The 72,089-nt window shown below is 43.1% G+C and overlaps 1 protein-coding gene across 1 annotated transcript; it reads right to left on the reverse strand.

The window, feature by feature from the left end:
- Positions 1–16,139: 16,139 nt before the first annotated feature.
- On the reverse strand, positions 16,140–50,109 carry LOC126203545 (uncharacterized). Its single transcript, XM_049937868.1, has 5 exons — positions 50,002–50,109; positions 41,997–42,215; positions 33,346–33,378; positions 28,028–28,261; positions 16,140–16,333 (listed from the first exon to the last, which is right to left on the reverse strand). Exons 1-5 carry the CDS (start codon positions 50,047–50,049, stop codon positions 16,235–16,237), a joined length of 633 nt encoding a protein of 210 aa, XP_049793825.1. The 5' UTR covers positions 50,050–50,109; the 3' UTR covers positions 16,140–16,234.
- Between the last annotated feature and the right edge of the window lie 21,980 nt (positions 50,110–72,089).

Raw genomic sequence — 72,089 nt, forward strand, 5'->3', positions numbered from 1 at the left:
TTCAGTACAGCAAAATTTATAAATCATTGTAAACCAAAAATTAGTTAACAGAAGCTACTTAATTACACTACCCGATCAAAAGTTTCCGGACAACCATATTTAATGCGGAGTTGATCACCAGATATCAAAGAGGTAGACTTGCCAGTATAAAGCGAGGTGGGGATCACTGTTTTTTCAGCAGAGAAGCGGTCAGTTGGGAGATCTCAGTGCCTTGAGACGTGGACTAGTCATAGGATGTCATCTGAGCAGCATATCCATCAGTGAAATTTAGATCCCAGTAGAGCTGCCCGCATCGACTGTTGGTGATGTAACGTTGAAGTGGAAACGAGAAGGAACGAAAACAGCTAACCCATACCAGGCATATCTCATGAACTGTTGGGCAGCGATCGTCGAGCTTTGCGGAGGCCGGTTCGCTAAAATCGCATAGAATCAGCGGAATAAAACCCTCGAGATTTCCATAGTGCAACCAGCACTTCATCTGGCACAATGATTGTGCATAGGGAGTTGAAAAGAGTGACTTCAACGATCGAACAGCTCCTCAAAAGCACACGTTTCTGTAGTCAGTACTACGTGACGTATAATGTGGAGTAAACAGCGATGCCACTGGACAGTCGATAACTGGACATGAGTGATTTGGAATGGCTAATCATGCTACAACTTGTGTCAATCAGATGGAAAGGGATGGGTACGCCGATTCCCTGGAGAACGACACCTACCATCATGTCCAGTACCCACAGTGAAATATGGAGGAGGTGGTGTTCCGGTTTGGGGATGTCTGCCATGGTTAGATATGCTCCAGCCAACGGCCTTGCCGCTGTGATCACACCGGTTCTCAGATCACCGAAGTTAAGCGCTGTCGGGCTCGGCTAGCACTTGGACGGGCGACCATTCGGTCTGCCGAGCGCTGTTGGCAAAGAGGGGTGCACTCAGCCCTTGTAATTGTTTGAGAAATAGCGGCTCCGATCTCGTAAACTGACATACAGCCGGGAGAGCGGTGTGCAGACCACACGCCCCTCCATATTCGCATCCAGTGACGCCTGTGAGCTGAGGCTGACACGGCGGCCGGTCGGTACCGTTGGGTCTTCGTTGCCTGTTCGGGCGGAGCAGATACGCTCACCTTATTGCACTTGCGAAAACTCTAATTGCAGAACAATATGAACAAGTTTTAAAGCATTTCTTATTGCGTGTAGTAGAGGAACTGTTCGTAGGCGACGACTGTATCAGCATGACCATACACCCTGTCATAGGGCAACATCTGTGCGACAACGGTTTGTCGACAATAAAATTCCTAACATGAACTGGCCTTCTCAGAGTCTCGATCGGAACACCTCTGGAATAAGTTAGGACGTCTCCTTCGCCCAGACCGCAGCGTCCGTCATGACTAGCTTGTTTGGTTTCGGCTCTTGAGTGAGCATAGGCTGCTATTCCCCCACAGACAATCAGACACCTCATGGAAAGTGTCCCCAACATTCAAACAGTAATAAAGGCAGAGGGTGTCCGGATACTTTTGATAGTACCCTGTAATTATACAGATGCATGTTTGCTAAGGTTCAGTGTTTTGTTGTTGTTAAAATATTTTGATAAAATAATTTATTTTAAGATCGCTGAAACTACCATACTTTATTTGATGACTAGTTTCAGCTCACTGACGAGCCGTCTTCAGATCAATAAAAAATTTGAGTGTTATTTGGTTCCATGTATAACAGCCCCCATGCATTACACATGGGTTTGCTCAATCTCTATTACTCTCGTGTACAGACTAAAGTAGGTCGTCATGGTTACATACAGTGCTCTGACACTCGTCACGCAGCTACTTCCTTGTTCCTGTAGACGACAAGAATTGCGATTTAGCTGAACAGATTATGACGATTGTAATGTATGGCGATTGCTACACACCGAATCAAATAATAAAGAAAATGTTTATTGACATGAAGATGGCTCGTCGATGAGCTTAAACTATTACCAAATAAAGGAGCTTTAGTGATCCTGACCTAGGATTTTTTATCTACACATTTTAACGTAACGGAACGCATGTCTCATCTTACGGTTGTGAGTATTGGAGAGTTCAGTGCAGCTATAGCCTATGTCAAATCTCTGTCAGTCCACGAGGCCACCCTGAATAGTTCATATAGCGAAAGCATTATCCACGAAATACAAGGGACCTGGTTATTGCCTTCCACCGTCACATAGATGCAATCTGTCAGATCGAATACACCTATGCTTTTATACATACCCTCCTCGTAACTTAATTCATTTATGGTAATAAGGATGTTTCTTTCAGCAATTAAATATCTAAGAGATCTTTCAATTTCGAAGAAAAATGTAGAAAATTTTGGGAGTAATAGTTAAGATACCATCTCATCTGTTCGTTTCAAGTTGATTGGTAAAATGACAGAAAACTTGAAACTGGTTGACTGATGGGAATTTGCAAGTCCTCCATATCAATTTCAGTCCAGGAACTTAACCACTGCGCCGTCTCATTCGTTCGATGATTTAAAGTGCTTTTTCAGAAACTGATTGTCAGAGAATCTCTACGCATCATAATTGTATTGTATATCATAGTCTAACACATTGGTTCACAAACTTTCTGAAATCATTACCTCTAAACAACATCATATAGAAACCAACACACCTCAGAGAGTTTAGACTGCAAAAAAATTGTTTGAACATTCCTGTTTTTAATATTACAATTAAATGCAAAATTTTCACAAGTTCCTGTAGTTGTTATGTTAAAACAAAAAATAACGAAAGTCATTGACATTGTCGGTTGCAACAATCTTTTTTATATTGGTTTCGACAACGCACATCGCAAATCATGTTTCAAGTTCAATCGCTTCCTTGCGTTCGTTTTCATTGTCACCTTAGGTGCAAATCCACATCACACCTATAAGTTGTGGCCACTACCATCAGTATTCTGAAGATCTTTCCTGAAAATAATGGATACTCTAAGCCAATCTTTCTTCCAGTTACTGCTAGTTTCGAGAAATCTGTTTCAGTCTGCTGTCCTCATGTAGTCCAAGAAATACTGCACCGACTTGAACTTCACTATCCTAAAATATTTCTTCATTCACTGAAAACGGTCTTAAAGCCCAGCCATGTACTTGTCGAGTCTCCAGTTCATTAAAACAGTTACTGATAGAATTTACTCCTTCTGATAAGAGCTGAATCATTTCATGTACAAATGTGCATTTTTCGCTGATGCTGTCGTGCACCTGTGAAACTTGGAAATGTCTTGAATTTCAGTCCTGTGATGGTAAATCTCTAATCCACGAAGAAAACTATCTATTTTGTCTTCTGCGGCCGAAATATTCACAATATTTCCTTGCAAGACGAGGTTAAGCCCATTTTAGATAGAAATTCGCAAGCTACATCACTTTGTAAATAAATATATTATCTGTTGTTTGGCATGTAAGTCTTCATTCTTCTCTATCCTCGCCCTTTCCAGTGACAAAGCAATTTGCTGTCGAATATCGACCATTCTATGTTGCCACGTGGTAGCCATCGTACTTCTGTCTGGAATAATAGCACAAAAAATTTGGTTCCAACCTCTTTGTACAACTCTTTGAGAAGTGTTTGTTGCACTACCTGGTATGCGGTTTACATTCTTCACTACCTGCGTGAGAAAATGCCAAAGCATAATGGTGCATAGTGCATTGGCTAGATGCTACATCTAGAGCAACTTCTGTCACTATTGTGAGAGATTCAGAGCGAACGCCCATCGTGGTAGGTGCTCCCTCTGTGCAGACATAACCAGCTTCGAGCAAGACATCTCTTGTTTTTTCAACAAAATTCTTCACCGACTCAAAAATATCTTCACTGCGTGTTGTAGTGTCTAGTACTTTTAGAACAGAGACTGTCATCTTTTATGTATCGAATGTAGTCAAGCAATTGGGAACAAGATGTAACATATGTCTACTCAGCTAATTGCAGTGCAAAGAAATGATATCATCTTGTTACGTTGGGGTACAGTGTCCAAATATCCAAACTCATTCTCTCGAAATGATTTCTGGTGGAGTTGCTAGGAAGAGATATTTTGTTTATCTTTTCCACATGTTGCTCTCCGTGAACTAACTTCACCACATCTAGTAAGCCAAACTCGATGGGCTCCTCCCCTATTTACGCGAAGTTTCTTGGTCTCAGCGATTCGGAGAGTGATTCGGTATGAACCTTCTAAATCAGTTTCTGTTGACTAGAGAAAGTAGCATGTTGTATCCTTACGTGGACTTCTCAGAGCAGCTTCTTTACGTTTGAAGAATTCAATGTCTGCCGGTCGTTGTGGCTGAGCGGTTCTAGGCGCTTCAGTCCGGAACCGCGCGACCGCTACGGTCGCAGGTTCGAATCCTGCATCGGGCATGGATGTGTGTGATGTTCTTAGGTTAGTTAGGTTTCAGTAGGCTAAGTCTAGGGGACTGGTGACCTCAGATGTTAAGTCTCATAGTGGTTAGAGCCATTTGAACCATTTGAATTCAATGTCTCTTCCACCGAACTCTGCATGACTTCTTTCAAAAGTAGTCTTTTAATTTGCTGGGTTTTGTACTCTTTGCTGTTAGCATGTTCTGCGCAGAACACACTGCGGTTTAATTTCATCAGCTATCATGGTCGTCAACAATGTACTACCTGGCAAAGGAAAGAGAACACCTGGCTAGGGTAGAGGGACCTTGTTTACGTACGAGAAAGAAAGAGATAGATACAGTAAAACCATAGACTTCGGCCTAGTACACACTGGGACGCATAGCTGCAACTCTTTGTCGCAGAGCTGCGTCTGAACTGCAACTCAGTCGAGTGTCTCAGTACGTTGATATTATACCCTGGTGGCGGTGAACACATTCCTTGAGGGTGTTGTATTTTTTTCGGGAGTGTATATACTCGATCAGGGTTTCAGTAAAGGGGGTTGCAGTGACAGCATTTATGCAGGAAATACGTGTAAAGGCTTTCATTTCGATTGTTTGTATATGATGTTAGTACTAATTATATGTGTAAGAACGAGTAGGGATCGTGATGAGATACTGTTGTAGGAAATGGATTTCGGACGGGAAGGTTTAAGAAGTCTTGATCCAAGAAAGCGATGCACAGAGGCGGCTCGCACCTCACCGTTCGTTCATCTACTCTTTTTTTTACTTATCCTTGACTCGCGCCTACAAAAGAGAGAGCGACCCTTGTAGAAAATTCTTTTGAGAATACTTTTTGTTGCTACTCTTGTAAAATAAAAGGAATATTTGTGAAACAACTGATGTAACTAATTTTAACGGTGTGCAATCTAGGAATGCGGGTACGCCTTGATGCAAAAGACTTTTATTTACATTCTTGCTCAAGCTCTGCGACAATATCACCATCATCAGTAGTTTTTTTTTCTTTGTTCTAAATCATATACAGTTAGTACCGTTACAAAACTTTAAAAAATGTTATTACATGTGTATTGTTTGCTTCCAGATACTGTTTTGTGAATAGTTTTTGTAATACCACCTTTTTACTCTCGAGTCACTATATGTTTTCTATGTTTGTTGCGTTTTTTAGCCATACACCATGTAGACTGTAACTGAGTGTGTGTGATATTTGTGGGTTGGTGGTTTTTATGTGTTAAGAGTTATGAGAAAGCGAAATATGTGCTGTTACACTTCGGAGCTTGCATGTGCTCTATGTGCCTTGTTTCGAAGTTTCTTCTAGTTTGTCCTACGTACTGGTATTGACCAACGATGCCTGGGAATTGGCATATTCCCGCTTTGCTGAATTTGTCTCAAGGTTTCCTTTCTGATCTTATCCTTCGTAGTGCTGTTTGTTCTGAATGTTATTCAGAACCCTTGCATTTCCAATTTTATACGCTATTTTATTATTTGTTTCTTTTTTCTGGTATGTTCTGAGTATTCTGCTTCTGTGTTTTCAGATCCTTTGGTTGTGCACTTGAGTGAGTGGCCACGATCATTATATTTTATTTTTACATTTAACTTGTAGATTTTTTATGGTGTCTGATTTGTACGCATTTTCAACAACTTCTCTGGTTATCTTCATCTCATTTGTGTAGTTTTCAGGTTTAAAATCGGTTCTATTTATCCTGTGGAGCATGCGTGTGAAACTAGTATACTTACAAGCGCTGGGTGGTTGTAGGTGCTATGAATAGCACTGCTTGTGGCTGTAGGTTTTCTGTAGGTGGAAAATTCTTGTTGATTGATGTTTCTTGCAATTGTAAGGTTTAGGAAATGTAGTTTCTTATTTTCTTCAATTACCATTGTGAAGTGTATTTTTAGATGTACTATGTTGATGTTAATGTGTAGCTCTTCTCTCCTACTTTGTGTTTCATCTATGAGACAGATTGCCATCCGTATATCAGTACCAATGTATCACTTTGCACCCTACTGTTTCACATTGTTGTTAAACATTGTGTTCTCCATATGATCCAAGAAAATATTGCCTGAAGTGACAGTGTGTTCTGTGATTAACCTTCAGCTGGGTGAGATTCCATTTACTTGTATGTCTAGAAATAAGTTGTGAAAGTTGTTCTATAACGCTTATAGTTTCACCCTTGGGTATATGTGAGTACATGGATGTAATAACAAAAAATAACAGTGTTGCTTTTCACAGGATGTTGATATTCTTTATTTTCCCAATTATTTCTCCTGTATTTTTGAGACTTCTGTTGTTTGTTATTTGTACTTATTCTATAGGAATGTGTGCATGTGTGTCCTTAGTAAATAAGACAGGGCTTTTCTGAAATCAGCCACTGGTCTGACTGGAGTATCAGCTTTGTGGCTCTTTAGGAGGCTTGTAGAGAGTGGAGCTTTAGGATTCCTTTCAGTCATTCTTTTTCTCTCGTGTGAGAGTGTGTATGATGCTTTCAAAGACCCTTCAGGTTGGTTTGGTACCTTAGTGTTGGTTATTTCATTTTCTTTGAAGAATTTTTCTGTTTTCTCAATGTGTTCTTTTTCTGTTATTAAAACCAAAAGTTCCCTTTGTCTGGCTTGGTGACGAGCACATTACGTTGGTTTTTGCGTGTACTGTTAATGGTTTTCTTGTCATACGTTTTTTATTTGTTTTTATGGATTGTTTGTTCTGATTATTTGTTTCATTTCTTCCATCACTAGTCCTTTTGCCAGACCTGGGTTGAAGTCTGTTAACTTTTTGATGTTGTCCTATGGTGCTTTCAGTAGTAAGATTTTGTATGGTCCTATGTGCTGTGTGGATGGTCAACTTGTATTTGGGGCCTTTCTCAAGTTTATGCTGTACTTGTTTTGTGAATGTTATCTGTTATCTCAGTAAAGTTAATCACGCGTTTTGTGTGTGTGTGTGTGTGTGTGTGTGTGTGTGTGTGTGTGTGTGTGTGTCTTAGTTTCAGATGTATTTTTGTTCATTAGTTTATTTAGTTACTCCTGTTTCTTCCATTTTTTCTCATTGTCGATTCTGTGTGGCGATTTATTTTTCCTATTACGTCATTCAGTATTGAGGAGAAAGTAATTTCGTTGACTAGTCCTAAGTGCAATATGTATAATTTGACATTCAGTTCTTGCTTTTTTTTTAACTCCGGGAAAAAATTTCATTTTTCAGTAGAGATCTATCAGCTGTGAGTTTGGCATGCTGTGCTGAAAATGATATGTTTTTTTACATCAATTTTAATATAATTAGGAATGATTTTGTTGAAGTTGATGGTCATTTTTGTTTTATGTAGTTTCACCTGTGAAGTTTATTGAACAGCTTTGCAGGGAATTGGTGTCAGAGCACAGATCAACGGAAGAGTTTCCCAAATACATTGGTTATAATGTGTTAGGTACATGATTTTTTTTGTGCTTGCGGCCCTCATGTAGTCACAGTGAGAGGTTTAAGCCCTACGGTCTAGGACAAGAGTTCTTGATGAATAGAGGCAGCATAATGCGTTATCCAGAGTTGTATATTAGCCTGACACTCTTCCCATTGCATGTTAATGACACGAACTCAATTCTGCCCCACTGCCCCACTGCTGATGATCTTCATACATACTGAGTTACTGATAAATCCTTGTCGGGTTTGAGAAGAGGGCTATACAAAAATTACAAGACAGATGGAGAAATGGCACATTTCAATGGATGATGCACCTCTCCAGGCACCGCTGACCTCAGCAGTTTGGTCCCATAAGACTTTACCACAAATTTCCAAATTTCCAAATGAACCTCACCAAGTTTCTGTTCATAATACACGTCATGCTATAGCTGTAGACCACACCACTAGTGGGGCACGCATCTTAGAACATTGGGTATAATGGATCAATGCATACGTTTTATGATATTTAATTCACGAACTGTTCGTCAATCATGACAGTTCAAAGAACGATTTAGTCCAAAATACCAGGTAAATTCTCCAACATACAGGGGAAACCGACGGTAGGTGTGAGCAGAGAACTGCAGATAACGCATTCAGTTGCCTGGTGCATTCTACGCAAAAGTATGGATGGTAAAACCATACCGGCTGCACTTTTACATGTGCTGCCTCTAAGGACTAAGAACTTCGTTCTGACTTTTGCAATGACTTACAGTCTCTACTGGAGGAATACGGTTTTTCACAGAAGTTGGTTTTTATTTGTGTCTAGAAAGATGACAATTACAGCAATACAGTGGAGACTTCGTTTTCCTACAGAATAATGCTTCACCAGATTTTCTTTCACATGTTCGTGTTTACCTCAATGCAGAGCTGCCCCAGCGTTGCACTGTAACTGCTCTCTCTCATGAATCTCCTCTTCTCCAGTGGTCCCCCATGGTCACTTTGACATCATTCGGTTCCTTCTTAGGGGATTATGTCAATGATCGTGTGTTTCTTCCTCCACTCCCGTTTAATTTGGAAGAGTCGCAAAGAAGGATATTAATTCAGTTGCATATATCGGCCACGTGTTGGGACGTGTATGGCAAGAGTCTGACTATCGTATTGATATTTCCCTTACTGAGCACCTGCCACGTGAGTTAAAAACTTTGAAAGATGCTCTGTCCATTGGTATGTTTCTGTTTTATGTGCGACGTGCAGTTTACACGCATTTGTTCTCTGAAACCCCGGAGCTGCTTACGAATAGCCCTACAGTTAAATAAAAAAGTTAGCTGGAATACTGCTCTCGAGAATGTCAATACTGACGTTTTGTATTATCACAGAATACAGAGTTAAAACTCAGAAGCCATCCAGAAGCTAAGCAGTCCACGTTACTCATTCTAGGACTATTAAAGTGGAATTATCATAATACATTCCATCTTTAGTCATAAACGGGGCTTTACCTGAGAAAGCTAGTTGTACAAAACGCTTGTAATTTCTATTGTCAATTACGGCGATTATATCCTGCAAGTTCTATCTCAGGAAAGTTTACCACGATGAACCCGTACATATGATACATACCTATGACATTCGTCAATTTGAATATACTTTACACAATATCAAGAGCTTTATCGTATCTCTAACATTAAAACAAAATTAATGACCTGCCTCTTAAGCAACGACACTACCTGCTCATTTGTTTCTATACATTCTTTCTCCCATTACAACTGATTAACCTCCTTTCCCAGAAAATCTCTCCCATATTAAAAAGTTCTCATCTCAAACACTTAAACAGAATTTCTCTCGGTTAAAACTCACTCATCATGAGTTAATGTATCACTTTTCTACCCGCACACACTTCCTAATAATCATTGTTATTATTATTATTATTATTATTAGTAATACTGCTACTACTAGTAGTACTGCTACTATTACTAGTAGTGCTGGCGTTGAATATATACATCTATGGTTTAATGTTATCCTTTCACTTCTGCTACCATCTTTATTATTATTATTTATAATACATTGCGTTATTTAACTGAAGTGTGATGAAAACGTTTTGTATACATAAAATCGTGTTTCGATGTAATATACGATGTACTAAAGAGTACCTGTTTTCTTGTTGTGAAGAAGATTTTTCGATAATGTGCCATTTTTTTAAAAAATGTTTCCTTGACTTCAGAACATTTCTGATTACACGTTTTTGTTACGTTTGTATGAAACATGTGTTGTGATACCTTTTGAGTTCCTGTCCAGGTAATATGCCCTCATTTCATGAGTATTGTTAAGTTTTCGACACTGATGTAGCTACATTTTTCATGTATCAAATGCCGTACGGACATTGAAGAAGTCAATTTACAGCTGATTAAAAAATTAGTTTCATGATGATACATACTTCACGTTTTGAGACTACATTACGTGGCAAAAGAAATGAAGCTTCTCTATCTTTGCATCCTTCCTTTCTGACAAGAAAATCTTATACGGAATTGAGCAGCACTCACATTGCGCGCGTCCAAAAACGTGTTAACTCGAAAATTCACGACGAAAACACAGGGCGGTTTCATCACACAGAAGCGTAAAGCACGTAAGTTTTCGCCACATTTCACGTTTTAATAACTTTTAAAACTTTTTCATAAATGTTTTGGTAAAGGTCATAAGAGATAAATCTATCGAAAACTGTACCACATTTGTGAACAAAAACCTTTCTGTCTGTCCAGTGCAGCAAACCAGTAACCGTTACAAAACGAGGCACCAGCAAGAAAACAAAAAAGAAAAGTATAACAACTATCTGAAGACGGATTTGTAAAAAATCAGAAACAGGTCAAGGTATGATCCAAGTAAACCATGTTGAACCGTACTTGTGCCTAGTTGCCGTTTCAGCTATAAACCTCATCAATAATGTCAACCTCCATCGCCAGGCTGAGCTACAATAACTTTTTTAATAAACATTTCTCCCGCTTTCTGAATTGCACTCCAGAAAACATGGTTGGCAGCATTGAAAATCCTTCCCTACGCTATCAGGGCTATTTTAAGAATCGAGCTGACTATGACTGAGCGTTGGTCAGAGTTTGCACGTACCTTCTCGACTCTGTCTACAGTAAACACATGCCACTTTAGAGGTTGTGAGTGTTTGTGTGAGGTCCTGGATTTTACCGCCTCCCTCCCGATGTGAAGTGTCTCAGAACATGTTGTCTGCATCTACCCCCCCCCTTGCCCCCCCCCCCCACCGTCGGTACACCCACATCGCGCCAACCTTCCTTATTTTGGGTGACAACTGTGGAGAACTACGACCACGGGCCGCTATCAAAACTTTGCTCTCAGAGCTCGATCTTTGTCTCTTCAATAATGGTGCCCCCCCCCCCCCACATTTCAGAGTGGCATATGGATAACAGTTGCCGTTAATCTTTCCATTTTCAGACGTCTTCTTCTCCCCTTCATCCGTGACAGTGATCATTTTCCCATCGTCCTCTCCCTTCCCCAGCATCATTCGCCTGGGCCCTCAACAATGCTGATTGGGATAGCTTTGTCTCTACTGTCGCCGTAAGCACCCAACCATGTGGATGTATCGATGCGGCTGTCCAAAACAGAACTGCGTCCATTGTATTACCAGCAGACTTCCGAAATCGCCATGGCCACTAGAAATTTCAGACAGGCTCTCCGACGCCATAAGCAACATCCAACGATGGTGCGCCTCATGACCTTTAAAATACTTCACCCCCAGGTCCAATACCCAATAAAAGGACAGAAACAAGAATACTGTGAACAGTCTGTTACTACCATTGAACCAAATATTCCTCTTTCGCATTAGGTAGAACGAATTCACATGCCTTTCACCACACATCACAAGGAGGTATATAATGCTCTGTTCAGTGAGTGGAAATTCCCCAGTAATCTAACTCTTTGCCCTAACACGGCTCTCCTGGGACAGAACAAACCCACAAGAAAATGCTCAAACAGGTTTTGGTAGATTTCCAACATCACATTCCCATCTCAGTGATGAAAGAACCTGTAAACCCTCCCTTGAGATGAACAGCTATCATCAAGTTAGTCTCATTAATGTTCTCTGTAAGTTAGTCGAACATGTGGAGAAGCAACGGCTGTGCTAGTACCTTGATTCTTGGGGCATTTTGGCTCTCTCCAAGGCTGTTCACCTGCCTGACAATTTTGTCTACCTGAAGTCTGCTACTCAGTCAGCTTTTGCCCATTATCGCTGTCTTCTTTGACATGCAAAAGACTTGTGACACCACAAGCCATGATCATATCCTCGTTACCCTACATGAGAGGGATCTCTGGGATCTGCTCCCAATTTTTATCTGGAACTTCTCCAGTTTCAAGTTGGCCCTTGCCACAGTACTCACATGCACAAGATGATGGGGTCTGACAGGGCTCTGTATTGAGTGTGCCTATATTCCTAGTGGCTATCAATGGTCTAGCTGCGGCTGTGGGGTCTACAGTGTCGATCCCCCTGTATCCTGATGATGTGGGCATTTAATATTGGCTCTCTTACAGTGGGTGTTGCTGAACGCCAACTGCAGATTGCCATTCAAGAGGTGCCATCGTGAGTTCTCCCATGGCTACTGGTTTTCAGACAATGAGACTTGCATCATGCTCTTCTATCGCCATCATACTTTCATTCTCAACTAGAACTCTATCTCGACGATCAACTACTCAGTGTGGTGGAGACTTATCACTTTCTTGATATGATCTCAATGTCCAATTGGCGTGGCTTCTCCATCTTCGCTATCTTAAGTGAATGTGCCTCAGTAACATCAGCTGGTGTGCACGCCTCTCTACATTTTTGCTACTCTACGATGTTCTGAACCTGTCCCATCTTGATTATCGGAGTCTGACATATGACTAAGCATCACCTTCCGTATTGCGAATGTTGGACCAATAACAGCGCTGCTGGTCTTACTTGTGACAGATACTTTTCAGATGAGCACCAACAGCTGCTGCTCAGCTGTGCAATAAACATGTGCTGCTCCCCTGAACATCCATACTACTGTGTCCTTTCTCCTATCAGGGAGAGCCATCTCCCACAACAGCAGCCTAGGATTGGAGTCACGATTGCAGCTCGCAGTCTCTGCTCTGAACTCCAACTTTCCCCAGTGTTGCCTCTTGTCAGGCACCAATCGTGTATGCCTTCTTGGTATGTAGTCCATTATCAGGCCTGTCTCGACCTATCCTTTGGGCCGAAATCCTCCATTGATGCCATGGTTTTTCGACGACTGATCATAGCTGTCGTTGATGCATTTCTGAGTTGGATGTTCACTGCAGCTCCAAGGTCAATGGACGAACCAGTTTTGTCTGCTCATATGCAAGGTGCACAGAACTATGTTCCCTGCAAATGGATGCAGTGCATTCACTACTGGTTTGGTAGTTGTGACTCAAGCTCCAAGTCATGTTCGTCCTTGCACCAGAAAATGTCCGTAATCGGCAGTGCTCGATACCCATCGGTTACAGCTACCCAGTTGGCTACCAGGATACCGACTTTGGAGATAGGAATGCTGGAGCCAGACCTTCAGTAAATTCTATGCCATCAGTTGTTTGAGGCTTGGGAGATGGGTTGGTGTGACTTGGTTGCTCTGAACAAGCTGCGAGCAATAAAGTGGTCCATGACCATGTGGCAGTCTTTCCTTCATATTTCTCACAAGGAATCTACCATTCTCTCTTGGCTTTTCAATGACTGTGCTTGTCTAATCAATGGCAACATCCTACAACATGAGGATCTTATCCATTGTTTCTGGATCATGGGATCCTGGGTTTGATTCCTAGCTGTGTTGGAGGTTTTCTCTGCCTGCGGACTGGGTGTTTGTGTTGTCCTCAGCATTCCATCATCATCATCATCATCATCACTCATGACAAGTGGTTAGATTGGACTGTAAAAAAACTGGACTGTTTAAAAATTAGGACTTTGTGTGGGCGATGATGACTGCGCAGTTGAGCGCCCCACAAACCAAACATCATCATCATTATCCACTGTCAGTGTGGTGACCATCTCGCAGTGGTCCACTTTTTATTGGACTACCCCAATTTGGACACTTTGTGGCGAATCCTTAAACTGGTTAAAATGCTACCTGTAGTGCTATCAGATGACGCCTAACTGGCTGATCACCAAAGTGGCTGATCTAATTTTACGTTTTACGTTTTACCTTTCTGTGTGGTACGACCCATTGGCGTCGTCGGCAGCTTGAAGGACTGCAGGGGTGCCCCGTCGCCTGTTCCATGCCAGGTGATGCATAGCTGCTGTTGCTCGGGGGTCCAGCCTGGATCGTGCCCGTCCCACCTCTTTACTTCTTCTTATTCTTTTACATCTGCTGTTCGTTTGCTGTCTCGTCGTCATCTCTTTCCTGACATTTTATCAACTCGTCTGAGCTGTTAGCTTTCTTGTGGTAATGGAAGGTGAGAAAACACTTGTCAGATGCTGAGAGTATGTCTCTTGTCACATATCATGTACCAGGGGCCTCCAGCTTCTTTCTGAGCGGAACAACTCACCCACCTCCACCCTCTTACCACTCATTCACTTCTACTTGCTTGTGTCTCTTGGTTTTATTGATTCTCGCTTACAATAGCGTTTGTCAGGACTTGTCTTTTGCTCCCTTCCCTCGAAGGAGTCTTCCTAGCTTGGCAGATATAGAATGGGGGGACTGATTACCTCGTTTTCTTGTCTCTTTAACCCCATCAATCTAATCCAATTTTTCACATCTGCGCATCATCCCAGAACAGGTGATGGACTCCCTGCTACCTTCTGTGTCATCAAAAAAATTGCTCTGAGAACTATGGGACTTAACGTCTGAGGTCATCAGTCCCCTAGAACTTAGAACTACTTAAACCTAACTAACCTAAGGACATCACACACATCCATGCCCGAGGCTGGATTCGAACCTGCGACCGTAGCGGTCGCGCGGTTCCAGACTGTAGCACCCAGAACCGCTCGGCCACTCCGGCCGGCTTCCGTGTCATCCACCACCATTGTATAGATGCTAGCACCAGTTGGACTAGAGAATTACAGTCCCACGTGTAGGCTGCCGTTAACACCGCAACACAAGCGGCTGCATATGAAGCGGTTATGTGACCAGGAAGCATAGACTGTTCGTGAATAGTATTGTGTTCAGCGATGAATCATAGTCGGCGACTGTGGGGCGACATGGAGAGGTCTCATTTTTCCAATGTTTTTGAATGGCACAGTAGTGATGCTCTTTGTGTCGTCATGTGGGGAGTCATCAGATGCTGAAACACCCTGTAGATAGGCAGACTGCACATAGTTCACTGCCGTTTGGAAAAAATTGTACCCCTTTTAAGAATCAGCGTCATGTGCTTAGAATGGAAATGTCACAGTGAAACTTCCAGTTTTAAAAAACTCATTGCTATACATTTTCCTGTGCAGAAGTGACTTCTCGACGGTCAAAGTGTTTTTCTTTTTTTAAAAAAAAAAAGTCTGCTCTCTGTGGGAGATTTTGTTTTAAAGCCGAAGTCATTCGAATAGTTCTATTATTTCGTTCAAGCGTTACATCTCGCCCTAAACTTGTCATAACTACTTAACTACTACATGGAGCATCCTCGTCAATGTATTTATTATATCCTAATCTTTATCTGTTCAGTTTTTCTTTTCAACTCCTGTCGCTATCAAACTTTACTATTTCTGAACTGGATACTAATCTGTAAGTGGTTTATACAGCCTTCTTTCTTCATCTGCTCTTTGTGGTAACTGTACTTCTAACACATTTTCATAGTCTCTTACTTTTACGTCCTTCGATAGCACGACATTTAGAATGTTTTGCTGTCGTCCTTGTCTCATTGTGTTTCAGAGACACAGTTCACATACTTCTCTCTCAACTTCAGTCACGTTTGTTTTGGTGTTGCAACTGTTACTTTCTGTTGTGTTTCTGTGTCGCACAGGTGATGAATCTGCTCAGTATTTGGTAAACAGTTTTCAAATGGCTCAAATGGCACTGAGCACTATGGGACATAACTTCTGAGGTCATCAGTCCCCTAGAACTTAGAACTACTTAGACCTAACTAACCTAAGGACATCACACACATCCATGCCAGAGGCAGGATTCCAACTTGCGAGCGTAGCGGTCGCGCGGTTCCAGACTGTAGCGCCTAGATCCGCTCGTCCACTCCTGCCGGCCGCAAACAGGTTTAGAAAACATCCTAGAGGCTGAATAAAGTCGGAGAGCACAGATTGTTAAAAGTAAAAAAAACGAAGCCTCACAGACTTGTGTAGCGAGTCAGCGCTCAAGAGATTACAGTGTACGAAAATGTCTCGATTGAAGATGTAGCTGTGATCGATTCTTCGTGAAGTAAAGAGATAGCTTCCGGCTCGGACAAAGGAGGGACTGAAGGAAGGGGAATGCAGAAAAATAGAGAACAAAAGCTGATTGCTGAAAACTTTTAATCGATGAATACAGTGAGCGACTGAAAATCAATGGAGTGCGGCCGTTTCTACGGACACGGTTGCAGCTGCTGGACCTCACGCCGCGTTGTCGGAAGCGGCAGTGGTGGCGTCACCGCTTCCGTCGTCGCCAGAGGGCAGCAGCCCCTTCACCAGGTCCAGCACTCCCTCCACCGTCTGAAACAGAGCAGCCGTGGCTCTCAGTCCACACTCCGAAACAACAAGTCAGCAGTCTACGCTTCTCAAGCATCTATACACCGGAAACAGCGCCGGCTGCAATAAAAAAGAAAATGCGTGTTGGGCATTTCAGGGAAAAGAAAAATTTGCCTGCTGTGACGACACAGGCCATTCATGATCGTCACACAAGTTATTGTGGAGTCTCAGCTACTGATTTTCCAACAAGATTTAGATCTACAGCAAAGTAAGTCAGGAACAAAGAAAGGCAGCGGTCACCCAGAAAGGGTTAGTCTGAGAAAATTTTCGCAAGGAAGCGACTTATTTGGTTAGCAAGTGTCGAACACGAACGGAGAAAATCACGCAGAATGTTCTGGATTCATCGATGGCTTGAACAGCGAATTTCTGGCAGAGGAACACTGGACAATGCTGTCCAACGATCTGAGATACACTGTGTGATCAAAAGTGTCTGCACACCTGGCTGAAAATGACTTACAAGTTCGTTGCGCTCTCCATCGGCAACGCTAGAATTCAATATGGTGTTGGTCCACCCTTAGCCTTGATGACAGCTTCCAGTCTCGCAGGCATACGTTCAATCAGGCACTGGAAGGTTTCTTGGAGAATGATAGCCCATTCTTCACGGAGTGCTGCACCGAGGAGAGGTATCGATGTCGGTCGGTGAGCCCTGGCAAGAAGTCGGCATTCCAAAACATCCCAAATGTGTTCTATAGGTTTCAGGTCAGGACTCTGTGCAGACCGGTCCACTACAGGGATGTTATTGTCGTGTAACTACTCCACCACAGGCCGTTCATGATGAACAGGTACTCGATCGTGTTGAGAGATGCAATCGCCATCCCCGAATTGCTCTTCAACAGTGAGAAGCCATCGGATCGCCACGTTGTGTGCCGTGATTCGTCACTCCACATAACTCTTTTCCACTGTTTACACTCCTTAGACCAAGCGACGTGACGTTTGGCATTTACCGGGGTGATGTGTGGCTTACGAGCAGCCGCTCGACCATGAAATCAAAGTTTTCTCACCTCCCGCTTGACTGTCATACTACTTGCAGTGAATCCTGATGCAGTTTGGAATTCCTATCTGATGGTCTGGATAGATGTCTGCTTATAACATACTATGAACTTTTTCAACTGTCGGCGGTCTCTGTCAGCCAACAGACGAGGTCGGCCTGTACGCTTTTGTACTGTACCTGTCCCTTCACATTTCCACTTCACTATCACGTCGGAAACAGTGGATCTAAGGATGTTTAGGAGTATGGAAATCTCGCCTACAGACGTGTGACACAAGCGACACCCAACCACCTAACCACGTTCGAAGTCCGTGAGTTCTGCGGAGCGCCCCATTCTGCTCTTTCACGATGTCTAATGACTACTGAGGTCGCTTATATGGAGTACCTGGCATTAGGTGGCAGCACAATGCACCTATTATGAAAAACGTATGTTTTGTGGGTGTCCGGATACTTTTGATCACATAGTGTACATACTACTAGATGATATTCGTTATGCCTGTTGAAGTTCCATCCAATTTTCGGTTTTAAATTAAATACATTTCAAGTGTACTGACTGTCAATTTGTGCATGCATAATACTCATATTCTCGACGTTGCGTTCAATACCAACACTCTGAAGTTACGTATTAGATAAAATAGATTTTAAGATCGAGATTCGTTTAATAATTTAATTCGAGCGGGAGAGAAAGTACTTTAAAAGCTGCTCGCCATCATTTACAAATATATTTACCTTCAAGAAACAAACATGAGCCAGTTCGTAAATCCAGAAATAGGTATGTATCTATTACACAGAGTTTCATAATAGCAGGAACACCCAGTGCGTAACTTGTGTTTACTTTCAGACGTAGATTGGCAGTCACGTTAAGGTTTCTTGTCACTGGGAAAAAATTCCAGCCGTTGGTCTTTGCAACCAAACTAGCAGCAAATATATTATTTATAATAAAGAACTTAGATTTTCGAGTGAACACTTCTACTAAATGAATAAAAAACACGGCGAATCGTTTAAAGGAAGAAAGTGAAAAAATAGGAATGAACTGCACACGAACCTGCTACATTTCTCTTCACATCTTGCGAGTACACGACGCTATAATCGGCGCTGCAGCTTCGACATACCATCCAACCGTCCGTATGTGGCACAGACTGTGTAAAGAACGTGACTACAAATGGCATTATTTGATATTTAATATGGAAATTGTAAAAAAAGAAGACGAGCTTTTGAGAGGTCATCATCGTGCCGTAGCATTCAAACGGTGTACTTTCGTAGCACACACTTCACAACACTAAAAACACAAACTATAGGAAGCCCTTACCTACCGATAGGTAGTTTCCTGCCATTTTATTATAACGAATCACAACTACAACGACTCTCCATTTGCTGGTGCTTCGAAACACCTTACGTTCATACCACGTACTTTATGTGCCTCGTGATGCCAATTGAGGAGCTACTCGACCGAACAGTAGCGGCTCCGGTCAAAGAAAAGCAGCATAACGACCGAGACGGCGGTGTGCTGATCACAAGCCACTCCTATCCGCATCGTCAGCTGAGAATGACACGGCGGTTGGATGGTCCCGATGGGCCACTGTGGCCTGAAGACGGAGTGCTTTTTCATGTATTCTATGAGAAAAAAAAACCTACCAAATACAATGCTTAACCCCGTACAATATGGCGACTCCTATGTTCTGCCTTGTAATGTAGAACGATGTCCCATCTCATTGGTCATGTTGCTCCCCGAAGCTAAAAGCTGACATGCCAGATTCTTTATTTCACGCTCTTCAGTGTAGCGGAACGTGAAATTCCACGCTGTCACGTCGCCAGCTCCTCGCCCACGTGCGATTCCACGCCTCGTGAGAACGACGGCTTTATATTCGTGGCTTCTCTGACCCCCCCCCCCCTTTCTCAGCTTAGCGACCCAAGCGGTGGCTTGTATCGCTTGGGCCTTAAACCGACCCTGATTCCAAAAAATGGTGAGTGTTGGATCAACCTTGGGGGGCAGTCGGGTGAAACGACGAAAGGGTTAAGATAACATGTTTACGAAAATGACGCTTTACTGAGTACCTCTGCCAACATCTAGTGACCTCAGTCAGCTAGCCACGTTTGTCAATTCCGAACATTTGACCTTGCCATTCGCTTAGGTCGCCACAGACAAAACCGTGTTGTGGAGCCCAGAGCGTGTAAGATTGCTCGTCACTTCGTAAGCGACAGCGCGTGTGTAACCACTATCTCTCAGTACATAATGTGGTATTCGTGATTTAGCCCTAAAATCTCATCGACTTATATATGTGTTTTACTTTTTTAATAATATCTGTGATCTCCTAGAATGTTGTTTGAATTAAAAATGCAGAAGTCTTCTAAGATGGATGGAGGGTAAAATGATGGTTGCCGACTAGCCACTCGCCTTTTTTCGTGATTCGTCAGCTTAGCCGTCAATTTATTAAACCCCTCATGGTTTTTATAGTTAATATAGTGCCTTTTTATTGCATTACAACTGAAATTTCAAATGCCTTAATAACTGCACATAAGTCAATATAATGACAAGAACATTTAATAAACCTAAGATTGAGTCCCAGTGCTCCTGTTCTACTGACTCTTTCGCTCAGACAGGGAGGTATTTCCGGTATGAGTGAAGGAGCCTTCTCTACATTGAAGTAGAAACTGTTTCTAGCGATATAATAATTTTGATATTTAACAACATTTTCAAACCTGCTAATTTACAATATTGCCGCGATCCTTTCTAGGTCATCGTAAATTGGCAAAACTGAAAATTTAATAATATTCGTTGAAGCAAGTTCTTGCCTTAGTTCGTCGTCTTACACGACTGCTTTCATCAGCTTACCAGCACATTTTTTTTAAACTAATAAATGGCCCCTTTCGAGGCTGTGTCTGATAATTGCATCTTAACTGTGTATTCTGAGCGGAGGTGATTATTATGGATGTTTGTATTAGCCGAGCACGATAATATTGCACCCAGGAATGAAGGTGCTTCGGTAGGCTTATCGCGTGTCGGCAGGTAATCGGGATTCGGAGTGGAGGTTGGTTGGTTGGTTGTGTGGAGGGGACCAGACAACGAGATCATCAGTCCCATCGAATTAGGCAAGGTTGGGGAAGGAAGTCGGCCGTGCCCTTTCAAAGGTACCATCCCGGCACTTGCCTGAAGCGATTTAGGGAAATCACGGAAAACCTAAATCAGAATGTATATGAAGATAGTAACTATTCTCGAAAGAACAGATACCATTGATGACCGTGCAGCTTCTCTAGAATAAATGATAATTAATTGAAACCCTCAGCTGCCGACAGGTGTTGTTGATGTACCTCGATTATCATTTATTCTAGAGAACCTGCACGGCCATCAGTGGTGTCTGTTCTTTCGAAAACAGCTACTATCTTCATATATATATATATATATATATATATATATATATATATATATATATATATATATATATATAGTTAAAGGCTACCCAGCCATTGACCTTTGTCTGTGCGAATGCGCACAGGTTGCCCGAACGCTTACATTACGTATGTAGATTGTGGACTGTTGGGAATGTGGGTCTCACGGGAAGCGTGCAAGGGGTAAGTCCCTGCAGTCGCGATATTCATCTGTGTCCTCGGTGGCTCAGATGGTTAGAGCGTCTGCCTTGTAAGCAAGAGATCCCGGGTTCGAGTGCCGGCCGGGGCACACCTTTTCAGCTGTCCCCATCGAGGTATGTCAACAACACCTGTCGGCAGCTGAGGGTTTCAATTAATTATCACTAAATCAGAATGGTGGACGCGGGTTTGAACCATCGTCCTCCTGAATGAGAGTCCAGTGTGCTACCCAATGCGCCACCTCGCTCGGTGCAGAGCGAAGGATGGAGTATAAAACTGCACTGAGCTTGGTGATTAGTTATGAAGCGGATGGTCAATCACAACATGCGTAGAGGCCAATTTCATCTGCTATATATCGCTTTCATTGTAATAGATTGCAGTTTTATCCGTTCTGTCAGTTTCCATAGCCCTGTCTTCGTGAAGGGCTGTACATTCGTCTCCACTCTCCAGACCAACGCTAATTATTATATTAAAAAAATGGCTCTGAGCACTATGGGACTTAACTTCTGAGGTCATTAGTCCCCTAGAACTTAGAACTACTTAAACCTAACTAACCTAAAGACATCACACACATCCATGCCCAAGGCAGGATTCGAACCTGCAACCGTAGCGGTCGCGTGGTTCCAGACTGTAGCGCCTAGAACCGCTCGGCCACTCCGGCCGGCTTATTATATTCCCTGCTGTTTATTCCATTAACCCATCTCTGCAAGGCCAAAATTTATTTACAATTGCTATTACATGTTCGCATGAATACACTTGTTGTAGTTGGGATTCACAGTCTTAAATTTTTTTTAAGGATATCATATTTACGCCAGTGACTGTTATAAGTTTTTATTACACAATTGCAATTTCGGCCTTACATTACGTTGACATGGCTTAAAGCCGTAATATCACGTGATAATGGCCTAAGGCCGAAATTGCAATAGTGTAATAAAAACTTACAACAGTGACTGGCGTAAAGATGATGTCCTTCACATGTTCGCATGCTTTTAAGCAATCGCGTGCGGAATTCTTACACAAAGACTCTTTGGAGACTCTTTGGTTATCGTTATTAATGGAAGAAAGTTCTTTTCTACACATTTTTTTCATTATATCCCAATCAGCTCTATAGGATTCTACCCCTTCCACTTTACAACTGCATCTGCTTTAAAAACAACTTCGGCTTATTACACGCACACACTCTAAAAGCTCATTTATCACGCCGGCCGCGGTGGTCTCGCGGTTCTAGGCGCGCAGTCCGGAACCGTGCGACTGCTACGGTCGCAGGTTCGAATCCTGCCTCGGGCATGGCTGTGTGTGATATCCTTAGGTTAGTTAGGTTTAAGTAGTTCTAAGTTCTAGGGGACTGATGACCACAGCAGTTGAGTCCCATAGTGCTCAGAGCCATTTGAACCATTTTTTTCATTTATTGTGAGCTCGGTGTCAAACTGACTTTGTTCTAAAAGAGTCAGTCAGTTACGTCGTTGTTCCGAGTTGCAGATGTGGGGGCTTTATTTGTCTGAACAGTATGACACGGTGCGTTATCAAGAACAACAATGCTACCAGCTAGGACTTTAGGAATCAGTTTCTCTTCTTACCGTTTGTGATAATTATCGCCATTCATATCATAGTTATAATCTTGGGATTTAGATTTCGAATCATAAATTAAGTCTGCTCCCTCTTTGAAACCCATTGCTCCTCCAGCGCGGACAACAATAGGGAAATCACCGCCGTTAGTAATTACATGCGGAATTTCTTTACGTCACCAACATTTTTTCGTGGTATAATCCTATGCACCCCGCGAATACCAGTGCTTCATTCGGTCCACTTACATCAGCTCTGATTTCTCTCAAGTATCTGCACGCTAAGCAGCAAAATATTCTGTTTGGTTGGTTTATCGTTTTTTGAAACAAAATCCAATATTTTTCAATTTTCCGATGTCTCTCATCCTCCCTGAAAATGTGACTGAGTTTTTGAAAATAATAGCAGGTTTCTCAACGTTGGGATTTCCTTCCTCTGTCCTATACACCAAAATATTTTCTTCGAATAAGTGCTTTATTGAAGTCATCTAGAGAGACTACATTTCTGAAACGCCTTCGTTTTCAAGGGGTTTAGCTTTTTCGCTGATTTCTTCTGCTTTCTTGCAGCCCTTCAAAGTCTATTTTACTCTTCTTTCTGAAGTCCCTATCATTTTTGCCGCCCGCTAGACTGATTTCTGTAAGGGTATCACTTACCTGATTGCGCTTTTTACGTCCTTGGGAAAATTGTACAACTTCGAATATCAATTCTTTTTCACCTGAATATGTCCACTTTCTCAACGTCTTCCTCTGTTTTCATTCCTCCATTTTCAGGAATATCCACGATTATGAGTAACATCGCACTACACTATCGACATTATTGGCGATATTTCACGAGGAGAGGTTGAAATACTTGATAGTATTTATGCACAGCTGAACTGAAAGCAATGACGTGCGGTGCGTTTTCCTTAGTCACCACTGCACTTTCTTACTGTAATGTCACTGTGTGCTTCCAATAACGGCCGCAGGAGGCGAAGTGCAACAATATCGAAGTTGGGTTGTATAGTGCGATGTCCTGTTGTACCCGAGTGCATCAGCCTCGGTCCCGTGATCATGGTTAAAAGTAAACCGCGTTTCAACGTCTCTGCTGTGCAGCGACGTTAATTGTCAGTCAGCAAACTGTCGTCAGCAAACCATGCATTTGACATAGGTTAACTCTACAATGGAAGGCGCCGAGGAGATGCAAAGATTTTAATAGAGATTCGAATTTGCACACGGCTGCCTATGTACACAAGTTTTCAAGACAGTCACAAGCTCTCACAATCGTCAATAAGCAGAAATGTGTTTACACCTCGCTAGTAGCTCATTCGTCTGTGTTTGGTGGAATGGGGAACAAAATAAGAACAAATTTTTCGAAGTACGAGGTGGATATACTTCTCGAATTGGTCGGTGCGAATGCATCAGCTCTTGAAAATAAAAGAACTGGGGGCTGCATTATAGAAGAAGAAATGTACAGTGTCTCGTTTCGTTCATTATTTTTTTTATGTTTTTTCCGTTCAGTTCGAAAACCTACACTATTGAAATACGAAAGTCATTTAATGTATGCTACTTAATGCTAATAATTGTCTTTTTATGAAAAATGCATGTCTTCTTATTTCTAACTAGTATATATTGTATACAAAACTCCAGTTTTTACTGCAAACAAAATTTCTCTATTACTGTTCCTTTGTAAAAGACATAACACTCCTAGAACATGCATCTTTGATTAAAAATTTTAATGCACCTCTTATCGAACTCATCCCACCGCCCTCTTCCCACGCAGTGAGCAAGGACATTACAAACAAAAAGAAGCATTTACTTCGTTATAGCGTATTCAAAATGGCCAAAACATTTAAAAGTCGACTTTTTTCGAGAATTTTTTAGAGTTGCACCGAACTGCGTAGGGAGAGGCAAATTTGAGTTTGATACTTCACGTACCATGAGTATAAAAAAACTACAAAACCCCTCATGTCGCGTAGTCCCCTTATTAAGAAAAACCGCCAGTGTGGTTACGTGTGGAGGAACAACTTAATTCTACTCCTGGTAAATTTTATTCATAATTTGAGAAACTTTGTGGGTTCATCATACATTAGAGTACAGTATACAATGTGTTGAGTCTGTCTCAGAACATCAATACGTGCTGCCATCTTAATACTATATGCTTATAAAACCCTGATCATCTCGTAAAAACCGACTGTGAATCATGCTCAAATTCAACTCCCTCGATTAATTTTGATCGTGGTCAGTGCACCAAAATTTTGCGCTACACCAGGTTAACTCGTCAAGGGAGAGGGAGAAACTTGGTGCGCCTGCTCCGACCGAATAGCTTCATGTGGAGCCACTAACAAGGAAAATTATCAGGAACTTCGCTCAGTGGAAGAAGACTCAAAATAAGCGAATATGTGTCTCGGATAATCCCTAGATACTCTACCATTTTTTTAGAAAATCACAGTCCAAGTTTGTGAGGTACTGTATGTGCCGTTCAGCAGTCAGTCGCCTCAGTCGAAGCGTTGGGCAGCCTTGCGGTGCAGAACCCCGAGCACTGTTTTCAATTTATTTCATTTTATTTCTCTCATTTATCTACCAATGTCCGTAGACGCTTAATACACGAATGTTTCCGATCAAGTCAGGGGAAGGATGTTATATTAATTTTAAAATTACGACTGGTTTCACAATACATTTATTGCACGATTCTCAAGATACATTCATGTTTCTTCACCTGTCACTATTCGATGGAGAAACGACTTTCTTTTGTATCTGGCGAGAAGTATTTCACAAGTGGTCTTTCGATTTGCCTGCTGTCTTTCATTCGGTTCATGCGGAACTCATTTTCCCATTTTGTCCCCTTTTCTCATAGTTTTCAACTGAGAGAAACGGCTTCCTGCTTCATTTTCAATTGTTCCGCGAGTTCCTGTTGAGTTTGAGTATCATCTTCAACCAATAAGGCCTGCAATTCGTTGTCTTTGAACTTTTTCGGTGTTTTCCAGCGCTCGTCGTTTCTCACATAAAAATCACCACTTTTGAATTGTTCGAAACACTTGAAACACTTTGTTTTCCCAATATCATGTTTGCCGAAAGCTTCGACGAGCAGTCGATGCGATTCTGCAGCAGTTTTCTTCAAATGATAACAGAAAACCAATGCTGCCCGCATAAAACTAGACGTGTTTACGGGTTTGAAACAGATACCGATGCATGGAATTTGGGTTACTGTCTGTTGACATTAGTCGTCAGCCGTTACAGGAAGCAAATGGCGTTGCAGACATGGTCTCTCGGTCCCGTAGCTAACGGCTAGAATCATCTATACGGGAATTCAGGTTTCATTCTTCTGCACCTGGTATTGTCCACTGCTAACGTTCGCTTTGGGAACTAATTCGGGAATGATATGTTTCCGTTACTGATTCCCTCAAGAGGAAAAACCCAGCTGGGCAGGTGACAATCGATTGAATACAAGACCCTGCTTCCAGACTGCACGAGTAAACGGGTACACTTGCCGGCCGACCAAAACCCACTTCTTAGGAACGAGTACGCAACACCACCAATATTCTTAACAAGCTACACAACAGGAATGTGACTGTAAAAAATTTCAATTTTTTGTCATTTATTTATTGTTTTTCGAATACGGAACACAAAAACCGCAATGTTAGCTGCTGTGATAAAGCTTCAACTTGTGTCCTCGGAGTCTTCCGCGACGGTATACATGAATAAAACGTTCTCGGTTTTCAAGCCGCGTCAATTCAAATAAAATCCTCGAACTTTCGATGACCATCTCCGCCATCGTTGTCAGGAGTTCACTAACTGCTGGGACTTCTACGGTTTCTCGCTTATATAGGCATGATGACCTCAGCAGCAGTCAACAATGTGGAGCGCCCGCGTGAGTCGACCCGGGCAGCTAGCGGAGCTATTGCCCGTGGCAGCACCGGTAACGTCAGCTGGCACCAGGGGCAGACGTCACATTTGACACTGCCGCTCCCGCGTCGCGCATCCTTCTTTGCTTTCTTTCGATGTCCAACGTCCGCCCCCATGCCCTGATGAGTGTGTACCCCTGGTCTCTGTTGAAATTGTAGTTGTTCAAACGAATCTCGGCCGCTTCCTTTATAACGGAGTCCCAATATGTAGATGCATGAGACAACAGTTTTGTATTTTCGAACTATACTTTATGTCCGTTTTCTAGGCAGTGCTCCAATATGGCTGACTTGTCAAGCTCCCTTTGTTTTATATGGCGCTTGTGCTCAGTAGAACGCTCCGCAATCGTGCAAATTGTTTGTCCGATACACATACTACCACATTCACAGGGTACACCATACACACCAGACACTCGAAGAGCAATGTCGTCCTTAACAGGGCGCAACATATCTCGTATCTTGGGGGCGGGCCGGAACACTGGTCTTAGCCCATGTTTCTGTTGCAGACGTCCTAATTTGCTGCTATTTGCTCGACAGTATGACAGAAATGCAGTCCGTTTGGCATCTTCTACTGATTCACCAGGTATCTTTCGTCGGCGGCCCTTGAAAGCGTTTGCGATGTCTCTTTTGCTGTATCCATTTTCCCCGAAAACACATTTTAAGTTCTGCAATTCAGACTGTCGGTGGTCGTCATCAGAGATAATCTTGGCTCAATGAACCAACGTGTTCAAGACCGCTTTCTTGTGTGCAGGGTGGTGGAAACTATTGGCGTTCAAGTACCGATCAGTGTGTGTTGGTTTCCGGTACACTGAATGACCAAGCTGGTCTCCTGCCTTCCGCTAAACCAAAACATCCAAGGATGGTAGCTTGCCGTGCTTCTCCATCTCGACAGTAAATTTAATGTTGGGATGGACACCGTGTCATCGCGCCTATATAAGCGAGAAACCGTAGCAGCCCCGGCAGTAAGTGAACTCCTGACGACGATGGCGGAGATGGTCAATTAAAGCTCGAGGATTTTATTCGAACTGACGTGACTTGAAACCCGAGGACGTTTTATTCAAGCTTCAACTTACGTGATTACGTGCTGAACGGCATATTAAGTATCTCAAAAACTTTGACAGTCGTTTTCTCGGAAATGGTTATCTACTGACAAGCAGAGACGCGTGTCAGCTTAAATTGACTCCTCTTCCAGTGAGTGAAGTTTCTGAGACAACTGGTAGTGGCACTTGCCGTGTTCTGCTCGTAAGTTTGTCCCCATATGACGGACTGATCGCTATCAACGGTGCCAAATGCGCTCGCTTCATGCGACACAGATTCTTAATCCAAGACGTCCAGCCAGACACCTACGGTTAAAATTTGCTCCACCACCGGGATTCGAACCGGGTCCATCCAAGACGAATTCCTGGCGGGGTCAGGGATTTTCGCTGCCTCGTGATGAGTGGGCGTTGTGTGATGTCCTTAGGTTAGTTAGGTTTAACTAGTTCTAAGTTCTAGGGGACTGATGACTATAGATGTTAAGTCCCATAGTGCTCAGAGCCATCCAAGTCGAGCGCCAGCACAAAGGCCTGTGTCAGCGACGCCTGCTTCGGACGCGGGTGCACTGCAGTTACCCGCTCATCTCTCAACTACACCATCAACTGCTTCTTACCCCTTTGACGGTGGCGACCACGGCGTCGAGAACGCCGGACCCGATCTCGCCGGCGACCGCCTGCAGCTCGTTGAGCAGATTGACCACCTCGTCGGCCAGCTTGCGCACTTCGTCCAGCGTGGAGTTGGTGACGCCGCTAGCGATGTTGAGCAGCAGCTGCACGTCGTTCTGGATGGCGTCGATCAGCTGCGTCACCTGCTCCAGCGCCTCCGACGTCAGCTCGCCGGTCAGGTTCTGCGGGACGACGAAAACAACTGTAATGGCTGCAGCGAAAGCCTGCACTGATTCAGACTATGGATGATCTGAACTATTAAGGGGAGACGAAAGGCAGTTATTGTCCCTATTCTGCCTATTCTGCCAATGCAATTTTCCCTTTGAATAGGTATACTTTTCAAAAGAACTATAAGTGATAAAACAATGAAATTTTTACTGCATATATATATAACATATATGCCTCAATTTACAGGTAAAATGAACATAATACCTCTTATGGTTTTGAATTTAAAAAATTATTCTTTCACTAGTAAAATTTAACTTTTTTGTACATTAATTATTATAAAACAGTTTCTGATTGTTTGGTGGTTCTCAGTTTACTTGTAATACCTTATTACTATCTGCAGTACAAATTGACCAATTTTCATGTTTCTAACGCCATTAGTTTATCAAATAATGGTACCTGAAAGTAAAAAAAGTTAAAGTTTAATATTGTAATTCTAGTATAGTTATTGATGAGAATTCTGACCACTAATAGTTTCCTGCACAATACTGAGCATCATCTGAATCATGCTGATCTTCTTTTCTTCTCTTGGTCCCTCTTCTTTTCTGTCTGGCTTCTTTTGTACATTTTAAATTAGCAATATCTGCTTTGTGGATTATCTCTTTATCTATTTGCACCAAGGATTTTGCAGTATTTCCACTAGATTTTGTTCCCAATAATTCCAAAACATCCAGTTTTATAAGTACACAATCATTGAAGCATAAAATAGCATAATAAACACCAAATTTGAGGGCTGTACGCTGAACAAATACGGTTTTCGGTAACCGGTTCCAAATGACAGAATTCACACATACATTTAAATTTTGGGTTTTCCCATGAAGACATTTCTTCATCAAGGTATCTTTACAAAGGTCTCTAAATATCGGTTTAATTTCATTCACTACTGATGCAGGTAAAGAATGTTTGTGGTCATATCTGGCACTTCTCCTGTACTTGGACCAAGTGTCAGGATTATTCCGGCAAAGACCGTGCGTCAGAAAAACCATCTTATCTCACAAAAAATTGTCATATTTATAGAAAACAAAAACTGTTTTACGCAAGAAAGATCAGGCATTTCAAATATGCTAAAATCTAAAAATCGAATTTTTGAAGCCCACTTGCCTTCCGTCTCCCCTTAGATACGGGCAATATGTTACGAAGTTCTAGTTCCAATCAGGTTACAGCCTCCAAAAACATATGTTATTTAATAGGTTCCAAGAATACTGAAAGCGGAGAAATACTGCGAATTACTGTAGCATTTTCTCCGGGACTAAATTAATTTATCGTTGGATGCCTTCGCTCCGCATGCTTGCAAAAGATATTCACAATCGTTTGGAAACATAATGTTAGACCTCAAATATCTCACTGAGCAATTTAGTTACCCTCGTCTCTCGCAGAAAAATATCCCTACAAATAACTGCACTGACAAGTTGAGCGACATAAGCGAAAGTTGGTAGACATGTTTCTACATCCGAAAAATGACGTCTGTTCAACATTCGCACCAGTCGCGCCGCTATAACGATGCAAATCAGGTTTGCTTTAAATACAGTTGTAACGGTCGCGAGCGTTAGATAGCTTAGAGATTGCACATGGTGAGTTGGTGTTAGTCAAGAACGCCTTTAAGGCACCAAAGACGCCATTATCAACATTTGAACGAGGTCACGTAATAGTGCTGCGGGAAGCTGGATGTTACTTGTGCGATAAAGCAGAAAGATATGGCAGCAATGTAGCCGCTGTACGTGATTGGTGACAACATTGGTCACGAGAATGTACGGTCGCAAGAAGACCGGGCTCCGGACGGCCACGCGACGCTACCGTGAGGGAAGCAGCAGTTTGAGCAGAAGTTTCCACCACAGTGACACGACGAAGTGTTGCAAATCGGTTACTTCAAGGTCAGCTCCGAACCAGTTGCCCAGTAGCGTGCATTGCACTGACGTCCAAACCACCGTCATTTGCGACTTCAGTGATGTCAAGCGAGAGCCGATTGGAGGTTTGCTGCGTTTTCTGATGAAAGTTGGTTCTGCCTCGGTGCCACTGATGTTCGTGTGTTGGTTAGAAGGTCAACTGACGATCCGCAAGCAACCTGTGTAGACACGCTGCACCTACACCAGGAGTTATGGTCTGGCGTGCGATTTCGTATGAGAGGAGGAGCATTGCCGTGATTATGACTGCAAAACTGTATGTCAGTCTGATGATTCGACCTGTTGTGCTGCCATTCATGAATAGCATTCCAGGGCGTGCTTTCCAACAGGATAACGATCACCGACATACCGATGTTGGGACGCAATATGCTCTACGAAGTATCGACATGTTGCGTGACTCCAATTGGGCACATACGAGACATTATCGGACGACAACTCCAGCGTCATCCACAAACAGCATTAACCGTCCCTATATTTACCGACCAAGTGCAACAACAGCCATGGAACTCCGTACTACACACTGACATCCGGCACCTGTACTTCACAATGCGTGCACGTTTGCGTGGTTGCTTTCAACAATCTGACGGGTACATCGGTTGTTAATGTACCACCATATCACATTTACAATGGCTTATCTCGAGCTTACATTAATCTGTCGTCTTTCGGTGTTAATCGCTTAAATATGTTACATAGGCAAATGTATTCCCGAAGTTTCATTATTCCACGTTAGTTATTTTTTGGCGTTGGGATTATCTTCCGTCAGTGTGCTTAAATAAAACTGAATTCTTCTATTGACTCTTTTAAATTGGACTAAAAAGTATAGAATAATTTCTTGTAGCCCCATACACATTCTTAACCATTGAAAATTTGTGATTGTGAATTTTTAATACCTATGAAAGTGCTTGTAAGATTTAACAAAAATAAATGTGGCACGCATGCAACAGATAACGGTAAGGAAGCGAACTACTAATGCATCAATATCAGTAATAACAAGAAGGTGAATTATTCATGCGTCAGTTACAAATTGCGTATCCCCCACGTTATTCATTTTGAATCTTAAAAGTATTTTCATAGCTATTAAAGATTCGCAGTCAGAACTTTTCAGGACTGACTGTATGGAGTTAGGTATCTATTTGGAGATGGAATAAATTATTTTATACTTTTCAGTCCGATTTAAAAGTTGAGCAGTGAAACCACTTGAGCAATTAGGAGGCATTAATGATTAGGAGGCTCAGGTCAAGAGATTTGGCAATCTGTATTACCTACAATTATAGCTTTAGCCTTAAAGATGCTGACTGCTACTTGACAAGCAAAAGATTAAAGTCAAAAATGTTGGTTTAAAATATGCAAACTGAATCAGTCAATGAAACCTCTGAGAGCCAAAATGCTCACCTAATTGGAAAATTATTAACTCCTCATTGACGAAAGACGCCAGATATCCTTTTCCTAAAATTTCGCTTAAATGTGCTTTCTCGCGAGGTGTATTTTCGCTCCACATCAAACTGCACATATTTCATTATTGCTATCGGCTCCACAAAATGTTAAGTGATAGTGTAGTCAATAGACATCGGATCTTTTCATCTATGTATAAGAAGTACATTACTTTTGCTTTGTTGAGTGTCAGTTGCCATCCGTATCCTACGATGAAAAAACAAGAAGCTAAGCTTCAATAATATAAGATTAGTACAACGCAAATGATACCTGGATTTATTGTATAATAACGGAACAAGCGAGTATTGTCTATTGTAGAGTCACAATACATAATAATTTGTGAAACCTCCATCCACATCCCTCATTAAGAAACGTTAATGGAAGAAAGAGGTTACACTCAGTGATGCGTATTACAGAGCTTGAGAGCTTGTATTTGCTCCGGACAGCCTGTCTCCCCTTACAGCCCCCCCCCCCCCCCACTGACACCCTCCCCCTAAATCTCTCTTTTGTATGCGTGCATGCATAGGTCGACCACTCGAGTACTGTACGTGCGCACAAGTGAGGCAAAGGAGCTATAGACACCCTGCTATACATGATTTAGAGAACATGATTAATTGCGGTACAAAAAATGTTTCAGAAAACTGATCAGATGGCATTTTTCTTAGGACGTAGGAATTTGATTTCTACAGTCTCAACGATCGAGCTCCATGTAGATTGGTGAACAATAATTAAAAACAAGTGTACTGGTGACTCCAAATGGTGTACTGAGTTGGTGATTTCCGAGTCCGACAACTGGATTTTACTCGTAGTTCACAGTTAATTTGAGGGCTGAAATGTTTTCAGGAAAACTGGGTTTCGTTTCACAGCGTATCGATCACTTGACTCATTTTCGCGACGTGGTTCCGACATGTTAATTGTGTAATTTTTGAGTTGTATGCTTTCGATTTGTTCATGTATATTTTCTAAAAGCAAGTGTTACAGAAATTACAAATACGTGTGGTTCTACCGCACTCTGGCCATTGCACTGTAAAGTTCCCATAGCAGTAACATGTATTTTTAAATTTGTAACACAATATATTTAGTAGGAAGTTATGCAATTATTATATTAAAACCCAAAAATATTTCTCTACTCAAGCATGTTGAAAAGAATGCGTATGCAACTGTTTATCTGTGGTTTTCGCGCCCTCTTTAGCGGTCACTTGCTTTCTGCGCGGTAGGAGCTGTGCAACAGGTTGGGTTGTGGCTAGAAGAAATGTATAATGACGAAAAAATTAAATCGGAATTTATGCTTACTTCTTAAATCTGAAATATTTGCTCAGCATGATGTTTGTGAATTTAACAAAGAACTTGAGATACCGAAATAATGCGTTCAGCAACTGGTTACAGTGAATTATCGGCAGCAACAACATGAACCACACAGGTGAAAATCTAATTGCACTGCTTATTCTCAATTATTTCTTAGAATGTGCGTAACATTCGTAAAGTTGGAATTAAATGCACTTAGGAATTGACGACTTCTCCACGGTTAGGAGAGAACGAGTATGGTTACAGAGCTGGTAGAGGCGTATACATGATACTGCAATTGTCAGATCATAAAAATAATAGAATTTAATACACTATCAACAACAGTCAAGCGAATCTGGTCATTATTATGATAGTCTTGTCAAATATTTAAAAATTATTACTGAAAATGTGATTCGCTTTCTTACCTGAACTCCAGACTGCACTTCCTGGATACCATCCTGAAAGGAAAAGAAAGGTTTCTTATGAATATGGCAGTTACAGAAGATAATGAACACATACACGAACAGAGACAGCATTCTAGCGTATTTGAAATTTATCCATAAATCTATTATCATTAACATTCCTTTCATGTTAACATTCCTTTCATGGTGGATGTCTGTTAAAAAAATCGTCGTGTTCCGCATCATCCTGCTACGTAATCTTTCAGATATTTTCAATGTGGTTTCATTTACTTATTTCCGAAATGTTCTTTTTATCGAATTTGTAATATAAGTTTTAAGTTGCAAATATTTTGTAGGATTAGGAATTAAATCAATACTTATCAGGTTGTAAAATTATCCTCTGCAATGAACATGACTGGCCAGAAGTCATGCAGAAGCAACAGATACGATATCACTTGTCGGCTGCAGAGGTCTCTGATGTTGTGGTCTTCAGTCCGAAGACAAGTTTGATGCAGCTCTCCATTCTGGTCTATCCTGTGCAAGCCTCTTCATCTCCGAGTAGCTACTGTAACTCACATCTTTCTAGATTTGATTATTGTACTCATCTCTTGGTCTTCCTCTACGATTTCAACCCCTTACCCCCCTCCCCCCCCCCCCCCCACACACACACTCCCCTACGTTAGAAAACTGGTGTACCTTGATATTCACATCTCATAATATGTCCTACCAACCGATTCCTACTTTTAGTAAAGCTGTACCTCAAATTTCCTGTCTCCTCAAGTCTATTACCTCCTCATTAGTTACGCAATTTATCCATCCAACCTTCAATATTTATCTGTAGTATCATATTTCAAAAGCACCTATTCTCTTCTTGCCTAACGGTTTATCGTCTATGTATCACTTCCATACATGGATACATTCCAACCAAAACCTACAAAAAAAGCTTTATAACACCTAAATCCGTATTCGATATCAAAAAATTTCTCTTCCTCAGAAATGTTTTTCTTGCCATTGCCAGTCTACATTTTATACCGTTCCCACTTTCTCCATTATAAGTTATTTTGGTGCCCAACAGCGGAACTCATATACACTCCTGGAAATTGAAATAAGAACACCGTGAATTCATTGTCCCAGGAAGGGGAAACTTTATTGACACGTTCCTGGGGTCAGATACATCACATGATCACACTGACAGAACCACAGGCACATAGACACAGGCAACAGAGCATGCACAATGTCGGCACTAGTACAGTGTATATCCACCTTTCGCAGCAATGCAGGCTGCTATTCTCCCATGGAGACGATCGTAGAGATGCTGGATGTAGTCCTGTGGAACGGCTTGCCATGCCATTTCCACCTGGCGCCTCAGTTGGACCAGCGTTCGTGCTGGACGTGCAGACCGCGTGAGACGACGCTTCATCCAGTCCCAAACATGCTCAATGGGGGACAGATCCGGAGATCTTGCTGGCCAGGGTAGTTGACTTACACCTTCTAGAGCACGTTGGGTGGCACGGGATACATGCGGGCGTGCATTGTCCTGTTGGAACAGCAAGTTCCCTTGCCGGTCTAGGAATGGTAGAACGATGGGTTCGATGACGGTTTGGATGTACCGTGCACTATTCAGTGTCCCCTCGACGATCACCAGTGGTGTACGGCCAGTGTAGGAGATCGCTCCCCACACCATGATGCCGGGTGTTGGCCCTGTGTGCCTCGGTCGTATGCAGTCCTGATTGTGGCGCTCACCTGCACGGCGCCAAACACGCATACGACCATCATTGGCACCAAGGCAGAAGCGACTCTCATCGCTGAAGACGACACGTCTCCATTCGTCCCTCCATTCACGCCTGTCGCGACACCACTGGAGGCGGGCTGCACGATGTTGGGGCGTGAGCGGAAGACGGCCTAACGGTGTGCGGGACCGTAGCCCAGCTTCATGGAGACGGTTGCGAATGGTCCTCGCCGATACCCCAGGAGCAACAGTGTCCCTAATGTGCTGGGAAGTGGCGGTGCGGTCCCCTACGGCACTGCGTAGGATCCTACGGTCTTGGCGTGCATCCGTGCGTCGCTGCGGTCCAGTCCCAGGTCGACGGCCACGTGCACCTTCCGCCGACCACTGGCGACAACATCGATGTACTGTGGAGACCTCACGCCCCACGTGTTGAGCAATTCGGCGGTACGTCCACCTGGCCTCCCGCATGCCCACTATACGCCCTCGCTCAAAGTCCGTCAACTGCACATACGGTTCACGTCCACGCTGTCGCGGCATGCTACCAGTGTTAAAGACTGCGATGGAGCTCCGTATGCCACGGCAAACTGGCTGACACTGACGGCGGCGGTGCACAAATGTTGCGCAGCTAGCGCCATTCGACGGCCAACACCGCGGTTCCTGGTGTGTCCGCTGTGCCGTGCGTGTGATCATTGCTTGTACAGCCCTCTCGCAGTGTCCGGAGCAAGTATGGTGGGTCTGACACACCGGTGTCAATGTGTTCTTTTTTCCATTTCCAGGAGTGCACTACGTTTAGTGTGTCGTTTCCTAATCTAATTACCTCAGCATCGTCTCATTTAATTCTACTGCATTCCATTACCCTTGTTTTGCTTTTGTTAATGTTTATCTTACATCCTCCATTCAAGACAGCGTCCATTCCGTTCAACTGCTCTTCCAAGTCCTTTACCGTCTTTCAAAGATTTACAGCGCCATCGACATATCTCAAAGTTATTATTTCTTCTTACTGAACTTTAGTTCCTACTCCAAATTATTCTTTGATTCCCTTCACTGCTTGCTCAGTGTACAAATTGAATAATATCTGCGATAGGCTACATCCCTATCTTTCTCCCTTCTGAACCACAGCTTCACTTTCATGCCCCTCGACTGTTATAACTGCCGTTTGGTTTCTTAACAACTTGTAAAAAGCCTTTCACTCCCTGTATTTCACCTCTGATACCTTCAATATTTCAAAGAGAGTATTCCAGTCAGCATTGTCAAAAGCCTTGTCTAAGTCTACAACATCGTAAACATAGGTTTACCTTCTTTAATCTATCTTCTAAGAGAAGTCGTAGGGTCAGCACTACCTCGCATGTTCCTACATTTTCCCGGAATCCAAATTGTTTTTCCCCGAAGTCGGCTACTACCGGCTTTCCACTCATCTATAAATAATTCGTGTTAGTATTTTCCAACGATGACTTATTAAACTGATAGTTCGGTAATATTCACACTTGTCAACACTTGCTTCCTTTGAAATTGGAGCTACTACATTCTCCTTGAAATCTCAGTGTATTTCCCCTGAGTGATACATTTTGCGCACGAGATGGAACAGTTTTGTCGCGGCTGGCTCTTTCAAGGATAGAAGTTCTAACGAATGGCATCTGCCCGCGGGAACATAGTTCAACTTAGGTCTTTCAGTGCTCTGTCAAAGTCCGCGTCAAGAAATTTAAAGCTGTAGTACACAGGGGTTGGACAAAAATATGGAAACGTTGCAAGAAATGCGTGCTTGAACATAAATACCGATGCTAGCAAAGCCCGCAGTATGCACTCTTGTACCTGAACACAAACGGCACCTGTGCGATGTCCTCAATACGTCACAAGTGTCAGTCGTGATCAGAGCAGTCTTCTGTGTAGTTGTGAGTGCAGTATGTTGGACCTAAATGGATCTGAACATGGGTAAATTGTTGGTGCTGGTATGGTGGATACGTCCGTGACCAAGGCATCCAAAATGTTTGGTGCTTCAAGAGGCATCGTATTGAAGATTTATACTGCATACAGGAAAAGCGAACAACATCATCTACTATGTCACAACGCGGACGGAACTGTGCCGAGTGATAGTGATACACGTCCATTGAAGAGGGTGGTGACGAAAAATAAAAGGAAGGCAACTGCTTAACTCTCTGCAGAACTGAACGTCTCACTTGCGAACCCAGTCAGCACCAAAACTACTAGAAGGGAGCTCCATAGGCTGGGAATTGTAGGGCGAGGTGGATTTACATACCAGCACGTCAATCATGCACATGCCTGGAACGAGAAATTGTCTGGCTAAAGCCATATAACCTGGACTATGGACCAATAGAAGAAAGTCATTTGGTCGAATGACTCTTGTTTCACATTGTTTCCAACTTATGGCCGAGTTTACATCTGGCGTACTCCGAGCTAGGACTACGATATAGTCTGCTTGCTACCAATAGTGAGGCATGGCGTGGATCCGGTGATGATTTGTGCATCCAAATGGTCAGCCCATTGTTCATCAGCAAAGTCACATTACTGCCAAGGATTATGTGACCATTTTGGGTGATTAGATCAGTCTCATGGTACAGTAGTTGTTCCCCAATCTGGATGTTGTGTTCCAAGGCTACAGGTCCCTGTTCTCACAACTGACATTGTCCAGGACTGGTTTTGAGAGCACGAGGATGAATTTTCGCATCTCTCCTGGACACACCAGTCACCAGATCTCATTATTATATTGGGCTCTCGTAGTCTACTTTCGAGAGAAGGGAGACTGGTCGTTATCCACCTCCATCATCGTTACGAGACTTGCCACTATTTTGCAGGAAGTGTTGTATGAGATTCCCCTGAAAATCGCCTCGCAGGATAGCCGTGCGGTCTTGGGCGCCTTGCCACGGTTGGCGCTGCTGCCCCGTCGGAGGTTCGAGTCCTCCCTTGGGCATGGGTGTGTGTGTTGTCCTTAGCATAAGTTAGATTAAGTAGTTTGTAAGCCTAGGGACCGATGTCCTCAGCAGTTTGGTCCCATAGGAACTTATCACAAATTTCCAAATTTCCCCTGAAAGCCATACAGGACCTGTGTTCATCCAATCCGAGACAACTGGAAGCTGTTTCGAATGCCAACCGTTTCCCTACACCGTGTTATGCATGGTAATGTGTTGTGTTTCCCATGTTTCCATATTTTTCTCCACACCCTGTATGTCTTAATATGGCAAAGAAAGTTCTGTGGACTTATCCTTTAAATAATGCTTTGAATCAAGGATAGGAAAGAATTATTTTCTATGTGGCGGTACAGAAGGGTGTCCAAAATTAAGTGACTAATAAATAACGCAAATGTTTACCGCACAATCGACAAAGAATGAGATCTGTCGAAAGCATTAGCTACAAGAAGGGACAGGATTGTAGGTCGTGTATAAGGTAACAACTTACATGGCACTCGAGAGAGCTGTAGAGGACGAACATTGAAGGGGAGCACAGAGATTTGAATTATTTTAGTCTATTCCGTGTGACATTCTCCTTATCTCCACATAATAACTGGAAACTAGTCCACTTAGACATGATTCTTGTATTCAAGCCTCCCTCTGCGCTTCCCTACTACATTACCAAATTAAATATTTCTTGACGCCTCGTGCTTTTTCCTATCAACTTATCCCTTCGTTTAATCAAGTGTTGCCATAAATCCCTCCCCCCCCCCCCCCCCCCCGCCACCCAATTCGCTACATTGCTTCTTCTTTGGTTACTCGATCTAGACATTTAATCTTCAGTGTTCTTCTGTAGCATCAAATTTCAAATGCTTGTATTCTCTTCTCATCAGTACTGTTACAACAAATAATTTAGGACGGTGCGTATAAATGCTGCCCAGAGGTTAAGAGACTGTCAGAGTTGAGAAAATTTTGGCTGACTGCATATTAGTCTGCAACTGGGAACAGGATATCGTTCTATACATCAAAGAAGAAAAAAAGTTGTTTCATTATCCTGGTATGCAAACCGATAACGATAACGAACATTTTAATACACATAGGCTAAAATAAAACCTTGTTCCGATGCCTTAAACAATTTATCAGGTGTCAGTGAATACCGTAAGTGTCACACTCCATTCGTGTACACAGAAAGAACGAAACAAATGAATCCAGCCTTGGAGAATGTGTGGAACTACTTACTAGCAATATCGAATTAAGAGAGCAGAGAGCTGGCGTACATCTTCGTCAAACGGCTCCCTTTCTAGTTTGACCAGAAGGATTGATGTAAAGCCAAGCGCAGTCGCATAAGAGGCCCCAAACGAAGAGGAAACGTGAAAACAATTACCAGTACACCTCAGCGAAGTCAAAAGGTGTGGTATTAACAGGCGGCTGAGTTCGATCAGAGCAGAATGACATCTCTGCAGAAAACGTGTTTATCAGACTCTGATATTTCGGCTCGTATGGGACATGACGCTACGGCAGTGACATTACTGCGGACTGTATAACTATTGTATATAAGAGGTCCGTACACAACGGTTTATGGACATTGGATCACTCATTGTGGGTACAGGTTGGGATGAAAGCCATCACGTCCACATGACCATACGTTACCCCCTGTCTACTATACAACGGTGGTCCACTGATGGAGTACCGCAGTTAGTGTGAACCTGTCTGCGTCGACGGTCCGACGCAGCCTTCTGACTACCGGACTTAATATCGCGCATACTAATGCGTCACCTTCTATAGTCGACAAACCACGAACCCCTCGGGGTACACAGCTTGTGTGCTGAGTGGGAAAATACAGTGTTTTCGGAGTCGTGGCTCCAGCATCAGCCTAACCTAAAGTATTGACTGAATATGCATACTGTATTCGTTGGCTGCAATCTGATAGTCTCTATTGTTGGCCGGGCTGACGAGGAGGTGTCAAATGTTAGTGCCTTATGTGCCGTTTGAAACAAAATGAAATATCGGGCATAATGGACTGACGGATCATAACTGCAATCGTTACGTCAGGGACGTGTTAGACGCCGTACTACTACCCCCTAACCCCACCTACCCATCTCCCCTCCCCATTGGACATTTCCAAATACTAAAATCAGTATGACAGCACCTGGTCAAAAAGTGAAGTATGTACAAGACTGTCCGACACGTCCGTTGAATACATACACTCCTGGAAATGGAAAAAAGAACACATTGACACCGGTGTGTCAGACCCACCATACTTGCTCCGGACACTGCTAGAGGGCTGTACAAGCAATGATCACACGCACGGCACAGCGGACACACCAGGAACCGCGGTGTTGGCCGTCGAATGGCGCTAGCTGCGCAGCATTTGTGCACCGCCGCCGTCAGTGTCAGCCAGTTTGCCGTGGCATACGGAGCTCCATCGCAGTCTTTAACACTGGTAGCATGCCGCGACAGCGTGGACGTGAACCGTATGTGCTGTTGACGGACTTTGAGCGAGGGCGTATAGTGGGCATGCGGGAGGCCGGGTGGACGTACCGCCGAATTGCTCAACACGTGGGGCGTGAGGTCTCCACAGTACATCGATGTTGTCGCCAGTGGTCGGCGGAAGGTGCACGTGGCCGTCGACCTGGGACCGGACCGCAGCGACGCACGGATGCACGCCAAGACCGTAGGATCCTACGCAGTGCCGTAGGGGACCGCACCGCCACTTCCCAGCAAATTAGGGACACTGTTGCTCCTGGGGTATCGGCGAGGACCATTCGCAACCGTCTCCATGAAGCTGGGCTACGGTCCCGCACACCGTTAGGCCTTCTTCCGCTCACGCCCCAACATCGTGCAGCCCGCCTCCAGTGGTGTCGCGACAGGCGTGAATGGAGGGACGAATGGAGACGTGTCGTCTTCAGCGATGAAAGTCGCTTCTGCCTTGGTGCCAATGATGGTCGTATGCGTGTTTGGCGCCGTGCAGGTGAGCGCCACAATCAGGACTGCATACGACCGAGGCACACAGGGCCAACACCCGGCATCATGGTGTGGGGAGCGATCTCCTACACTGGCCGTACACCACTGGTGATCGTCGAGGGGACACTGAATAGTGCACGGTACATCCAAACCGTCATCGAACCCATCGTTCTACCATTCCTAGACCGGCAAGGGAACTTGCTGTTCCAACAGGACAATGCACGTCCGCATGTATCCCGTGCCACCCAACGTGCTCTAGAAGGTGTAAGTCAACTACCCTGGCCAGCAAGATCTCCGGATCTGTCCCCCATTGAGCATGTTTGGGACTGGATGAAGCGTCGTCTCACGCGGTCTGCACGTCCAGCACGAACGCTGGTCCAACTGAGGCGCCAGGTGGAAATGGCATGGCAAGCCGTTCCACAGGACTACATCCAGCATCTCTACGATCGTCTCCATGGGAGAATAGCAGCCTGCATTGCTGCGAAAGGTGGATATACACTGTACTAGTGCCGACATTGTGCATGCTCTGTTGCCTGTGTCTATGTGCCTGTGGTTCTGTCAGTGTGATCATGTGATGTATCTGACCCGAGGAATGTGTCAATAAAGTTTCCCCTTCCTGGGACAATGAATTCACGGTGTTCTTATTTCAGTTTCCAGGAGTGTATCTATCACTATCTTACATTGATTCTTTGCGGACCCGCAAACAAACTGCGTGGAGACGGACGCCGTAACAAAATAACATATTCCTGTATGATTTCATGTCATCACAACGTGCTGAATAGTCTGAGATGATACACAGTTCTGTGTACCTAAGCCTTCGTGTACCGTCACGGAACTAAGCTGTTCAGCAAACTCAATGTCAGTCACATACGTTTTTCTTAGTGAGCCATTTTCACAAACGGAAATGTAGATGTAGACTACTCCAAATTTAGGATACGCCAGTGTCAGAGATAGACGAGTCTGCTGACGTAATGTGTGTTTTTAACCTCCACTGAAAGATTGTCCCATGAAAGTGGAGAAGGATTCATCACGGTTTAGATCCGAAGTTCCAGCGATCTACTGACTCGTCTCAGACTTACCTGGATGTTGTCGAGAGCATCAGATGTAACGTTGACGATTCCACCGACAATTGATTCTCCAGCTCCGATTACATCATCGACAGCGTCACCGATGCCACCGATAATTGTCTCTCCTGCATCGATCACATCGGATGTAATATTAGTAACGGTGTCGATGACGTCGCCAATGATGTCACCGATACCAAACAACGGTTCGGGAGCAGGTGCTGCGGTGACACCCTGCAACATAGAGCAATCAGTGAACTATCCATTAGCCACATATCTCGAGGATCAACATACGTTTCAGCTTAAGTTGACCCGTAAATGCAGACTTCTAAGCAATATTAAGTTCCATTAAACACAGAAAATTAAACTGTTAATACAAAAATAATATTATAAGAACTGGGTGGTACAAACTAAACGAGAGGTTTTAAGAAACATGCAAAATAAAAAACAATGTAAACATTTGGTGACAGCAATTGAACTACTACAACTCTTCTTTAGTTTGTAACGGGACATCCTCCTCTAGCATTACTTTTCCTCAACAGTAGTTGTCGATAACAGTAACACACTTAAAAATTATATTATTAGTTGTGGGGTCATGTACTGTTTACTACGTTAATTTCTGGATTCATTTATGAAATAATAATCGAAATTAAAGCTAGTAGAAATTCATTTGTTAAAGAAACTTGTAAACCGTTTGGAATATTGTTATTTCCGCAGAGAGAGAGAGTCGTAAGCAAGACTCTGATGTGATCGGACGTAATTTTGTATTTTTGTGCCAACAATGTAAGTTCGGCTTTGTTACCGTGAAAAATCAAAAGACTGTACAATATTCTAAAATTTGAGAAAATATATTTAGGTAAAACAAAATTTGTGCACCAACAATCTTCAAATTTATTTATTTCATTCCAATCGTGAGGACCTAAAATGTGGGATTTTCAAGAATCAGACTCCTAGACAAGAAGAACTGGAGACATGACAAGCCAAGTAAACGTGAAAGTTTATTGTAATCTTCACTTCTCTCAAATCTTCATAAGAGACTTTAGTGTGGACGATAGATGGAAGTAAGAAGGACGGGGGAGAATACAATTAGAAAATTTCACGTTTCAGATAATATCCTACTATTCGGATGCATTCATGCAATATTCTTTTCCGGACCTCATTACTGAATACCGTGAACTTCCAGGTGAAATCGTTTGATTTCATCAACTCTCCGTGGCCATGTATTACAAGGCGAGCTTTTGACTTCACCCCACAAGAAATAAGGAGAAAACTGAAGAGAAAGTTTACTGATGCAGTAGGTTAGAGAATGTCACGAATTCTTGATCATTTATCTGAGAATCGGGGAGTGGCTGTCACTAACCGTCCCAGAGTGTACGATGTAACGTAACCCTGTGAGAACCAGAGGTAGTGAAGGTGCGTAAAATCGCTCATTGCAGCTGTAATAGAAGCCTGCAGCATCTAAGCGAATTACCCGAAGTGAAAGTCATCTCATCCGCTCCTCATTTTCGATAAAGTTAGGTCTGATGAGCCACTGTGACGAAACCATGCACCACACCATCAGTTTATGTCACGTAGTCAGTGAGATGACTATGGTCCTCATGTGCCATCGAGCGAGTCCAGATGTTCGCTGTCCTCTATTGTGATCGTCTTCATTTGTTTCCGGGTGCTAATTGGAACTGTTAATTCCACTTATTCAATTATTTTACAAATCGTCTTTTATACTAATGAGAGTTTTAATCACTGTGGAGAGTCCGACGACCAGTCTCTCGAATAACGTGCCAAAAGACGTTCACCACACTATTCTTAAGATTAAAACTCATAGTTTCTCGATGTTCTGCCTAATGATCATGTCCTTATTCGTCATCCTGACGACTTTTTTTTCGATCCAATTTCGTTTGCGACTCATGTTCCTACAGTTTTTAGGATAGCCGACTATGCTACTTTAACTGAAAAAATCTTGCAATTCCCCATGGGCCACTTCCACAATACTGTTCTCTTTTTAAAACATATCTCTGGGGAAAGAACGATGTTGCAGGCTACTAAATAACGAGGTCGTAGTTAACCGTCCCTGTTCCACAGTGCCGCTAATTACGTATGTCTATCACGACACATTTCAGAAGTATCGTATTTTTGTGTCACCTGTATACAGTTCTAGCAAATATCGTGCGCTTTTAGAGAAAGCTGTTGTACTGACGGGATAGCGAATGGATGAAGGTGGAAATAACAAGCTAAGGCAGGTTATACCGACTACGAAATAGTGTTAGGCGGTCTTTACGTCGTTTCTTAGGTTAAAGGAAACCCGCTGAACACACCTAAGAACAAATCATTTACGTTTCAAAGCATAGTCAGCTCTTCCGGGGTTGGAATCCATCGCTATAACTGACTGCTTGTTATATTCTAACACGAAACTTCATCGGTCTGTTCTGTGAGACGGTTTTAATTTTGTTGAGTCCCCAGGGCCTGCGCTAAGTCTAACGGAAGAATTTTAATTTGGGATTAGAATACTTTAAGTGTGAATTTATTTATTTGTCAGATTCTGCGGGATTAAGCGAGCTAAAATTACCTGGTCATGTACCGTGTCCGTATATTGCTTAAAAATGCCAAATAGATAATGTACACACAAAATGATCTAAAGAATCAAGAAAACACGAAAAAGTTCTGAGAAGGCACTCGAATAAGTACACATTAAGGTAAAAAACTTCTCAAGTACTTGAGAAATTACTGTAGCAGAGAATGAGTGTGCACAGGGAAACATTTCAATTCAGATTTGAAGACTTGGGTTTTATGACTTAGTTTCTTGAGGTCCGCCGGTGCCTGTTGAAAGTGAAAGTTCTTGAACAGTTCACGCCCTTCCTTACAAAGCTTAAAGAAGTGGAAATCGTTTTTTGGTTTAGTGTGCAGTGAACGAATTATGAATGAGTCAATATTACCAACAACAGATCCTATGATTTTGTACTCGTGTATGTAAAGGGATAACAAGTTGGAACTTCGAGACATCTAAACAACGGCCTATGCAAAGTTCGCGATTAAACACCGCAACGACTGCTCCAGAGTACACCACTGGAGATAATAGAGTGGCAAGGAAACAAAGTAAACAAACTTTCGCGTTTCGGAGACAGAGGAGAATACTGTCATGCGGTGAACATAGCGAAATTTAGTTTCTGCTCAAGGTATGGAACCTCATACTTCTCAGGAAACTTTTTAATTACCCATAATCTTGATAATTTAAAATGATCGACTTCACTGACTGTTTCACAACCATGTGACAATAAAATTTCGCTTTTAAAAGAGTCTCGAACCGGAAACTGTGTGCACTGCTTTTATTTGTAGCTAAATAACTCTGAATAAACGAAGTATGAGTAATATCCAAAGTTAACACATGTGACAAATTTCGCTAAGTGTATGTGGGAGTCTCTCGCTGACGCAAACGACTCTCTCTCTTTCTCTGTCTCTCTCTCTCTGTCTCTCTGTCTCTTTCTCTGTCCCTCTCTCACTCTCTCTCCCTGTCTGGTTAAACTGAAGTAATACATATAAACTGACTTTTTTCCCTGCTAGACAGTAGACATACGTCGGTGCAACCCTCAAGAAAGGAGAGGAATAATTTCTTGAAAGCGGAGTTTCTAAACGCCTTGGACAAAAGTATAAAAATAAAATCTTGCGAGTGAAAACAGGATGTTATTTTTAACATACTTGTATGTCTTCCCTTATTGTAAAAAGCACGTACAGTGTTTTTAACACTGATGAATAAGCCAACTTCGTCATTTACTTACGTAGTATTAAATTACGTAGAATAGACTTGATACAAAGATTCTAAGATTCTTTTTGTGCGGTACTGTTAGGCGAGTTCAGTGAGAGACAGGAAAGGGTGGTCAACTCTTTTTGTTGTCTTGCCAGTTTAATTTTCTTCGTTTGGACTTCATTCAAATGACATTAAACTCTTAAAGGCTGTAATTAGAACCACTATCATACAGAGATCAAAGTAAATTTGCTTTCACATTGGCAGTACAGATGACATATTCTGCCGTCCAAGCCATTAAAACAGAGTCATCTAATATTCCTCATTACTGCAACAAAGATTTTAACTTGCTGTACTTTTACTAGTACGGAATACACATGGATTACGCTTCAATTCGTAAGATGCGGTTCCAGATGAAGGAATGAAACTCATTCTTTGTTGTTGTTGCATTTAACATATTCGAGTGGTACTTGTGGGAAATTTATTTTTGCTAACAATATTTTGCCGGAAGAGGAGAGATGGTAGCGTAAATATCATAAACAAATTTATTCACGAACGTCCAGGCTTAAAATCTAAACCTCTTATCAGCGCCTAGTAGACTGAGAGTAAGAGACAGTTTCGATGGTGTTGCGTCACTCAGATGCAAACGTAAACTCTGCGGTCCCCTAGATTCTCTTCGATAGCAGAAGGTTATGTTTAGGTACAGCTTTCAGTCCTTTTCTTGCCACTCCTATCGTCATCAACAGAAACACTGTTTAACTTAGTGGCGGATTAAGACTGTGTGCCAGACCGAGACTCGAACTCTCGACTTTTGCCTTATGCCTTAGAAACACAATATTCGCATTCATCATAGCCTCTTACAGGAATACACATGAGACATAACACTCCCACTTCGAGATGTAAATATAACCAATCGGTGTGAACAAAAGTTACCTCCTCAGTTCAGAGAGCAGAACGCCTACGCAATCAGTGTCATAAAACGCTTTTGCCGTTACCATAACGAGGAAAAGAACTGCGAAATATACTAAAATTCTAGAAAGAGTATACGACAGATATCACTCGTTTCAATCTTAATAAGATATCACATAGCCTCCCTCAAAATAAAATTTATGTACATGTGGCACCAATTCTAAGACTTCAGCTGTAAAAGAAAACACCAGCTAACCTCGAAGAAAGAATGTTATTGTGCACGCGAGAAGATACAAGCAGGGGATAGATCTTTTTGCTTTTAGTGTGCGAAACACTCTTAGCTTGTAAGCCCTTCAATGTAAAGCTCAAGATCTGCAGGACGATCGTTCATTCATTTGTCCACGACACATCAGAAATCATCGACAGCTATAAAGTTCGGACAGAAACAAGACTAATACACTTGGAAGTAGAGTGATTACGTGATTCATTGGATCTGTTCAAATAGAGGATATTGGGGATATATGACAAACAAAGAAGTATAATGTTTGTTTTTTTCTGCCACTAGTCACATTTTTCTCTTTTTTTAACTTGATACATGGCTACGCGTTTCGAGCATGTTTTGCTCATCAGGCGTTTTCTATTGCTTGTTGTTGTTGTTGTTGTTGCTGTTGCTGTTTTTGCTGTCGTCGTTGTTTTACGTTGGGCTGCATGTTGTTGGTTGTGGCATTGTCTGTGTTGGTAGCATTACGATGTTTCTGTATCAGTTAGTAACTGGCCCCAAATACGGACGGTTCCCAGAAAACCCTCATACGTCCAAGACAGTCAATTTCACAATCAACAAGGTACAGCGTAATATCACAACGACAATGACAGTGCATATAAAGTTTTCGCCCTCTTTCCTCTACCCTCCTAAGACACACACACACACACACACACACACACACACACACACACACACACACACACACACATACACACATGCCGGCCGCGGTGGCCGTGCGGTTCTGGCGCTGCAGTCCGGAACCGCGGGACTGCTACGGTCGCAGGTTCGAATCCTGCTTCGGGCATGGGTGTGTGTGATGTCCTTAGGTTAGCTAGGTTTAAGTAGTTCTAAGTTCTAGGGGACTTATGACCTAAGATATTGAGTCCCTAGTGCTCAGAGCCATTTGAACCATTTGAACATACACACACACACACACACAAAGACACTCACCACATAACTCACCCAAAAAAAAAAGACTGCGTTAAGATTACATTACGTATAGCAGTGAGATACCAGTAGAAGTGATGTTCGGAGGGCGGGTTTTGAGTCGAAGTTTTAATCTGCCAGAGAGTTTCAAAACAGCAGACGCTATGCTACACAGCGAGAAATTCAACTTGGATATGGTAGACATAGTCTGTAAATTATTAAATAATAAATTTCAGATAATTCCAGTACCTGATGTTTTCATATGCATACAATGAAGAATGCCTGTTTCTGAAGAAAGCGTTCTGGAATGTCTTAGTGAGGTATGAAATTCAAAAAATAAATGATGTTGCTGGCAGCAAATCAGACAATTAATTTATTTAAAAAAAAGTCACGATACCAACACTTAGACACTACGGCCCCAGTCAACAAAGAGGTATATGTGATAATATGGGTAAGAAGTGCATTACAGCGATAATAAGAAGTAAGTGTATACAGAAGACCGCTCATGTATCAATAATAGTGGAAAGTACAGTGTTCAGAGTTGTTATAGGGAGGACACCCGAAAAAATGCGATCATTTGGCATAGCAAGTTTACTTTGGCAAGAGGAGCAGGTGAACAGGCTAACTCAGGTAGGTGGTTCACGAGCGTGGTACTAGATATTGCGACATTAGGTACTCGTAGTTCGAGGTGTGTGCAGTTTGGTAAGACAGTACGTGATCTACAGGATCCCTCATCACCGGATGACAACGATTATTAGTACCATCGTGCAAATTTCTGTGTTTAGATATCGGATTTCGCTGGTAGTTGTCAACAACTGTCACTACCTCGCGGTATAAGCACATATTTTCATAAATAACGTGAACTTCTGCAGCGGTTTGTAAACTGGACTGTGTCGGGTGAATATTTCTCTACTTCCTTCACTACGTACTACACTGCGTAGCACCTTAAAGCTTCTAGTGGCTACCGAGACTAATACGTGACGATAGACCAAGTTTCCCATGATAAGGGACAGTATTGTGATTACGTTAAGAGTTTGTGCTATTTTTGACTATGGCTGGTTGCACCACAAGAGAGACCATTATCACCACCTTTTCATGAAATACTGAATACATTTTTTTTCATATATTAATAACCATTTTGTAGAAAATCCACAAATTCCAGTACTTCAAGTTCCCACCGAAACACTTACATCAAAACTATCTACTAGAACTGAGTGCATTACACGATTATCACGCTGAAAATGTCGCGTTTTAACTACTTCTGCAGGTTCCTGTTTCACAACCCCCCCCCCCAAAAAAAAAAGTGAAACTGCGTCCTTCAAAGCTCCACGCTGATCGAGTTTATACAATTTTAAGTGCCTTGGTCACGTGGGTGAATCCACTACTTCATTTGCATTCCGCCAAAAATCAAGATATCTCTTCCATTACATTTCTTCTAGGATCCCCATGCTCAGCTCTATATATATATATATAATTGCCCAATCAAACACAACACTAATCTTCGGCATCCCTGGTACATTCACCCCCATTTACTCCCTTATATCCCATTATACCACGATGTAAAATTCTCCTTCCCCCTCCCCCCGCCCACCGACGTAACTCATCTCTGGGTCCAGGTACCTCACTAATAGTCACAAACACATCAAGACCATAACTGTGAATTAATAAGTTATCGACAATCTTTAATATTCTACAATGGCGTCGAAAATTATTGACGGTTTTAGAGTAAGTACTGTATGTAAATAAGTTACGCCTTATAGTTTATTGTCTTCTCTTCTGTTACATGAAGAGTTGGTTCAAATGGTTCAAATGGCTCTGAGCACTATGAGACTTAACATCTGAGGTCATCAGTCCCTTAGAACTTAGAACTACTTAAACCTAACTAACCTAAGGACATCACACACACCCATGCCCGAGGCAGGACCGTAGCGGTCGCGCGGTTGCAGACTGTAGCGCCTAGAACCGCTCGGCCACCCCGGTCGGCTGAAGAGTTGGAACTGAGGAGCAGAAAACTATGCCACTGAGGCACCTCTAGCACGCATGGCGGAAGGTCATGGCGTCTAGATGCACTAACAAGAAGGGAGAAAAAAGAAGCACTCCATCTGAGCCACTATTCAAGCTTCCTTATCCCGAAACTTCTCCCATCATGCTGATACGAAGTGCTTTTGCTGTAGACTCTCACTTACCTGCGACAACACGGCTAGCGCGGCAAGGAACACTAGTTTTGACGCCATTTCGACAAGGCTTCGTATGTGGCCGTGCCGGCACAGGTTGAGCTTTTTATATTGTGTCGCACATGCCAGAGCCGCTGTTTGCGAACAGTTTAAGCGATTTGCACACCAACCTGTGATATAACCTGTAGCTTGCTGCCAGTCAAGGTCTTGATAAAGATGTCCTAATGTCAAGCACTTCTAGGAAAATTCCACAGCAGATAGCAGATGTGTAGAGCTGTTGACGAACCTTATTGTAGGAACTCCGGTAATCCTGCAGCTCTGCGGACCATCACCAACGAGTAAGCAGAAGTCGTTATGTGACACTGGCAGAAATTTCCTTTTCTTTCGTTTACTGTATTAAAACAGATCACAAAACATGTTATTTTCCACTGCACTGCATTTCAGCCTAGACTCATGATCTGACAGCATTGTATTTTGAATGCAAATGCAGAGGCCACAACGGTTCTGAACAGGCTTTCATTTAGATTTAACACTTGAAACTTCTTATTATCTGTATTTGGCGTCCAGGTGCCCATAAGCTGATGGTTAGTGTTACACTATGAACATCTTGACCGAATGATATCAAATTGATATTCCAGTATTTCTATTCCTGTGGAGAACGTCGATTAATATTTCATCTTATGCGAGTTTTTTTTTCCAACAATTTCAGTATATTAACAGGAAAACGCCATTCCCACGTATGAAAGTGGTGCATGAGTATACAGGTGGTCCATTGATCGTGACCGGGCCAAATATCTCACGAAATAAACATCAAACGAAATAACTACAAAGAACGAAACTTGTCTAGCTTGAAGGGGGAAACTAGATGGCATTATGGTTGACCCGCTAGATGGCGCTGCAATAGTTCAAACGGATGTCAACTGCGTTTTTTTAAAAATAGGAACCCCCATTTTTATTACGTAAAAAATATGAATGTTTTAGTTGGACCACTTTTATCGCTTTGTGATAGATGGCGCTGTAATAGTCACAAACATATGGCTCACAATTTTAGACGAACAGTTGGTAACAGGTAGGTTTTCCAAATTAAAATGCAGAACGTAGGAACGTTTGAACATTTTATTTCGGTTGTTCCAATGTGATACATGTACCTTTGTGAACTTATCATTTCTGAGAACGCATGCTGTTACAGCGTGATTACCTGTAAATACCACATTCATGCAATAAATGCTCAAAATGATGTCCGTCAACCTCAATGCATTTGGCAATACGTGTAACGAGATTCAGCCGGCCGGAGTGGCCGTGCGGTTCTACGCCCTACAGTCTGGAGCCGAGCGACTGCTACGGTCGCAGGTTCGAATCCTGCCTCGGACATGGATGTGTGTGATGTCCTTAGGTTAGTTAGGTTTATTTAGTTCTAAGTTCTAGGCGACTCTCAGAAGTTAAGTCGCATAGTGCTCAGAGCCATTTGAACCATTTTGTAACGACATTACTCTCAACAGCGAGTAGTTCGCCTTCCGTAATGTTCACACATGCATTGACAATGCGCTGACACATGTTGGCAGGCGTTGTCGGTGGATCACGATCGCAAATATCCTTCAACTTCCCCACAGAAAGAAATCCGGGGACGTCAGATCTGGTGAACATTGTACGGTGCTTCGACGACCAGTCCACCTGTCATGAAATATGCTATTCATTACCGCTTCAACCGCACGCGAGGTATGTGCCGGACATCCATCATATTGGAAGTACATTGCCATTCTGTCATGCAGTGAAACATCTTGCAGTAACATCGGTAGAACATTAGTGGGAAATCAGCATACATTGCACCATTTAGATTGCAATCGATAAAATGGGGGCCAATTATCCTTCCTCCCATAATGCCGCACCATACATTAACCCGGCAAGGTCGCTGATGTTCCACTTGTCGCAGCCGTCGTAGATTTTCCGTTGCCCAATAGTGCATATTAAGCCGGTTTACGTTACCGCAGTTGGCGAATGACGCTTCGTCGCTAAATAGAACGCGTGCAAAAAATCTGTCATCGTCCCGTAATTTCTCTTGTGCCCAGTGGCAGAACTGTACTCGACGTTCAAAGTCGTCGCCATGCAATTCCTGGTGCATAGAAATACGGTACGGGTGCAATCGATGATGATGTAGCATTCTCAAAACAGAAGTGCGGATTAGCTGAGACAGCAGCTAAAACACCTACTTGGGCATCATCATTTGTTACAGGTCGTGGTTGACGTTTCACATGCGGCTGAACACTTCCTTTTTCCTTAAATAACGTAACTATCCGGCGAACGGTCCGGATACTTGGATGATGTCGTCCTGGACACCGAGCAGCATACATAGCACACGCCCGTTGGACATTTTGAGCACCCCCCCCTCATATTTAGTTATAAGTTGGCACAGTGGATAGGCCTTGAAAAACGGAACACAGATCAATCGAGAAAACAGGAAGAAGTTGTGTGGAACTATGAAAAAAATTACTAAAATATACAAACTGAGTAGTCCATGCGAAGATAGGCAACATAAAGGACACTGGGCGTCTAGGAGACGAACAGTCCGCTGTTAGCAGCGGTGGGGCAAGGTCGTCGTGTCTGTGTCCCCCTGTTGGCGCACCGCGCGCGCGAGTGTTTACTGTTTACCTTCCGCTTCGGCGAGTGACACGCGTCCGTGTCTCGGTAGTGCAATGGTGCACTCGTATCGCAAGTCCACAATTAAGATCACATTTCAAGCGGACTACGCAAGACCTCGAGCACTTGACATTGAACGTTTCATCCAGGAAGAACTTCATATTGCACCTCAAGACATCATTGGGATCCACTTCTCTATAACACAAAGTGTCGTCTACATAAAAATGATCAATGAAAAGGCGTGCACTGATGTTGTGTGCCGACACGCTCATGGACTTAAATTCAAGCATTCTGATGGTCACATAGGAACTGTCACGATCGACCACGCTGGATTAGGCCTTCGCATTCTGAGGGTCTTCGAGCTGCCATTCGAAGTCCCGCCAGATGTTGTGATGACAGCTTTCAAACCGTACGGCAACGTGCTAAGCCACTTGGCTGAAAAATGGCAAACGTTTGAGACGTACCCCGTCTTAAATGGAGTGCGACAAATTAAGATTGAACTGACGAAGCATGTGCCATCCTATTTAGTAATTGGCGGCTGCAGAGCCATTGTCATGTACAACGGACAACCGCGTACTTGCGCCGGCTGTGGCCAGGAAGGACATGTTCGACCGGCCTGCATTCAACGCCGACTGACTCAGACACCGGTTGGTGAAGTTCCATCCCCGGCGACGCCTACTTCACTCCCCATCACGTATGCAGCGGCTGCAACCGCAACAGCTGTTCCTGTCCAGGATCGTAACACCATATTGCAGTCAGTGGTCGATGACAGTGTGGCGGACAGCATATCCCCCTCTACGACGTCATCGGCAGACTTTCCTCAAGACGGTGATCAATTGTACCACCAAAACGAGCCTAAAGAGTAGATGGAAGTAGAAACTGAAATTGTCCCGACCTATGCCTTCCTACCAATGGAGCCCGCATCAGATGATTGTCGCCCGCACTCTGACACAGAACAACATGTCCGGAAACAACGGTCTCCTCGAAAACGCAAGAAACGGCGCCATACGCCATCCGATGATTGCCTGCTTCGGATGTGTGACCCGGACGAACATCCGGCGTCGGACGACACTCAGGACTCTACCACCACAACTCACCCTTCCCATCACGATGCTACGGCGGATACAATTTCTGAGCCTCGGTCTGACAACATCACTTCTGCTACTGAACAAACAGTGACTACGGCTGTATCGTCAGCCTCTGTGGGGCCACCCCTGCCGCCCACACCTGGCCTCCTACACAACCCAGTTGCCGACCTGGCTGACCAAACATACCGTCTAGCGACGATTAACTTCAACAACATACGTGCCCGACATAAACTAGCCATGCTACAGGATCTACTCAACGCAACAGACATCGACATGGCGCTCCTTCAAGAGGTGTATGTCGCAAACTTCAAGGGACCCTATGGCTACAAGACTTGGGTCTCACATGCGTCTGCCAATGGCAGTGGTGTGGCGATCCTCCTCCGCGAAGGCATATCCGCAGAAGACGTCGAGTATCTCCCTGACGCCAGAGGCATGGCTCTTACTATCCAAGGAGTCAAACTTATTAACATCTATGCACCGTCAGGTTCTGGTCGGCTGTGGCCAGGAACCTTTTTCGCTCATACAATCACGCCCCTCTTTATGGGCCGTCAGGACGCCTTGATAATGGGAGGGGACTTCAACTGTAGCCAAGCACCTAAGGATCAGTTACCACATCATTCTCCCTGCGCAGAACTTACGACAATTATAAATAATCTTCAATTGGTGGACTCGTGGGAACATGTTTGTGGCGATCGGCCCGGATTTACTCACTACACCAGCCATTCCTCCAGCCGCATCGACCGGATTTACATCTCGCGCTCCATAGCTGTGGGGACAAGAGTTGCCGAAGTTTGGCCCACAGCTTTTTCTGACCACGAGGCCTACATCTGCGCTATTACCCTCGGCCGCCAGAAGGTATGGCACAGCCATGGTCCTTGGAAGTTGAACGTCGCCCACCTAGCTTCTCAGGAATGGCGTCGCCTTATAGAGAACACGTGGGACTCTTGTAGCCGCCGGCGTGGCACGTACCGGTATACACTGTCGTGGTGGTTACAGTGCGCCAAACCAGCCCTCCGGAAGACCTTGATAGGCTGCGGCCGAGATGTTGCAGCATGGAAGAGACATACCATGGACTTTTACTACAGCATCTCAAGGGAATGTACAACACTGCCGTACTCACCTGCACGGCAGGTGACGGTGAACCGTGCCAAGGCACAGATCATCCGATTAACACGTTGCCACCTTGAGGGTGCGATCGTCAGAGCGCGCACTCAAGACAGAGTGGCCCAGGAGGAACCGTCTATGTACCACGTCATTGCAGAACGACGGCGCCGACGCAGGACACTGATCCAAGCTATCACGACGGAAGACGGACGACGCCTTGATACCCAGCGCGACATAGGAAACGCCCTTCATGCCCACTACACTAGGCTATACTTGGAACATCGACATCCCCCAGAGGTGATCGCCGAAGTCTCTCAACTCCCTTATGGCTCGATCTCTCCGACAGCGGCGGCGGATTGGACTGCAGATGTAACGGAAGAGGAAATCATTGAAGCAATACAGGCTGGGGCTGCTCATAAGTCCCCGGGACCTGATGGCCTTCCTCTGGAATTTTACCGGACGTATCAACAATTGCTGGCACCAGCATGGACTGATATTTGCCGCGATCTTATGTCTCCCACGACGCAGATACCTGGGGCCTTCCTAGAAGGACTGATTGTGCCCATACACAAACCACGAGGCGGATCCAGGATCAGTGACTATCGGCCCTTGACCTTACTCAACAGTGACTTGAAGATTTTCACCCGGCTTCTGGCGGCACGCCTAAAGCGATCAGTACGATGTGTTGTGTCGCAGGACCAGGCATCGTTAGGTGGTGACCATAATATTCGCACCGCATTGTGTCGATATAGAGATATGATCGCGCTAGCCAAAGCTCGCCAACTGCCAGGAGTTTTGGCCTCACTCGACTTTAGCCAGGCCTTTGACAGAGTCGACCACACATTTTTGATGGAGGTACTGCGACACATGGGGTATCCGGACGTCATAGTTAATGTACTGATGTGTCTCCTACGCGGCGCGACGTCCAAGGTGTTATATAATGGCCGTCTTACGCCGACGATACAGATCCAGCGATCGGTGCGACAAGGCTGCCCTCTTTCGGCGATATTGTACGCCCTCGTCTTGGAACCACTCCTCTGCGGCCTCCGACAACGCCTGACTGGGATGTCCCTTGGTGGACACACTTTTTGCTGCACTGCCTATGCGGATGATCTGGTACTCCTTCTTCGCAATAATGACGATGTTCGTGCAGCACTGGCGTGGGTGGCGACCTACGGCGCGGCATCGGGGAGCCATCTCAATCTCCACAAATCACACGCTCTGTCTATAGGCAGAGGCCTACCCGACGAGAGCGTCGCACCGCTACGAATCAGTGACACAATCCGCTGTCTTGGCACTGATTTCACATCTGACATGAAGCGTTCAACAGCCCTTAACTACAGGCGTTTATTGAATCAGATGAGAGCAGGAATAAGTGACCATCCTCTGAGACATCTAGACCTCCTGCAACGGACACGATATGCTAACGTCTATTTGGCGTCACGTATCCCCCATTTTGCACAGATACTCCCCATACCACCTACCCTGGCTCACCGCATGTTGGCGGTTTTGGGATCCTTTGTTAATACGGGCATGTTATTTAAGATTCGTTACTAGTCCCTAACCCTCCCGAGGAGCAGAGGGGGTTTAGGCCTTTGTCATGTTCAGAACAGAGCGAAGGCCCTGTTCGTCAGCTGTCACCTGCAACTATGGCGACGAAGTCCGACGTGCCTCACAAGTCTCTTACTGGAAGCCTTACGACCAATCTCACTCGCACCCCCTATGATGATATCGGACATCCCAGCACCTTTCTACTACATTAGCCAATTTTTCCTTGAATTAAGCTACATCCGCACCGCACTACTACCCACACGCTTGATGATGACGAGGGCGATATATGCTGCCATGCAAATGAACAGGACGCCGAATGTGATTGAAAGCAAACACCCCATTACAAAGTGGTGCGCTGTGTGGCAGGCAGTGAATGCCACCACCCTTGATACTGGCGTGCAATCTGCACGGTACGTAACTGTTAATGGGAAACAGTTGTGCCAGTCCCGCCTACATCACATCCACCTCGCTGATTCACCCTTGTGTGCCACATGCCAAGTGATTGACACGGATGAACATCGTTTCGAATGCGGGTCGGCAAAGGACGTTTGGTATTTGGTGCGTCAGATATTGGCTTTGCTCACACGCACGACTCCCGACAGGATAACTACCCGATCACTTCTTTTCCCCGATCAGATTTATTTCCCAAGAGCAAAAACGAACTCTGTGACGTGGATCAGCGGCCACGCTGTTCACTACCTCTTCGGTAATGGCGAAAAGACAGTACCCGATTTTTGGTATTACCTCAACGAACGACATTGTGCGATCGTCAAGAACCCTAAATATAGGCAATATTTTTCTAATTTCCTTTGGAGCGCATTCCATAATCTGCCTTGCAGCTGGATTACCGATGACATGAGAAGATAACCATAGCACCTCTTCCCAGTTCCTTTTTTTATGAGATTGAACAAACAACGGAAACAACACAGCAACGAGAAGACAGTCATCGAAAAATTCGCAGCGGGCTATAGTATGGAGCATTCTTTGTCGTAACGGGACGACTTCCTATTATTCTGTTTATGTAGCCGAAGAGGAACGGCCTTCCTTTTATCCATTTGTATAAAAATAAAATAAAATAAAAATAAAAAAAGCAGAAAAACAAACCTTCCAAAATCCTTTTTCCTTTTTTTCATTTTTGTTAAAAAAAGTGGCTAGGATAGCTGACTATTAAAAAAAATGCCCATTTGTGTTACGTACGCATTTTGTTATTTTAAGTAGTGTAGGAAAAAAGCTTGTACAGGATAGAGTAGCTGCATCAAACCAGTCTCAGGACTGAAGACCACAACAACAGGAAAAAAAAAGTAGACATTGGGCACAAAATCATTTTGCCAGTTAAGCAGTAAAACAAAAAAAAAAAAACAAAAGAAACTAAAAAAAACAAAAAAATAAACGAAATGAAAAAAAGGAGCGCCGTGGTCCCGTCGTTAGCGAGAGCAGCTACGGAACGAGAGGTCCTAGGTTCAAGTCTTCCCTCGAGTGAAAAGTTTAATTTTTTATTTTCAGTTTATGTGACAAATTCTTATGTTTTCATCACTTTTTTGGGAGTGATTATCACATCCACAAGAAAACCTAAATCGGGCAAGGTAGAAGAATCTTTTTACCCATTCGCTAAGTGTACAAGTTAGGTGGGTCGACAACATAGTCCTGTCACGTGACGCACATGCCGTCACCAGTGTCGTATAGAATATATCAGACGTGTTTTCCCGTGGAGGAATCGGTTGACCTATGACCTTGCGATCAAATGTTTTCGGTTCCCCTTTCGTCTACCAATCGCACGGTTTTGCGGTGCGGTCACAAAACACAGACACTAAACTAATTGCAGTGAACAGAGACGTCAGTGAACGAACGGACAGATCATAACTTTGCCAAAATAAAGAAAGTAAAATTTTCAGTCGAGGGAAAACTTCAACCAAGGACCTCTAGTTGGGCAGCTACTCACGCTAACCACGGGATCACGGCGCTCCTGAGCTCACATTCTCCTTGATGTTGCCTATCTTGCACATGGACTACACAGTTTGTATATTTTACTAATTTTTTTCAAGGTTCCACACAACTTCTTCCTGTTTTCTCGATTGATCTATGTTCAGTTTTTCAAGGCCTATCCACTGTGCCAACTTATAACTAAATCTGAGGGGGGTGCGAAGGGGAGGTTCCCTTGTTAGAAACATGGACGTGCAGTGCGAGCTGTGTGAAACGTTGCGATTGTCCTGCTGATAGATACCATCTCGCCGGGGAAAAACAAACCGGATATAGGGGTGGACATTGACATTGTCCACAAGGGTAGAGGCGAACTTGTGTTGATCCCTTTTGCTTTCCAGAATGACGAGATCACCCAGTAAATCCCACGACAACATTCCCCAGACCATAACGCTCCCTTCTCCAGCCTGTACCCGTCCAATTATTGTTGCAGCGCCGCACACACCAATGGCCATCTGTCCGATGGAGCATAAAACCTGATTCATCTGAGGAGGCCACCTGTAGCCTCTCAGTGGACGACCAGTTGCAATACTGGCGTGCAAATTCCAACCTTAGTCGCCGATGAACAGCAGTGAGCTTGCGTTTGGAAACCAGGGACCTGCTGCAGAGTCCGGTACGCATCAACGTTCGCTGAAGTTTCGATGAGGAGACCATGCTGGTAGCCCATTGGTTCACCTGGGCGGTTAGTTGCTCAACAGTTGCCACCTCTATTAGCCTGTACTCATCTCTGCAGCCGTTGTTCAGCCCTGTCATGTATGGCCCGTGCTGCATCACAGTTACCTTGGAGCCTGTTTTGGGTAGTTTCATTTTGTTACGCACGGTATACCTTAACTTATAGCGTCCCCAGTGAAATAGTAAGAAAAGACTTAAAAACAGTATTTATAAAGAAGAGGCATCTAAAAATTGAATATTATACATTTTTCTCATGTATCCGGGTTATAATAATTTCTCTGAGTTAGTTTCGAGGGCAAAGAAATATAACAAAATGATCTAAAGAGACGACAAGATACGCTCTTTTGTTAATTTTTTAGTCGTCTTCAGTTCTTCTCTTTTCTTGGTTGCGTGTAGACGGACATCTTGCGAGTGCTGGCCGATGTAAGCATATTTGTACTAATTAAGCAGATAATATATTGATTTAATATTATTGTTCACTTTTAATTTGTAAGAGGTGATCCCGATTTCATGCCCGCCTTCCTTGAATTAACCTGCATTCGAGTAATTTACAGTGCAACAATCGCAGCGGCCGATGCAGCCAACGACGCCATTACGTGGCGATATTAACTTATAAAATTTAGCGGAAGCGAAAAACTCGCCCGCTATTAACATAATATTCATTTTTCTCCACAGCCTCCCGACGTTGCAGAAAATACGTAGCTTTAAGATTCTTACTTCCAGTACCACAGCCGAGAGCCAGAGCCAGGATTCCGACTACAATGCAATGGTTACCGGAGGTAAGAAGAAATACTCTCGCGCGCGTGTGGGCCGTAATTGTAATTAATAACTAAAGATTTTTTGCTTTAAAGTGAACTGACTAGCCGAGGAAATTAATATGAAAAGTTTATTCCATTGTTCAACTTATATGTTCATCCTTTAAGATTCAGTGAGTCTAACATTCATTAACGTAACAAATAATTTAAGATTAATATTGTTAAAAAGGAGAACTTCACAAAAGCATTTAATTGTAAATCAAAATTGAATGAAATATCATTTTGATTAAGGCCCACCACGTAAGTCGGTAACAATCAACATTACCAATAAATAACATAATAAATTGCGACGGCCGACGAACGCGAGAAACTATAACAGTCGCGAACAGTTTACATACTTAGCCGTCTGCGAAATGCTTGCACCCTTGGCCCGCAAACCACTGATAGTGCCTTTTTCGCGGTGAGATAAATCGCTCCATTTCCGCATTACGACTGTAATGTTTTCCGCCCCCCACCTCCCGCCCGACAAGCTTTATATACCCTCCACTGCAAGTGCTTGTTCAAATGTTGAAATATGTGTGAATTTCTATGGGACCACACTGCTGAGGTCATGGGTCCCTATACTTACACACTACTTAAACTAACTTACTGTAAGAACAACACACATACCCATGCCCGAAGGAGGACTCAAACCTCCTGCGGGAAGGGCCGCACAAACCGCGCGGCACTGCAAGTGCTGCCTTCTGTCGCCTGTGATTGGTCATTGCAACATGGACAGTGGTCACATTAATGTGACTGGACCGTGTGCTACGTCTGATTGGTGTGTCTAACGTTACTGGAACTTTTAATGTGTAGATCACAGCAGCCGGCCGCTGTGACCGAGCTGTTCTAGGCGCTTCAGTCCGGAACCGCGCTGCTATGGTCGCAGGTTCGAATCCTGCCTCGGGCATGGATGTGTGTGATGTCCTTTAGTTAGTTATGTTTAAGTAGTTCTAAGGCTAGGGGACTGATGACTTCAGATGTTAAGTCCCATAGTGCTTAGAGCCATTTGAACCATTTAGATTTTGATACTGTGTGATCATAACTTAAACTAATTCTCTACACTGGCGTGCAGCTCATTGTCTATGGGTGTTCAAACACTTCCCATCGAAACTCTGCAGGAGCCTCATCAGTGCGTGGCATCATTGTCTTTAAGAAGGAAATGCATGGCAGTCACATTATGAGGGCTGCAGGAAACCAGGCTAATCCCTCAGCAGGGACTCATACGTGGCAGGAGACACTATTTTCTAGGTATCTTTACGTGCTCCCTGTGTGCTCAGAACTGAAAAAAGCGACACGACGCGATCGACGAGAATACTACAGACACTGCCCAACACATCTGTACAAAGTTTCAGTGGTTTTTCACTGTGGTTTTACTAGATGACTTTCGGTCATTTACTACGAACTGTGACCTCTCTGACAATAAATCATAAATCCAGTCACATAACTTACACCAAAATACTCAAAAAATGTCCCTGAACAATCTCCGAATTTTTGCTGGTGTAATTTGGATTCAACCCGTATAAAGGACCTAGAGGACAACTTCGGACGTTCAATGAGGCTGTTTGCAGACGATTGTGTCTCCAGCAAGTTGCAGCACCAGAAGACAAGCAAAATCTATGGTGATTTGCAGAAGCTCAACTACTGGTGCAGGAACTGAGAACTCAAAAAATTGTTCAAATGGCTCTGAGCACTATGGGACTTAACATCTGAGGTCATCAGTCCCCTAGAACTTAGAACTACTTAAACCTAACTAACCTAAGGACATCACACACATCCATGCCCGAGGCAGGATTCGAACCTGCGACCGTAGCGGTCACGCGGTTCCAGACTGAGGCGCCTAGAACCGCACGGCGACACCGGCCGGCGAGAACTCAACCTGAGCGTAAATACGTGTAATGGATTGTGCAAAATAAGCGAAGGGGTCCGGTAAGCTTCGATTATACTATTGGCGATAAATCTCTGGAAACAGTTACAATCGTAAAGTATTTGGAAGTAACTGTCTGAAGCTATCTAAAGTTGAATGAGTGGACGACCATGTAAGACAAGCTGCCAGGACAACCTACAACTGTTTAAACCTACTTCCTGTTTTCAACTCTTGCTCTCCCTACGCAATTAAACACCTCAGTTCCTTTCATTACCAAGTTAAAGTTTCCTTAACACCTGAGGGTACTTCCTATCAAACGATATTGTCTTTTTCTCGAGCTTTGCCATACAGTTATTTATTCCGGAATTCAATTCATTATCTCTTTATTAGTTATTCGATCGACCCATACAGTTGGCAGTTGTCTTCTGAAGCACCACATTTCTAAAGTTTCCATTGCTTTCTTGTCTGAATTGCTTATCGTCACGTTTCACTTTCGTACAAAGCTGTACTCCAGACGCATACCTTCAGAAAATACTTCCTTACACTTAAATTTACATTCACTCTTAAGAAATTTCTCTCTTTCAGAAACGCTTTTGTTGCTATTGCTATCTGTATTTCATATCATTTTCGGCCATTGTCAGTTATTCTGGTGCCCACATAGGAAAACCATCGACTTATTTTGATGTCTCATTTCTTAATCCAATTCTATCAACTTCATTTGATCCGATTCAACTACATTCCACTACCCTCGTTTTATTTTCGTTGATGTTCATTTTACAACTTCTTTTCGACACTGTCCATGCCGTTCAACTGCTCTTCTAAGCCCTTTGCTGTCTCTGACAGAATTACACAGCCATCGGCAAATCGTAAAGTTTTTGTTTCTTCTATCTGAACTTTTCTAAAATGCTCCTTGGTTTCCTTTACTGCTTGCTCAATGAACAGATTGAATAACAATTGGGAGATACGACAACTCTGTCCCACTCCTGTATCAACTGTGACTTACTTCTCTTGTCCTTGAATTCTTCTAACTGGTTACTGTACAAGTTATAGATAGATTTTTGCTCCATGCTACCTTCAGAACTTCGAAGTTGTATTGCACTCAACATTATCCAAAGCTTTCTCTGCATCTACAAATGCTGTGAACGTACGCTTGCCTTTCTACCCATCTTCTGAGATAAGTAGTAGAGCCAGTAAAGTGTGTACATACTAAGCTACCACATATAAAACTATACGGACTTATACACGTTATAGCCTGTATTTATGAATTTTTCAGTTTAGTACCCCGCTTAGGTTCTTTCTTTGCAAATATCTTCACAAGAATGGAAAAGCCTGTAATATTCAATCATTCTAATATGTAATAGTCTGGGTTCTTGTCGGCACCTATGTAGATAAGCAGAGTGAACTGTTTGCCGTCGTGGAGGGAACAGCTCGGCACGGATCCGTTATGCCACTCTTTCATTACATTCAGTGAACCAGTGAAGGCGTGCACATCGACCAACACTTTATCAGTACTATATTTCTCCGGAATCAAGTCATCCCCAAGGTCGCATTCTACAAGGTTTTTTTTCCATCTTCTTAGTGTCAGTCTTTTGTAAGCAGGCGTTAGTAAAATGGTTGCTCGGTAATAGTCACGCCTTTCTGCACGTGCTGCCTTGGAATTGTAATTATTACATTCTTCGTGACATCTGAGGGTTTTCCGCCTTATACAGGATAGCTGATGCCAGTAGGACCCAAAATTACTAGTGTCGTGTAGGTCGACAACGCACAATTTTTAAACAACGGAAACTTGGCGCCACGCGCTCCGATTCGCTGCGGGATTGCCTTGTTGCCGGATGCTCTGGACAACACATAACCGCGAATGCTTTGCCTACCGGAGATCGCGATGTATCCAAGGCTGACCGCACGCTCGGTGTTAGCGTGCCAGCATTCCACTGTAGAGGACCGTGGGAGGGGGGGGGGGGGGGGAATCCGCCGGGGTCCCGGCACGTCCATTGTAGTTTCATGATAAGACATACTGGGAACAAAGTCGTCAACAGCTGTTAGTTTGCGTACAGAAACTCTTTTACAAATTGTGTCGGCCCTGAAAAGGGCCTTTTGTAGCTAGGACGTAGTTTACTTTAAGCAAGTGCCCAAACTAGCGATCCTCTGACGCGACACAAGCTTGATAACGTCGAACGGTGTTTTGCCGCAACCTTTCAAAGATTCTTGGCATTGGACTGATGTTACTGGCGGCTTGTTGATTGCGGTTCATTAATCCATCTTCGTTTCTACGTGGTACGCGTCCAGGTGGATGAACTGGAACCTTGAAGAGTCCCCACAGGAAACAGACCGGTGGCGTGAGGTCTGGTGATCACGGGGGTCATATCCTAAGAGCACCTCTGGTAATTATCCGGCTGTCGACGAGTTCATTTAAATATCCGCGTACAGCAGGACTGTTATGTGCAGGCGCCCCATCATGCTGCAACCACATGCATAGCCATATGTCCAGGGGAACATCTTCTAGCAGGCCGGTCGAGTGAAGGTGATTTGCCCTGGTAAGTCGAGAAGGTAGACAGACCAGCCAAATCAGATGGTCATCCACAATTCCTGCGCAAATGTTGAGCTAAAATCGTTCCTGGTGTCCGTGGACGTTCGTGACTTGAGCATTTCCCCTTGCCGTGTAATGAACGTTTCGAGTGTTGTAAAGGCCATCCCGATTGAGGGTGCACTCGTTGGTAAACAACACAATGGCGGGAAAGTCGGTATCTTGTACAACAAGTCGCAGAAACCACCGGCAAAACCCTAGCTTGTGTTCATAGTTTTGGACAGGGTGGAAACTAAATGTATGCTGGCCGTCATCCCTCAGAATCTCCCAGACTAACCGATGAATGACCCCCATGCCGTGTGCAGGCACTCGAATACTTGTCGTAGGTGCTTCCTCGAAGCGTTTGAAAACAGTCTCTTCAAATGCAGCAGCCTGTCGTGTTCGAGGTCTTCCAGCATCTCCATCATATTCCGTTAACGAGCCTGCTTCGCCAAGTCGCCAGTAAACTGCTGTAAACATTTGCGGGTGTGGGTGGCGTCTTGCAAGGTACCGTTCCTCATACAACCGTCGAGCCTCAAGCGCATTACCGTCGGCCAGTCCATAAATAAAAACCATATCTCGTCGATCTTCAAACGAATACTGTACCGCCATGCTTACTGTATGACTAAATCGTAGGTGACGTATTTGTGCTCCGTAGCGAAGCTTAAGTGTGAATGCCTGTGACGTAAGGAGGAGACAAACAGCAAGACCTATTCGACACGTGTGCGTATCATATTGGGGCAGTGACGGGGCGAGGGACGTTTGTGTGTGTGAAACGACAACCACAGCGCTTCCCCTCAACCGACGAACGGCAACAGGGAAATCCCACGGCGAATCAGAGCGCGTGGCGCCAAGTTTCCGTAGTTCAAAAATTGTGCTTTGTCGACCTACACAACACTAGTAATTTTGGTTCCTACTGGCATCAGCGATCCAGGGTTAAAATTTCGTGACATAATTTTTCTCCGCCCTGTATGTAGTGTAATTCAGCTGCCCCAACCGCTATCTCTTTATGCAACCCGCAACGTTATATCTGACCTTCAAAAATCGCTCGCAAGGTTCTCGTTACATGCAAACTATTAGTCATACATAAAATATAAACTGGACCTTTTTTTATAGGAAATTTAATGAAGTTAAATTCTGTACTGGTATAAGTTTTCGCTAAGGCCGTAGCTTTCGAGTTATTCACAGAAAAGCGTACAAAATTGACCTTCAAATGCACTATCACTACAACATTCAGTCCCTACAGGTCATAATTTCTAGTATGTTGTTCCAGCCTTCCATCCTACCACTTATTATATCTCTTAAAAAAAATAATGTAACTATTTATTTAGAGGAAACACTCTCCTAGTAAATTTGTTTGTCCTTTGATTTATCGTGATCTGTTCCTGATTTTTAGTGAAGTTAGTTTTTACGTTTAGCTTTAAAAAAAATACAAAAGAGATATAATAAGCAAAATAATGAATTTCGTAGGTTGCCAATTACGTATTGTATCTGGTTTTACCGAGCGCCAGGCTCCCTACAAATTACTGTAAATGCATTAGCGTAGAATTACTCAGCTCTGAAATTATTACTATCACAGAAATAGACAAGTTTTAATAAAATTATTTTACTGGATTCCTTCAATTAATCTCACTGAATATTTTAACATAATTTCTTCCGCTCCGGCTATCAGACATTGTGCTGTGAAAAAATATTTTTAAATGTACCGCCTAATGGCGGCTAGTTGTTAACAGTCAGAGATCACTGTTACTCGCTCCGCAGCAGCTGGAAACATGCTAAATAATTTTCATTAAATATTCTTTTCATAAGATAAATGTGGCGTAGGTTCTTGAAATAACACACGGAGATCACTTTATACTAAGATATTCTTACTAGGACACAGTTTACACCATTAAATATTTGCAATGACGTTACGACAGAAACAAATGCTAGCGCAGCACAGTAGCTTGGGTACCTTATTCCAGCTAACACCATAACGAACAGAGCAAAACAGACTAGACAGAAGAATGAGCATTGCATTGTATTTTATACTCTTACAAAGATAACCACATTATCATCTCATAGAATAAAAATAATGTCTTTTCTGCATTTATCGATCTATATTGTATAGTTTTACAGTTAGTGTTATTACCTTTCGCAGATAAATCAATGTTTGTAATTCATTTTGAGTCACATACAGTCATTTTTATTTATGTTTCACCTCGATAATGGTGAATATTGCAAAAGGGACACTACACGGCCCCCTGGGCTACAAGGAACACACTACTTAATGTTTGGTCCTTGTAGACCTCGAGTGTCACTTTTATTTCGTTCGTTGGTCACTTTCAGTTCACTTTACCGTGTATTAGGTCATGGGTACACATTCATTTTGAGTCTTGTTACATAACATGGCTGGGGACAGTTACAATATAACAAGCTCTTCCATTTGGACGAGGGCCGCAGGGAAACCCCAGAAAAACCTCGGCAGAGCTGATAGATTTAACCCTTTGTGTTACTTACATAAGTTGGTTCTACATGTTTTGGTATTACAAGTATTTACATCAAATATAACATTTTCTGAAAAAGAAACAAACATATAGTTTTTATATGAAAGTGTTCATCAATTTTTTATATATTGTGTTGGTAATATTTTGAGTTTATTTTTTATTTATTTATTTATTTTTTTGTCGGCGCATTTCTCGTCGTGTGGTGTGGATGACGCTTTTTGTTGCTACCGCGATGCCTCGTGCCCGTTGCCATGGAGCGTCGGCTGGAAACTGTTGTCTTCTTTCTTGTCCGTAGCCGGCGGTCAGGATGTGGAGTACGGATCGACGTTATTTTGTCTGCGTGGTGCGTCTGCATTGTTGCGCACCGCTCATTTAAGTTTTCAGCACGGGAGAGGATGTTGACTCGTGCAAATCATGAAACAAATGCACATAATAAAAATAATGTCTTATGGCTGTGGGTAAGAATTGATTAGTCAACATTATTGCATCATCGAGGCACAGGCTCAGTTACTTGGTATTTTCGTGTTCGTTTGCACGTACTGGTGCTGAATGATGCAGGAGATATGATGCTGAAGTAAGCACTGCACATCCCTGTTGTCATGACTTCGTATGGAATATTTATGTTTCACAGTTTTTGTTTGACAGCGTTCCACCGTAGTTGCCGTTGCAGTAACGTCCTACTACGTGGTCCGTGACGTTATATTAATTGTTGGCGCACAGGAGGTAGCGTTCAAACTAAAAATGTTGTCTGTACAGTTTCGAACACACACTGATCACAGTTTTGTGTTTTCGGTCACTGCACACAGATATGTTTCGTTAATGTTTGTACCTCGCGTTTTTTCAGTTGTACAGCACATAAGTGTTCACTGTCCAAGTTGATCACTAATACAGTCTCAAAGTTCACACTTCCTCCGCGAATACCAACACACTACATAGTTCCTGTTAGTATTGCTTACAGCATGACTTTGATACAATTGTATTACATGATTACTGGGTTTTCTTTATATCACATAGTGACACAGATGTCTGTTCGTTTACACAATATGTTACAATGAAATTTCACAGATCAAAAGCACTTTTGTTCTGTTATTGCATACAATTAAGTGTTACATCATACATGCAGCGGATTCTAGCCTGACTTGCAATACTTTTATATTTGACCATTAATAAATTTGTCATAGAGTATATTCATTTGAGGATTAGGACCGCTGCGCATGTGCTTGCTCCATAAGCTGTTAGCGTAATCGCGTAACCTATAAAAGGTTTGCAACTGTCAAAAACATGCTCTAAAGTGGAGCTCTCATTTAATCTCAAATATTGTGGCTAGATGCTTATACTTTCTCTTTTAAGGTCAAAGCACAGCATCACAGATGTCACATGGTATGTGCACATTCTTTTGCATACACCATTTCTATTCATTTTTCATGTGACAGATTAGAATATTTAGTGCATTCTTTAAATAAACATTTATCACACAGCATAATAAAATTTATAGTTACCAAATAATAACCACTGAAAAACATCTTACACTTACTGATTATATTTCTAAACAAATACTATCATTGGACTGATGGTCCTTTAGCTTCTTTTTACTCATTTTTGAAGGCTGATGTGTAAATCATTCCTTGAAATAAAGACAGAACATCTTACATACTAAGCACAAACAAAACATCAAATTCTTACAACTACTCATAAATATATATTGAAGTCTGTGCAAAACCTACATATTACACAAAAATACGGTAAATCATTCATGTCCTATTGTCAGGTACCACCAATTTCTTTTAAGTCTTTATAGGGATACAATTTGATCTTTCCTCTCATCACATCAGCTATAAGGTAGCTACAACCGTGCGGTATTTGTATAATTTTAAAAGGTCCATTATACAGCATTTGCCATTTCTTGTTCTTCTTTGTTATGAGTGACGACTTAGGATGGTTTCTTATCAAAACTAAGTCGTTTATCTGATATGGGACAGTCCGTTTTATTGACTTGTCATATCGACTCTTTCGTTGACTAGCGCAGCTCGTCATGTTGCTGATGGCGTCCTGTATTTTATCCTCTTGCCTTTTATCTATGCGCGGCAATTTTGGTAGCGGCGTGATCCATTCATTTAGTTCTGCAGTACTAAATAATAACTCATTGGGCGTGTATCCGGTAGCTGGATGAGGTAGATTGTTGTGTATATTTTCAAAGACGGGTAACAATTCCGGCCAGTTTGTATGTTGCTTATGAGTGTATGTTCGGATAAATCTGTTGAGTTCCCGAAAAATTCTCTCTACGGGACTTGCTTCCGGGTGGAAATGTGCAACTAATATATGCTTTATATTTTGGTCACGTAGAAACTCCTTCCACAGTTGACCAGTGAAATATCTAGCATTGTCTGTTAGGACGTTTAGTGGTTTTCCTGTTTTCGGTATGAACTCTTTTGATATGCGTTGCATCATCTGTTTGGCAGTAGTGGTTTTCATTGAAAACAATTTCACATACTTAGTAAAGGTATCGTAAACAGCTAATATATATTTCATTCCACCGCGAGCCGTAGGTAATGGTCCTGCGATGTCCATTGACACAATTTGAAGTGGCTGTATCGGAATAATTGGATGCAGTTCTGTTTTGTTGCTTCTATTGTTGGCTTTAGCTTTCTGACAAACGTCACACGTTTGTAATATCTTTTGGACCACACGTTTACTATTCGGGATGTAACAATATCTTTGTATTATTGCTACACACTTCTGTATTCTTACATGTCCCCATGCGTAATGCGTGTACGAGATAAAATTTTGTATGTATTTGTACGGGATACACACGCACCAGTTTTCTGAGGCGGTGTCATTTCTGTGGTACGATATGTTGTTCTCCACTTTGTACCGCGAATTTTCGCTGTTACCTTGCTCTAATATTAGTGATCGTTTCACTTTCATCCAGGTGTGATCTTCGTCTTGCAGCTGTCCTACATCCTTGCACAGGTGCAAATATTCGCGACAGTATGCTTGCGAAGTCATTAATAAAACTTTATATTCTGACACTCGCTCGATCATTTCATCTAGCTGCGACATGCCTACTGGTAGACGTGATATCCGCAATGACATTATCTTTCCGTTATGTACATAATTTTTAAATTGTATTCCTGTAGTACTAATGCCCAACGGGCTAGTCTGGCATGTAATAGTTTGCAGGTTAATAGGAAGCTTAAGGCTTGGTGATCACAGAACAATTTAATTGACTTTGCCATAAACATAATAATGAAATTTTTGCAGAGCCCATACAACACTGAGGGCTTCCATTTCGGTCACCGAATATGCTCTTTCACATTGAGTAAGCACTCGGCTGGCAAAAGCTATAACTCTTACTTTCCGGTTCCCATTGGTTTCTTCTACTTGAAACAGACATGCTCCTAAACCATAGGATGAAGAGTCGGTGGCTATACAAAAATCCCGGGTCATATCCGGATGGTAGAGCATTTGTGCATTCATTAAGGCTCCTTTGATCTCTTCATAAGCTCGCTGACACTCTGCGGACCAGTTCCATGTGACATTTTTTCGCAATAAGGTGAGCAAGGCTTCATTGTTGAGCAGCTGATTCGGCACAAAACGTCGGAAAAAGGAGACTAGTCCGATAAATGATTTTAACTGTTTTTTGTTTGTGGGCTGTGGGAATTCTTTGATCGCTTGTATCTTCTTGGTATCAGGCATTATTCCTGAAGGTGATATGATGTGTCCAAGGAATTTAAGCTGATCCCTCCCAAATTTTGATTTTTCAAGATTTGCTGTTATTCCTGCTTCTGCGAGCTTATTTAACACTCTTTCCAGGATTTCTATATGTTCTTCCCATGTGCTTGTGGCCACTAGAAGGTCATCCACGTAAAGAGTAACTTTTTCTAGCAAGTCTGCGCCTAGCGCTTGGTCCAATGCCGTAATGTATACGCCTGCGCTTACGTGGAGTCCAAAAGGTAATACTTTGAATTGATAACTCCTTCCATTGAAAATGAAGGCGGTGAATTTTCTATATTCCTTGGTTAGCGGGATTTGCCAGTAACTACTTCGCATATCTATCGAGGTGATATATTTGATTCCATAGAATTTCTGTATTTGTTCTTCTAAATTCACCGGTCTCGCCCTAACGGGTACTATAATTTTATTAATGTTCCTGGCGTCTAGGACAAGTCTGATTTTTCCATCTGGCTTGGCTACAATTACCATCGGACTGCTGTACGGCGAAAGGGATGGTTCTCTTATACCCCATTGCAGCATTTTTTGTATTTCTTTGCTAACTGCCTCCCTTTTCGTCCACGGTACTGAATATGATGCTTGGCAGAATTCGCATGGCGAAACACATCTATATTATACATATACCCTTTGATGATTCCGGGTTTTTCAGAGAAAACATCACTGTAGTTATTCAATAACTGTGCGAGCTGCTTTCGTTGGGATTCAGTTAGATAACATGATTCTTGTGCTTTGTTGTTATGGGCTTCGGTCCAGCGAAGCGTTTCGTTGTGAGCTACGTCCGAATAATATTCTCCGGCCCCTTAAATTGCTGCTTAATTGAAATATGGGCATCTCTTCGCTTTTTACTCGTACGCTCGGGTAAGCTTTACCGGGTGTACTTACTGTTCGTGTTAAATCCAGTACAATCTGCTTATTTTCATTCAGTAGGGAGATCTTTCCGCTGGAGAAATCAAGTTTTGCTTTCCTCTCGCTCAGGAAACCTCCCCCCAGGATGCAGGTTACTCTCAATCCTTTGACTACGAGAAAGATACATTTTACGTTATCTTCCCCTAGGCATAAATCTACCAGCACCTGATACTGAACGTTTTGTGCTTGTGCTCCCATGGCTCCAATGACACAGCAGTTTTGTACAGGAAATGTCGGTAAGTTGAGGTTTTGGCTCAAGGTTTTGAATAGATCATAGCTCATAACATTAGTAGTGGCACCTGTATCTATGTATATTTCTACTGGCAATTCATTAATTCTAGCTTTTATGATGGTTTGTACTTCAGTTATTTCTTTTTTGTTGCATTGGTTTGATTCCATAAGTAAATCATGTTGTGTACTGTTTCCATCTTGGACCTCAGTAATAATATATTATCTAGTGTATTGTTTATAGGTGTGCCCCCTGTTTTTTCGCCGACCATCAATTGGGAGCTTATTGTGGCCGTTGTTCGTTTGACGGTCTTGCACTATGGTGGTTTCCGTCAGTCGGCATTTCTACTATCCTTAGGCTGCTATTCGAGTCTGTCCATGTTTGTGGTATTGCGTTATTATTCTGCATAGAATTCCTATTGTCACACTGGTACTGGTTACCGATAGCAGGCGGTGGTGGTGGCATAGAAGTTTGCATCCACTGCACCGGGTAAGTGC

The sequence above is a fragment of the Schistocerca nitens genome, chromosome 9, assembly GCF_023898315.1.
Source record: "Schistocerca nitens isolate TAMUIC-IGC-003100 chromosome 9, iqSchNite1.1, whole genome shotgun sequence".
NCBI lineage: Eukaryota > Metazoa > Arthropoda > Insecta > Orthoptera > Acrididae > Schistocerca > Schistocerca nitens.

Coding starts and splice junctions, on each gene's coding strand:
- LOC126203545 (XM_049937868.1), bottom strand. CDS start 50,049: ATGGCGTCAAAACTAGTGTTCCTTGCCGCGCTAGCCGTGTTGTCGCAG. Junction 33,379..41,996: donor ATGCTCTCGACAACATCCAG/GTAAGTCTGAGA, acceptor TTTTCCTTTCAG/GATGGTATCCAGGAAGTGCA. Junction 16,334..28,027: donor TGGTCGCCACCGTCAAAGGG/GTAAGAAGCAGT, acceptor GCTCTGTTTCAG/ACGGTGGAGGGAGTGCTGGA.